The following is a 72,089-nucleotide window of genomic DNA, read 5'->3' as shown; positions in this document are numbered from 1 at the left end:
TTTAAATGTTTTCTTTCTGCAAGAATCATGACGCCACATAATCACTCGTTATTATGTCACAGGCATTGTATCTAGGTAACTTATTAAGCATCATGAAGATTCAGGAATGAAATCACTAATACTTAATTCAACATGTTGTTTTAAGTTACTCTAATATATATATATTCACACATATATAGAAAAAGTTAAAAGACAGGAAAACACGACAAGTTGTACAATATAAGCATTTTTAAAAGGGTCAAATTGGCTCACATTTCAAAATTCTTCTTCCCAAATGTTGTAGAATGAAATGCACTTGATAGATATAAGGGTCTTATGATGCTTTACCAAAATTATGAATTTCAAGACCCTAGGGGCTCACATTTCCCTCTTTCTTTTTTATATGACACTTGAAGGCTACCTACATGAAGATATTTTGATGTCCTTTATATATGAAATATTGCTTGTCTCAGGTGACCATCAAGGCTGCTAAGCCTCTTGTTTAGTAACACAACTTTCATCAGTTCTACACCTGATCGGATTCTACCTCATGTGATGTACTGTTATAGACATATTTTCTAGTTTTTCTTTTTCATGAGGGAAAGAAAGGGACATAGCTTCATCCAGTAAACTTGTACAACTTCCTTGCTTTTTCACCAAAATAATCTTTTTTCGAAAAGGACTGGACACCACTAACCCAAATGCTGTAGTGATAGGCTTGGCTCCAGACGATTTTAACTACCAGACTATGAACACAGCTTTCAGGTGTGTAGAGCTACTACATTGGTGAAAGTCATCATTTTTGCTGTGAATCTTTGCTTAGATTTTCCCTAGGATATTGATGGCAAAACAACTATATTTTTTATAATTTCAATTCAGTCATCAATTTTTGCTAAAATTGTTTATTTTTTAATTGACTTAAAGGCAAAGAATGATTAATGTTGATTTAATTTTTCCTTTTAATATAAATGTATTAGGTTTTGATTGACCGACATGATCTGTCAATATTTGCCGGAGTTATTGACTGTAAGTTTGTCTGCATTACTTGTCAACTTCTGGAGTGTTGACTCATACCTGTGGTATTTTGCAAAATTTGTTTCTACTTTCATGAATTCTCAGGGGCAAAGTGGTTCTGACACAGATGAATTTTTTTATGCTCTCAGAAAATTTTCAGATGTCCGTAGCATAACTTTGCTAACAGGTTAAGCAAGGATTCTGAATCTTTTTGTATACCTTGGTCATACTGAGGGGATATACAGTTACAATTGTTAAAATAATGTGTTTGGAGCATAACTTTGCCTGCATATATCCTACTATAATGAAACTTACTGTATACATTGATCATACATAGACGATGTGTGGTGTACCAAATTCAGGGCCTGCAACCCCTTACTAACAGAATCATTGACCTTTGTAAAAAAATTCTTGACTAGAGTACAGTATTGCCCACAGCTAAGCAAAAATAAGGAAACTTAGTGTAAACATTGATCATACTAAAGCAATTTGCTGTGTACCAAATTCCAGACCCTAGACCCCTCAAATACAGAGTTATTGCCCTTTGTTAAGAATACCTTTTCCAGAGCATAACTTGGCTTGCATTTAAAGTATGATAATGAAACATAGTGTACACATGCTTTGCTTATACAAAAATAATGTGTTGTACAAAAGCATGGTATAGTGTAGCAAAGTCACTGCCCATGTCCCCTCAGTGCAGAGTTATAGCCCTTTGTTCACATTTTGTATTATGAGCATAGCTTTGCTTGCATTAAAAATGGGGAAATGAAACTTGATGTATACATTGGTAATACTAAAAGAATGTGCTGTATTCCAAATTCAGTGCCTGCAACCCCTTAATTACAGAATCATTGAACTTATGTAAAATTTTTTGGTCCAATAGATTTGTTTTTCTGGGAGCAGTCTTGAGTTTCATGGATACTCTTGTCATTCAGTGTGTTTCTTACCATGCATCTAAATAGCATAAGCCAGACGAAAACTGGATGGAAATTTCCATTTTATCGCCAAGATTTCACTCGCATACAAAGTCAGGGGGTTGGTCTAATTACATGACACTAAACAGCAATACATATTATTATTACCAGGTATGGACCTGTTGGAAAACATTATGTTAAGAAAGGTTTTAAGTTGAAGGTTTGATTAACAACCAATTTCATTGAAAACAATGGTGACACCTATGTATACTTATAAGCACATATATGACAGTTACATTCAATGACAGAATTTGGGTCATGCAAATTATTAAGGTTCACATCCAATCACAAAATTTTGGCCATGAAAATCATCATGGTTTACAACCAATGACACAATTTGGGACATGAAAATAATGTGACTCGCATTCAGTGACAAAATTTGAGTCATGAAACGCATTATGGTTCACATCCAATGACACAATTTGGGTTATGGAAGTCATGAATAATGTGTCTTGTTAGGTCTGCAGTTTATGTTCTTGAAATCATTTGTTTTTATTCATTTATAAAATGATAAAGAATGGCAAAGTCTCTTTTCTCAGTTCGAATGTGATCTGACATATCACTTGGCAGACACCCTACTAGTTATAATAAGTGGTTATTTCCACAAATCAAAACCAGAAATGTGATCCATATGACGTAACACTTGTCACTGTTAAATACTTTATTAACTTTGTATCAGTACACTCTTGATGTCAGATAGTTTGTCTGATTAACTATGTGTCTGTATAGTACTGATGTCACTGTCAGATAGACAGGGCTTGTCTGATTAACTATGTGTCTGTATAGTACTGATGTCACTGTCAGATAGACAGGGCTTGTCTGATTAACTATGTGTCTGTTTAGTACTGATGTCAGATAGACAGGGTTTGTCTGATTAACTATGTGTCTGTATAGTACTGATGTCACTGTCAGATAGACAGGGCTTGTCTGATTAACTATGTGTCTGTATAGTACTGATGTCACTGTCAGATAGACAGGGCTTGTCTGATTAACTATGTGTCGGTATATTACTGATGAACGGACGAAAGTAAGACAAACCAGAAATATGTAGCTTAATTAAGATATTATAATTTCATGAAGATACTTTATGAATTTGTGATATTCAATCTTTCATTGATGATTATACTAATTGTTGGATCATTTTCAGATTGATTGTTAATGGTGCGGCCTTAGTGGCCATTCACAAGGGAAGGTATTACAAACGTCCAGATGGCCTGGCTTTGGGTCCAGGTATGTACTAATCATTGATATACAGATATACTATTTACCGGGAAATTTTCACACACTTTTTGTTATGTTTTTACCTTTTTGTTTATGTCTATGGTGACGGTATTTGAAATGGGGTGAAAATGTGTTGCATTTATGCTACTTTTTGATAATTCTCACCGGGTAAAGTGAACACGAGGCACCTTCGTGTACATTGTGTAATGATACAAGGGCGAAAATATTCTAATATCCTTATATACCGTATTTGCTAACCAATGAAACCATAGCAGAAGAAATTCATTTTATTTCATCTTGTTTGGGTCACCTTCTTAATCAGAGTTACAAAACAATAAATGACCCATTAACTTTTGATATGGAATGATGGCTTCCAACTTCGTCACTTGTCATATTATTTCTATCCGGAAATACAGTTTATTCATGTTCATTGAAGCCGTAGTCTTCGAAATTTATTTCAGTTTTTTAGTCGTTTGATGAAATTGCAATAAAACTTGATAGTAATGTTAAATACAGAGTGTGATTGGTTTGGGGTGTGTCAGGAATGCAGGATAGTTATCATGTGTGGGTTAACATCCTTTAATGTTGGAAAAGTGTCAGATGTAGGTATTTACAAATGCTCGCAGTAAAACATGGACAGTTACACATTTACCCATCCCGGATAGTTATGTGTGGTTTAACATCCTGTAACGTTAGACATACATGTATACCAGATGTAGGTATTTATAGATGATGCCAGTAACACTGGGACATTGACACCTTTAACCACCAATAGGAACCATCTAACAGCGGCCTGCCTATGCCTTTAACTGATCCTGTTGAAGAGGTTGTGGTTACACATGTTCATGTCCTAATAGGTTGGCTGACATCAATCTGTCATTGAAAGCTTCAAGATATACACAGACGTAATACACTAAACACACAAGGATAACCTTATATGTAGCGTTTTTGCTATATATAGCTATATCTTGTCCAAATAGTCCGCTCCGACACTATCAGTACATTTGATGGCGGGGTTTTGTAACTGAAAAAACTTGTTTAGATAGGTCCGTGGCTGGTAATCTGTCTCTCTATATGTGCAATGTGAATTTTGATATCTGTATACCCACCTTTTCTTTTTCGACAACAGAGTTCACTTTCTGTTGAAGGAGATTCTGACTCAGACATGGGACTGTTCTATTGTGTGCATCTGCTTGTAAAGCTCCTAATTTGGTGTCAGACGCATCTGTTCTTATGATGAAGACCAGTTCCAGATATGAAAGCGTTGTGACTGTCATGTCTGAGAAGTTTCTTAACGTGTCATATGATGCTCACGACTTCCCTTCCAACCAGCTCTATTTGATGTACCGTTCTTTGTCAGGTCTATAGGGGAAATCAAATGATAAAAAACATTGAAGCCACAGAAACGATCATTGACTTACTTCTTGAAGTTCAAGGTCTTTACGTGTTTGCTGTTTCATTCACCATTCCCTCCCATCATTGATTTTTTCCTACAACTTGACAGAGACATCCAAATCCCAACGAACACTGCTTACTCTTGTTGTTAGTTCTGCGTACCTCAACCGAGAAAATTTTTCACCGAGGTCTGACTTTAAATTATTGTACAAGTTCACCTCTCCAGATCTTGACACTGCTTTTCATCACTTTTGATTTTTCTCATTTACCTCCTTGGTTTCAAAATTAACGAGTAGTAGAAGCAAACAACTGTATGGTACAGCTTAATTCATTATAGTATTACTTTATTTAATAATAATTTTGTATTAAAACGTGCTATTCATTTTCATGTCTGTTGTAAAGTCTTTTAAAAGTATCAGTCCTTACCTAAGCATGTCTTCAGTATTTAGCACTGGTTCTGCCTGGAACACGGTCACATGATTGAGTTCTCGGAAGACAACACAGGACTTGTTCAGTCTTTTCTTTTCCCTAATTGCTGAATATGGTCATGTACGATGGCTCTAGAACATTAATTTTCATCAATTTCTCAAATTCCTCCCTTTAGGGTAGATAATAGGCTGTCAGTCTTTAATATTGATATGAATCTTGAGTTTGGACAAGTTAACACACCCGTCACCAAACTCCTCCTTGTTTCTGTCACCCATTAAGTGTTCAAGATTACTGTTTTCTCCCATCTCTTCCTCTTGACCACTCCAATCCTACTTCCACTCAGTGGTCATAACGCAGGTAAGAAATATTCGTTTGTTTCTTTTGTCATTCCGATCTACATATTTCTACAGTAGATTGATGAGGAAGACCATAATCTTATTCCAAAACTTAAAATCCAGAATTCTTCTTTGTTTGTGGAAATGCATCCAGTTTCCCGCAGTACGGTAGTTTGTCTTACCCCCATTCACTCCGTACCTACTGCCATATCATATGAATCTGGTATCCTCATATTGCCCGAATTACAAAGTTTTGAATTCTTTTTCACAACATCTTTGTGATCTTGCAATCCTCTCGGAATACCTCTGCATTGTTTATTACTGGATCCCTCTACCGGAACTAGATACACAGACGTCTAACTAAAGCCATACACCGATACATCCGTGGTAGATCCTTGGTTTTTCTGGAGTTCGTTATCTGTGGAGCCACCACTAGCGTAATTACGAACACCAGTCTTTGAAGTAATAAGTGCCGTCTTTGGCCCTTTTCCCCTCTGCTTATTCAACTTCGCCGTATCCTTATCCGACAGTTGTTTTCTCGGTCTCTTTCATCTTCATTGATATTTGTCAACTATTATAGTAAACTAAGCAAAAGTCTGTCCCACTTTTGGTCAGCAGTTTAGAAAATTTCTTCCAGAATTGCTACCAGAAATTTGCTTCAGTCTACTGAAATCGAAGCAAGAATGTCTTCTCAAATTTTGAAACCCAAAATAGCGGGACCATAAAAAATCTGTCTGTTTGCATATAGATTGTTTTTAAGAGAGCTTAAGGTTATCCCCATTTGAGGTGTTGGATGTCGAAGTTCTTAATTCCAACATTGAACTCACATTGCAAATAACATTTAGTGTCTGTATTGCCGATGGGAAATATTTCACGAAATCACAGAGATACACTGTAAATATCAATAGAATATGAAGCCCACAGCCTTGAAGATATCAAATTTTGTACTCATCCACCAATTGTTGTTTTCCTTGGTTTGTCCGTATTAAGCTTTATGACCTTTGATTTTTAGTTTTAAATTGATCTTCAGTGATACGTCAACCAGAAATATTGGTGTATATATAACACACAATTGCCAATACATGACGTTCCTTTGTTAGAAAATTCTATCTTATGAATGTTATCCAGGCCCATTTGTGTCAGCCCTAGAATATGCTACCGATCGGAAGGCTGATGTTGTCGGGAAACCAGAGAGATCATTCTTTTTGTCAGCCATTGAAGAGTTCCAGTGTCGCCCAGAAGAATGTATCATGATTGGAGATGTAAGTATTCAACTCGATGAATTCGTCACGATTTTGTTGAAACACCTCTCTGACTTCACCACAGAGATTTACATACTCGTCCGTTTTATTACGAGTCCCTTTAATTACACCAGTGATCGATCGGGAAAATGCTTGAACACATTTTGAACAATTCTTCAGCAGTAGTGTTCATTTACCGTCTTTGGGGCTGAAATATTTCTTTTCACCACATCCACCATTTTTGTCACTTCTGGTTATAACTAACATAGTTCTATAGAGTGGTACACGTTTTGCATTCAATGTACCGCGGTCACTGTTCTGACATGTAGCATTATACTTTGCTTATCAAGTTTATAATCTCTCATGGTGGAGTTTATTAAGGTGGGCACGTGCTGAAAAGTTGTTCGCATTTAAGGTACAACATAGATATTCCATGTCTCTTTTTCAGGACGTGCGAGATGATATAGGGGGCGCCATGGCAACAGGCATGTATGGGATTTTGGTGAAAACAGGTATTTAAGAGTATTCAAAATAATGTTATATACTGTGAAATAACATCATAACCAGTTCCCACCTCAACCACTCAATAGAGTATAAACTGTCTTGAAATGATGTCTGAATTTATTCGTTGGAAGTGAATTTTAAGTCACTTATTCAGTGTACAAAGAGTAAAGTTCAATCTAAAGAATCAGAGTGATATCAATTGATCGTGAATTTACTATTTCTATGGTAACCTGTTAAAGGCGTACTACTTTAATAAATTATATCTTCTGTTTCCCTTACATTCATTAGGAAAGTACAGAGATGGAGATGAAAACCAAATTGACCCGAAGCCGACGTTTACCGCTGATAATTTCTCAAAGGCTGTGGATCATATCTTACAAAACTTATGAAGACTTACTTAGATCATCGGTCTGTTTCCTGTTCTATGTGAAGTAGGAATCTAGCACTTTAAAAGTAGATATTCCATTGTCGTAGCTACATATATTGTGATGGTAGAGTGTTATAAGTGTGTTGCGATAACAGATATGTCAAATACCGGTAAAATGAGAGTCAACCATCAGATGAAATGTCATCACATTGCACAAAAAACAGACGTTAAGATATAGAGAGAATGAAATGTTTTCATAAAACAAACAAAACTTACTGTGGAGGTAAACATTTTAGCGTTTATCTTATTTTAGCGCTCTTGTGCATTTTCTGTAACTGTTGTAACAGCGATAATGCATTCACGAATTCGTGTGATACCTTTGTTGAGATGTTTGTTAGTAAAAGCCTCGAACAAGTCATACTACACTAGCAGTGATTTGTTCATGTGTCAAAATTCATAATTCATTTTGTGTAGATCTGGACGGTTATACATGACCCTTTTTATATATTGTGGTGTGAATAGGATGACATTTAACATGTGTAAATATAGGTTGTAATATTGATTATGAAACATATCGGAATACTATGTGAGTTGTTGTATCAGGGCCTATCCTGTCGTTAAATTGCTGTCTTGTATGGCATTATCCACAACACCTGGCAGCTACCAAAAAATCAAATGAAAACGTACTGAAAAGCTGCTCTGGTATTTCGTCCATGTCATGGCGTTAACCTGAAAACTTTCTTCACCATCGTTAAGTGATATGGAACTTTTGCAGAATAAGCTGAGAAGCAGTTATGGTACAAAACACGGAAAGACAACATTGAGTACATGTAAATGACATTTTCACACCCCTATATATTAGAGCTGGCCTATCGTCATGTGTTGTCTTTGTTGGTGACCTACGAGTTTCAAGTTGAGGAAGGTATTAAAACAGTTTTTTTTTGTATGGACGGTCTTTTATTAATTTATGTTAAAGAACCGATAACAAAATTATTGTTAGATATGACAGGCAAAGAGGATACATGGTCGGTGTATGAAAATATTAAGTATAGTTTGGAGAAGAAGCACTTCTGTCTTGCTTTTCATATCGAAAATGCAGCTTATATTTTAAGACACAGGCCATGTATTATACTTATTCTGCAACATTTGTTGCAGAACATTTAACAGTTTCTTTGTTTACCTAACATTGACCTTATACTGAATTTTGGCTTGATTACGGACGCCAAAATAATTACTCAACTCGGAAAGATAGTTCCGAACTTCAATATATATACAAAATGGACACTGTAACAATTTTATGAATTTCGTAAAAATAAATTCGTTCATATACACATTTAAGTTAATCAGAAAATAATTCTGTCGGATTAATGTACTCGTTGAAACAGCTGTTTACCATCATTGGCGAACACGGCATATGTGATAACGCCGAATGCTTAAACAAAAGTCATGTACATTCGATGAACACACGTGTTAATTATTTAAATATTGTCTTCAGGCGAGATTTAATACTGTTACTCCACGATGAGAATTGCGGGTATTTCCTTACATTTATTTTACTACGTAGACAATCAAATCTGTAACAATCGAGAAGAGCATTAATATCTTCTTGGAGCTAAAGACCAATCTTTATTACGAAAAATGATATATCAAAGTCCCAATGAAAACACTTCAAATAAATCAGTACTTTTATTTCTCGTTGAAGAGGACACATTTGTCTTTTATGGGAAACCGAGATTTACTCCAATATGGAATGTATGCCAGAAGACAAAGCAGAGAAATTCGAGACGATCACTTTCGCTCTCTGCACCCCTGGAACAGTTAATGGCAAAATTGTGGTTTCCATGTGCGACACCTTGTGGACAAGATGAAGAGACTAGTTTGATCCTTTGATGCACATAAAACTAATCTCGCGGCCGCATAACGGTATATTGTAATGAGCGCATCAGCCTGTGATTGGTCAATTTTTGTCGTCCTGGAAGCAATCAACTTATTTCGCGTGTGCCTTCAATTTTGCCATGACATGTTCCAAGGTGTAGATATCTTGGAGTATCGAGGATGGATACCACGTGACCTGACTCACCTGTATTGTTACAAATTGGTAAGACGAAATAAAACGCGACTCCTGGCGTCGGATATACGGTCGTATGATGATACATGATACAGTGCATGGTTCACCAGACCTTCGGCCCGTCTTGTCTGGAAGATATTTCTTGGACTGTTATTTATTAATTTCTTTACTTGATATCTTCGATGTATTTGTGACAAGATTATACGGGTTGTTATGTGTGTATTATCTATCGATTATCCCTCCTATCAATTTATTACATATCAGTAAGTAATCTACAACATCTGTTCTTAATCTGACATCGCACGAGAGTCACGTGGACTTGATATTGAATCTTCCAGTCAAGTGTCCCAATGAGACGTCCATACGATTTGCCAAGTTCATTTGGCCTTCTTTCTCACAATTCGTAATCATCTTTGATTTAGTATCACATATTAAAACTCCAAATATGGTCTTTAGGTAACAGGTTTCATCATCCTAATATTCTCAACCCGAAATGTGAAGGATATTATGTAATTTGAACTTTTCGTTTCTCTGCGATCTTTCATCAGTGAAATAAAAAGGCACCGCAGTTTTCAGTCCTACTCCTAGATATCCGTAACGGAAGGTTTAGTGTCTTTACATTCATATAGCAAAGCTGAGGTGATTACTGTTCTGCACCCAGTCCCAAAGGACAGGGTACCCAGTATAGAGTTTTAGTGGTGTTGTAAACCTTCTGTAGATGGAAACGTTCAAGTCATTTTGTCCGATCACTTCTGAACTAGACTACGTCACTCATATCAATCCATATATTAATTTGATCTGATCTCCTATACAGACGGCCATAGCTTGTAAAACTGGTTTATAATGTTCTATAATTGACGCTCAGCTTAAACCATAGAAAATTTACAATGTGACGATGCAGTGACACTTCAGAATATGGACATGTTCTTGAAGTTGTTCTCAAATTATTAGTTAGATTAATGAAATTAAATGAAAATTATTATCTTGGTAATTATACAGCAATTGCAATCTCCCAAGTAGGACTTCTCATTCGATCAATATGAATTTTCCTCTTAGACTTCAAAATTTAAGCTCTTATCATCACTGAAGATCCTTAGAAAGACGTAACAGATGTATGCTGCAGTTTAATTTATTGTCCGGCACTTATGTATCTATCTAAAATTTGTATTAACAATTGTTATTCACTTGCGTGTCATTTGTACAATCTTAAGTGAAATGATATTATCGCCAATCAGTGGCTTCATCGTCCGTGGACAGAGTCTCCATGTGACATAAACCAAAATAATTGATGTTATTTCAAACAAGGGCTGTAATATTTACTGTAAAAAATGTTGATGTGTTCGACTTCCATAATCAGCTAACAAACACGAATTTGTACACTTAAGAACACCACATTTAACAGACTGAACATATTGATCAGTGTATTTTCTTGTTGGCATCAGATATCTTCTCCATGGCGAGTGTTATCTCGAGCGTGTTTGTACTTAACCCTGCTAAAGGACGGAAACACTAAGGTACGGTATTGACACTCGTTTAATAGTCCCATGACGACCATACACACCACTCCCCAAATCTCGGCTGAAATCCTGACCTAAACTAATAGTGTAGTCTATTTACATGTTCCGTGTCTCGGTCTAACCTGTTTACTGTCTAAATGTAGCTTGTACACATGTTTACTGTCTCAGTGTAGCTTGTACACACGTTTACTGTCTCAGTGTAGCTTGTACACATGGTTACTGTCTCAATGTGGCTTGTACACATGTTTACTGTCTCAGTGTAGCTTATACACATGTTTACAGTCTGTGTGGCTTGTACACGTTTACTGTCTCAGTGTAACTTGTACACATGTTTACTGTCTCAATGTAGCTTGTACACATGGTTACTGTCTCAATGTAGCTTGTGCACACGTTTACTGTCTCAATGTAGCTTGTACACACGTTTACTGTCTCAATGTAGCTTGTACACACGTTTACTGTCTCAATGTAGTTTGTACACATGTTTACCGTCTCAGTGTAGTTTATACACATGGTTACTGTCTCAATGTAGCTTGTATACATGTTTACTTTTGCAGTGTAACTTGTACACGATTACTTTCTCAATGTAGCTTGTGCACACGTTTACGGTCTCAATGTAGCTTGTACACACGTTTACTGTCTCAGTGTAGCTTGTACACACGTTTACTGTCTCAATATAGCTTGTATACATATTTACTGTCTCAGTGTAGCTTGTACACATGGTTACTGTCTCAATGTAGCTTGTACACATGTTTACAGTCTGTGTGGCTTGTACACACGTTTACTGTCTCAGTGTAGCTTGTACACATGTTTACTGTCTCAGTGTAACTTGTACACATGTTTACTGTCTCAATGTAGCTTGTACACATGGTTACTGTCTCAATGTAGCTTGTGCACACGTTTACTGTCTCAATGTAGCTTGTACACACGTTTACTGTCTCAATGTAGTTTGTACACATGTTTACCGTCTCAGTGTAGTTTATACACATGGTTACTGTCTCAATGTAGCTTGTATACATGTTTACTTTTGCAGTGTAGCTTGTACACATGGTTACTGTCTCAATGTAGCTTGTACACATGTTTACAGTCTGTGTGGCTTGTACACACGTTTACTGTCTCAGTGTAGCTTGTACACACGTTTACTGTCTCAGTGTAACTTGTACACATGTTTACTGTCTCAATGTAGCTTGTACACATGGTTACTGTCTCAATGTAGCTTGTGCACACGTTTACTGTCTCAATGTAGCTTGTACACACGTTTACTGTCTCAATGTAGTTTGTACACATGTTTACCGTCTCAGTGTAGTTTATACACATGGTTACTGTCTCAATGTAGCTTGTATACATGTTTACTTTTGCAGTGTAACTTGTACACGATTACTTTCTCAATGTAGCTTGTGCACACGTTTACGGTCTCAATGTAGCTTGTACACACGTTTACTGTCTCAGTGTAGCTTGTACACACGTTTACTGTCTCAATATAGCTTGTATACATATTTACTGTCTCAATGTAGGTTATACACATGTTTACTGTCTCAATGTAGGTTATACACATGTTTACCGTCTCAATGTAGCTTGTGCACACGTTTATTGTCTAAATGTTGCTTGTACACTAGTTTACTGTCTCAATGTAGCTTGTACACACGTTTACTGTCTCAATGTAGCTTATACACATGTTTACTGTCTCAATGTAGCTTGTGCACACGTTTATTGTCTAAATGTTGCTTGTACACTAGTTTACTGTCTCAATGTAGCTTGTACACACGTTTACTGTCTCAATGTAGCCTATACACATGTTTACTGTCTCAATGTAGCTTGTGCACACGTTTATTGTCTAAATGTTGCTTGTACACTAGTTTACTGTCTCAATGTAGCTTGTACACACGTTTACTGTCTCAATGTAGCTTATACACATGTTTACTGTCTCAATGTAGTTTGTACACATGTTTATTCTCTCAGTGTAGCTTGTACACACGTTTACTGTCTCAATGTAGTTTGTACACATGTTTACCGTCTCGGTGTAGTTTATACACATGGTTACTGTCTCAATGTAGCTTGTACACATGTCAACTGTCTCAGTGTAGCTTGTACGCATGTTCACTGTCTAAAATTAGCTTGTACACATGTTTACTGTTTCGTAGTAGCTTGTACACACGTTACTGTCTCAATGTAGCTTGTACACATGCTTACTTTTGCAGTGTAACTTGTACACGATTACTTTCTCAATGTAGCTTGTGCACACGTTTACGGTCTCAATGTAGCTTGTACACACGTTTACTGTCTCAGTGTAGCTTGTACACACGTTTACTGTCTCAATGTAGCTTGTACACACGTTTACTGTCTCAATGTAGCTTATACAGAAGTTGACGGTCTCAATGAAGCTTGCATACGTTTTCTGTTTCAATGTATCTTGTACACATGTTCACTGTCTAAATTTAGCTTGTACACATGTTTACTGTTTCGTAGTAGCTTGTACACACGTTACTGTCTCAATGTAGCTTGTACACATGTTTACTGTCTTAATGTAGTAGCTTGTACATACGTTACTATCTCAATATAGCTTGTACACACGTTTACTGTCTCAATGTAGCTTGTGCACACGTTTACGGTCTCAATGTAGCTTGTACACATGGTTACTGTCTCAATGTAGCTTGTACACATGTTTACTTTCTCAATGTAGCTTGTAAACATGGTTACTGTCTCAATGTAGCTTATACACATGTTTACTGTCTCAATGTAGCTTGTACACACGTTTACTGTCTAAATGTAGCTTATACACACGTTTACTGTCTCAATGTAGCTTGTACACACGTTTACTGTCTCAATGTAGCTTGTACACACGTTTACTGTCTCAATGTAGCTTATACAGTTTCGTACAATGTAGCTTGTAACATGTGCATACGTTTACTGTTTCATTATCTTGTACTGTTTTACAGTAGATCATACACTACATACTGTAGACATCATTGTATACATGTTTACAATGTATAGCTTGTACACACGTTTACTGTCTAAACATACATTTTACTGTCATTACAATGTAGTCTTGTACACATTTCACTGTCTAATTTATACAGTAGATCATACACTACATAGTGTAGACATCATTCATACTGTAGATCATACTCTACATACTGTAGACATCATTTATACAGTAGATCATACACTACATACTGTAGACATCATTTATACAGTAGATCATACACTACATACTGTAGACATCATATATACAGTAGATATCATTTATACATCACTACATACTGTAGACATCATTTTATACAGTAGATCATACACTACATACTGATACATTTATACAGTAGATCAGACATCATTTATACAGTAGATCATACACTACATACTGTAGACATCATTTATACAGTAGATCATACACTACATACTGTAGACATCATTTATACAGTAGATCATACACTACATACTGTAGACATCATTTATACAGTTATGTAGACATCATTTATACAGTAGATCATACACTACATACTGTAGACATCATTTATACAGTAGATCATACACTACATACTGTAGACATCATTTATACAGTAGATCATACACTACATACTGTAGACATCATTTATACAGTAGACACTACATACTGTAGACATCATTTATACAGTAGATCATACACTACATACATATCATTTATACAGTAGATAGACATACTGTATCATTTATACAGTAGATCATACACTACATACTGTAGACATCATTTATACAGTAGATCATACACTACATACTGTAGACATCATTTATACAGTAGATCATACACTACATACTGTAGACATCATTTATACAGTAGATCATACACTACATACTGTAGACATCATTTATACAGTAGATCATACACTACATACTGTAGACATCATTTATACAGTAGATCATACACTACATACTGTAGACATCATTCATACAGTAGATCATACACTACATACTGTAGACATCATTTATACAGTAGATCATACACTACATACTGTAGACATCATTTATACAGTAGATCATACACTACATACTGTAGACATCATACTGTAGATCATACACTACATACTGTACACATCATTTATACAGTAGATCATACACTACATAGAGACATCATATATACAGTAGATCATACACTACATACTGTAGACATCATTTATACAGTAGATCATACACTACATACTGTAGACATCATTTATACAGTAGATAGACATCATCATTTATACAGTAGATCATACACTACATACTGTAGACATACAGTAGATCATACACTACATACTGTAGACATCATTTATACAGTAGATCATACACTACATACTGTAGACATCATTTATACAGTAGATCATTTATACTGTAGATCATACACTACATACTGTAGACATCATTTATACAGTAGATCATACACTACATACTGTAGACATCATTTATACAGAAGATCATACATGTAGACATCAGTTATACAGTAGATCATACACTACATACTGTAGACATCATTTATACTGTAGATCATACACTACATACTGTAGACATCATTTATACAGTAGATAATACACTACATACTGTAGACATCATTTATACACTAGATCATACACTACATACTGTAGACATCATTTATACAGTAGATCATACACTACATACTGTAGACATCATTTATACAGTTGATAATACACTATACTGATACTGTAGACATCATTCATACAGTAGATCATACACTACATACTGTAGACATCATTTATACTGTAGATCATACACTACATACTGTAGACATCATTTATACAGTTGATAATACACTATACTGATACTGTAGACATCATTCATACAGTAGATCATACACTACATACTGTACACATCATTTATACAGTAGATCATACACTACATACTGATACTGTACACATGATTTATACAGTAGATCATACACTACATACTGTAGACATCATTTATACAGTAGATCATACACTACATACTGTAGACATCATTTATACAGTAGATCATACACTACATACTGTAGACATCATTTATACAGTAGATCATACACTACATACTGTAGACATCATATATACAGTAGATCATACACTACATACTGATACTATATCACTTATACAGTATTTGACTGACTATCTTTTCTATTAATACGAATATCGGTGGAAAAAATCGTTCTCCTTTGCATTTTCCAACATCAGCTTACACATACTTAAAATAATTTGAATGGCCATTTTCCCCCATAGCCTGTAAACTTTCTCGCTGACAAACAGTTGTTTAGATAAGACATCCAAGTGTTTTTTATTTATATTGACGCTATTCGGTTGAACTCCATGGTACAGCAGTTAATCGTCTGCTTCCTTCCTGTTTCACTTATGTCGTGGCGGACGTCATATATTATTTGTGGGAATACACACATGTGATTTTAGGCGTTTCTCGCTGTTAAAGGGCAGTTTACATTTGGTACAAGTATATGGCCAGTCCCCAGAGTGATGTCGTAAATGAGCTATCATGGCATAACGATTTTGGTACACCTTATTACAAGTTGGACATTTTAAGTTTATCTTCTTGGTATGTAATGTTTTGTGCTGCTCAAGTCGACCTTTAGTGGAAAACATCTGTCCGCAAACAGAGCAAGATATACGATATCTTGTGGCACCGTGGACTTTTACCATGTGTTTTTGACGCTCAACAATTGTCTGGAAATCTTTCTTACATATCTTACAGTTGCAAAGATATCTAGGTTTAGTGCTTACTGCATTTTCCTTAGGTGTGCTTTTACAAGTCGACGGAAAAAGTATTGCATTCTGTGTCGAATTTACTGGATTGTTAGCGGTTTTGGCATGAACTGAAGTCATGTGACGTTGTTTTTCCGACATGGACTGGAACTGTATTTGGCAGTCAGTACAGGCGTATGGTTGTTGCGGATGACATTCCGCTATGTGGTACTGAAGTCTTTCGATCGTGGCAAATGGAATGAAACAATCCTCACATTTATGTATCAAAGCATCATGTCTGTGAATTTTGTGCCGTTTAAGGGCATCTTTAGTTCCGAATGTGTCCTGACAGGTATCGCACGTGAAGAGTCTTTCACGATGAACGTTCCATAAATGTTTTTCTAACTTAATCGCCTCTTTGTACACTGCTCCACACACACAACACGTTTCACCTTTGGTGTCTTTATTTGCGTGCATCATTTTAACATGTGCCTCAAGATTTTCGTTATCCCGGAATTGTTCCCCACATACCGTACACTTAACATCTACCGTTGCCTTCTCACGTGTTTGTAAATCCTGGCTATCCAGAGTTAGACACGCTACATTATCGTCGTTGTGGATTTTCATGTGCTTTTTAAGTCCGACAATAGTGCCAAACGTCTTACCACACACCTTGCACGTATGCTCGTTCAGAGCATTGGAGTGCAGAGTTTTGCGTCTCTGTAGGGAGTCGACATTAGTGAAGGTTTTGTTACCATGACTACCATTGTATTGCAGATCATCAGAGGCCCGACGACCCGTTGTTATCGGTACCTGTGCCCCCGACGTATTCATTTTCACTTGTGACAGGTCGTTTTTTTCTGGAACATTGTTTCTGTTAGGTTTCCTTCTTATTACATCTATATCCTTTTGGTCGTGAGCTGTTTCCATATGACGCTTGAGATTGTTTGCAAGCGCGTACCTATTGTTACACACATAACATCGAAATTGTCGGGTATCCTCGTGTATTCTCCTGTGTTCTGCTAGGGCTGTTGTCCTCACGAACCCCTTTCCGCATATGTCACAAATGAATTGTCTAGACTTTTCACACTCCTTTTCATGATCCACGTAGTCTTGATGGTTTACAAATTCCTTAGAACATCTGACACAAACATCTTCTGAACACTGATGATGTGTTCGTTTATGAGTCTTGAGCGTTTTAATGCTATTGTATTGCTGACTACAAACGCTACATTTGTGCAGAGAAATTTGGTTATGGGTTAAGAGGTGTAATCGGAGGCCGGCAGCATTGTTGAAGGTCTTATCACAGATATCACATATGTACATCTTGTCGCCCTCGTGGAGTTTGTAATGTCTTTTTAGACTAAATATTGTCTTATAATCTTTGTCACATATGTTGCACGTGTACATGTTCGACCCGGATACTTTCCCTGAACGAGATTTGTTATCTTTCAAATCCGTATCATTTGATTCCGTATGGGATCTACAGTGGTCTCCAATCTCTTCAAGAGTTTTAAAACTCTGATCACAAATGTCGCATTTATAACTCTCTGAATTTATCTCGCCAGTTGATCCGTCTACAATGCCTTTTTTTACAAGTTTGCTTCTCTTCTTATCATCCAACAGGTTTAGTTGTGCAGTGACAGTGTCGACGCTATTGGTACTAACAGGGCACTTATCTTGTGTGAGTGTTTCAACGGCAGTCTCTTTACAGTTATCACAATGTATCGTATTGTGTACGGATACATTTTTGACACTTGTGAATTTCTGGTCACATTTCATACAAGTGTTTACACTGTCCGTGTCTTTGTTTTCAACAAGATCATTTACATCTGATTCAACACAATCTCCACCATCGTTTTCAATATTATGTGCTACAGCTGTTACTTGTGGTTCATTGTTAACGATTTTGCGTGTTTTCTTCCTTGCAGCATTAGTACTTCTTGTTGTTAATGTGTCGCACTTTTCCTCATTTCTGTTTTCTGTGTGGGCTTTGGCATGTTTCTTCAGTGTACTGAGGGAAAAAAACTCTACATTGCATACGGTACATCTGTAGGGACGGCATTTCCCTGTGTGTCCCTTTTTGTGACATTCCAAACTATTGAGGTTAGGAAACTGCTTTAGACAGAGATCACAGTTATGTAAAATCTGTGTCTTATGTGAACTTCTGTGTGACTGGTAAGTCCATATGTCCTTGAACACTTCACCACACACATCACACTGGAACTTGTGTGTGTGTGTTTTCATATGACGCAACAAGAATTTGGTTGCGTCGAACTGACGTGTACAAAACCGACATTTGTATCTCATCGCTCCAATCTTCATACTATCAGTAACATTATTGGTCTGCTTTATCGCACTTGGTGTTTTAACGTTTTCAGATTCAGGCTCATCAGCTCTAGAAGGGTTTGGTCGAAACACTATCCGACGGGCGGAGATTTTTGGATGATACTTCATGTGTATTCTAAGCCCCTGTTTGGAATTACAAACTCGCCCACACATTAAACATTGGTTCTCTATATTTCCTCTGACATCTGGTTTTGTTGCCAATGCGGTTTCCGTCACTTTTTGCATCTTGGCTTGAACACTTTCTGAGGTAGCGGTATCTGCAAACAATATTCGTTCACGAGATTTTTCTGACGCGTCGTCGTCATGAATTACCATATGAAGCCGTATTCCTCTTATCGTACTGAAAGTCCGTTGGCAGATCAGACATTTGAAAGGAAAAAGAAGCTTAGAGCCGGCATGACATTGTCTACAATTTTCACTCAGTGCGGACGTGCATGGGAACGCTTTACAACAGATCAGGCACTGACTGTTTAGACTAACCGTGGGTAGGATTGACGACGAAGATGTGGAAGCGATTTGAGAATCCTTTTGGAATGAGGATAAATTTTCATCGATCGAAGGCGTTTGAGTTTGATTGACAGTGCTGTCCGTCCGAGATAAAGTTTCGTTTATTTCACTGGTTTTGTCTCCTGTTTTGTTGGTTTTTCTCTGCATTTTTTCGCTATGAGCCACAATTACATGACCTCGGAGTTTTAGATATGTGAGAAAGGATTGATTACATAGTAAACATTTGAAGTTGTGAGTTGTTGATGGACGACGAGCGTACTCCTCTCTTGTGTGATAATTACTATGTAAACGAATCCCTTGTAGAGATCCAAATGCTCGATTACATATCAGACATTTGAACGGGTTGTCCGTTGAAGCACAGTCATGGGCGTTAAGTTGTAAAAGGCTCGAAAATTTCATCCCACATGTACTGCATTCTTCTTTTGGGTGTGACCTCCCTTCATGTACACGAAGGGAATGTAGATTAGGATAGGTTCTATTGCAAACTGCGCATACGAGACTTATTTTTCCTCCGAGCACACCCTTCTCTTTGTTTTTGTTAAGATGTGCAACAGGACGATTCGACAATGTCGTCACATCGCTACGGTCATATACAGGTGACTGCAAAATAGAGCGCAATACAGGATTGGTTTGTGTATGAAGCACGTGTGTCCCAAGGTCATCCAAGGACGAAAAATGATCACCACAGGTTTTGCTCTTATTAACGTTTCGGTCTTCATGATTGTGGTTACTTGTCGACTCGTTTTCAATGTGTATGGCACATTTCCCGTCCGAAGTTTCACGCTCATGAAAATTATTATCAAAATTATCTTTTCGTAACGTTTCCTGCAAACATAGCCTTTTCTTGTACATGCCAGCAGGGAGGTTCTTGATAAGGACCGACCCGGAAAAGGCTTTAATCAGTATACTCAATCTTTGAATTTTTATTGTGGGTGATGTAACATGGACGAGACAGTGTAAATGCAAATCTTCCGCTGACCGGAAAACACATTTACAGGCATCGCAAGTATGCATTTTAACCCGTGACACGGCATTTGATTTATCACTATTAGATAGGAGAGGTACTTCCGGTTCTGGGAGGTCTTTGTCCTCAGTTGAAAAAGTACCTGATACCATCGGTAACACGCTTTCTTGGGGACATGCCTTGGAAATATCCATATCTAAATGCCCCCTGATATGTTCCTCGAGTTTTGATGGTATCGAAAACGAGAGACCACATCTGCCACACTTATATAGCATTGTTGAATCTAAAACACTACCATCTTTGTCTGCACAGAGCGACTTGGCATCGTTAATCGTTATACTTTCTTTTTTCGAACTACATTCACTCTGATCCCCCACCTGGGTTTCCTTTTCACTCCTGTGCTGTTTTCTGTGACGCTGGTGTTCAGATTCAGAATCAAATATTCTTTCACAAATGTCGCATTTCAATGCATCCTTCGTTATCTTATCTTCCGTGGATGTATTAAAATTCAAGAGGTCAAATATACCAAGGCGTTCCACTTTTACTGGTTCATCTTTTGAACTCTGTTTTTTAACAAGATGTTTGCCTTTCTTACTTTCAGTGTCAAACAAGTTGGTTGTTGATATTTCATTTCCAATCGGACGTTCATCATTGCTATCCTGAGATGATGATGTCAAAAATTCCATTTCAAATACGCTCACACGTGGTCGCGTCTGTTTAATATTTTCCAATTTAGATACAGATTCCTTATCGCTAGATGAATGGCTTACACAGTGAGAGTGAAATGATAGTATCGAATCAATCACTATCCCACACACACTACATTTATACGAATTCTGGTCGTCTTCATGTTTGGAAATGTGGCCATTTAACCTAGCAATGCTATGGAACGTTTCCTGACAGAGACCACATCTGTAGGGTTCTGAATTCCCTACGCCCTTGTTATCACTCCTGATCTGGCCACTACGGTCATCTTGGGCTCTGATGGAGAGTTTTCCTGACGGACCTTGTGCTGATTTATCGTGATCACATGATAGCTTTTCTGAACCAGATGTCTGGCTTGTCGCAATATTTTTGTTTACTTCCAGTGTGTCGTGTTTTGTTTGATCTGCGGTGGAAGAATCTTTGTTGTGATCATCGATATGGCGTTGAAGGTCGGCGAGAGTGGAAAATTCATTGTTACATTCCCCACAGCTGTACATGACACTGTCGGCAAGATCTTGCCCAGAGTCATCAGACTCTTCTTGCCAGTCGTCATTCTCCACTTCAACATCGTCGTCGATCAAAACATTCGAGTTAGAAACAGTAACGTCCACTGTGGCCTCGCTAGTTTCAGAAGCTGGAGTATGCCCGTTCGGATCAATATTCTCTGACAAATCGAATACAACATTGTCGTCAACAGCATCAGAAATTGCGCCATTACTACCCTCATTCATAGTTACCTCGTCTTGAAAAGACTCCAAGGAAAGGACTTGACTAGGTTTCACGTGTGATTTGGTATGCGCCTGCAGTAGGTCAAAACGCTGAAACATTTTCCCACAAAAGACGCATCGGAATGATCTTCCTTTCCAACACTTATTTCGGTACTGGTGTTTTCGCAATCTTTGTTTGTTTATAAATCCCATGCCACACCAATTGCACGTGATATCCTGCGTAGTATTATGGACTTTTTGGTGAACGATGAGCTGATGCTTTTCTTTGAATTTCATATCACAAACGCTACATTTATGAATCTTGGTTGCGGTGTGCGTGAGCTGATGAACCTGGTAACTGAGTATGGACTCAAACTCGTCGGTACATTTAAGACATTTGTACATGTTTCGAACTTCATGGCGTTCAGGGATATGCTCATCAAATTTCTCTTTGGATGGAAACTCGATGTTACAGACGGTACACTTTCTTATTTCTTTCACGTGTGTTTGTAGATGGAGTAAATATGGTTCCTTTTTAAAGAAATGTTTTGGACACAAAGAACACTTAAATTTCAGTGTTGAAGAGTGACCCTTTGCTATGTGTTTGTTTAAGTTAACCTTTCTGGAAAAGATTCTTTCGCACTTCTCACATTTTAGCATCGGTCCATTGTGTATTGCCTGATGACGCGCCAACATGAACGAACTCGCAAACTCTTCGTCACAGATATCACACTCATAACTATTTATCTTACTCTCATCACACTGGTGTCTTGTATATTGCTCGAGTCGTCCAAACGTTTTACGACACTTTTCACATCTTTTCACAATTTCAGACACTTTGTGTTTCCTATTGTGTAGCATGCCCCAATGATGTCCCGAAAATGACTTCCCACAAAAACGACAAACAAAACGAGCTGGGCGGTTACTGGTCTGGTCCACTTCCCCTCTTTCTCCTGCTCCGTCGTTCATATGATCATTGTTAACAGCAAGATGTACAGACGTAGAATCACGTGTGTACTTTACGTTCCGAGTTTCATAAACAGATAACGGACTTGTCGATGCAGATGCCTCCTTTGAATTATCATTGCTTATGGAAGATAGGAAAGTCACGCGTTCTTTTGGCACTGTGGGATGTTTTGTTGTGTTATGAACGTTCAGTTCTTTATCATTACTAAAGCTGATGTTACAGATTCCGCATTGATGAACGGAATCTTTGCTATGGTGTATACTCCTCATATGAGACGTCAGGTTTTCCGGGATAGTAAACCATTTCCCACACAACTGACATGAACAACGCTCACCTCTGTGCATGGATTTCTCATGTCGGTAGAGCGATCTGACAGAGAGAAACCGCTTGGGACACCTCCCACACTGGTGGAACTGAAATGTCGCGTGGTTCCATTTCATTTGATGTTCACGTAATTTTCTTTCAGTGGGATAGTCAGCACCGCATGTTTTACAGACGAATTGATTTGGTGCGTTCTTAAAATGACTTTTCTTGTGAAGTAAGAGGTTCTTTGCGGTGTAAAACTTGAGATGACAGAAGGTGCAGGAGTGTGATAGCTTCAACAAGTGTGTCTTCACATGTGATTTAAGGAGAGAGAAGTCATTGAATTTACGGTCACATAAATTACATGTGAAACTATTTTTCACATGATACTCCCAGTGTCTCGCCAAAGTACTGAGTACGTTGAAGGTTTTGTGACACAAATCGCACTCCACATACATGAATCTGTTATGACTTTTTTTGTGTTCTTCAAAGGACTCGTTTTCATAATGTCTTTTGCATATTTTACAAAACTCAAATGTCATATTGTGCATCGTTTCTTTGTGTATTCGCAATCGGTCTTTCCTACTGAAACCCACGTTGCAAACCTCACATTGGTAAGGATCAACACCTGAATGCATGGTTAAATGAGTGTGAAACTCAGTGCTTCTCCGAAAAGTCCGCAGACACAAGCTGCATTTAAATGGCTTAGGACCCGTATGTAACCGACTGAAGTGGTTGTATGGTTCACTGCATATGGAACATCTCGGAGGTTCTTTGTCATCGTGTGTTCCCAAATGTGTTAACAGTCCATTTGCATCCTCACATTGGGTTCCACATACAAAGCATAACAGGAGGTCACTGGGCGAGAGAAAACCTGCGTGAGTCTGTAGATGGGTCACAAAATCGAACGTACGTTCGAAATATTGGTGGCACACATGACATCTGTATAGACTTGTATCTGAAACAGATAAGGAAAATCAGTAATGCTACCAACGAACAAAGAAAGATACTGGTATATTGACAAAATCAAATACAATTTTGATGAATATATGGCAAGATAGGAAAACAATTACAGAGACTCTTGCAAAGTACGTGGAGTGTCAGAAGAGTAAATGTCTTCTGTTTCATCGACGAAACCCGTCATATAAATATTTGTCAATCCAAGAAGGTAACAAAGGTGAACAAGGTAAACAACAACGTAACCATCAGGCAAACCAACGAAAATAGAACACTCCATTCATTCGAGATGTTAACTGATATAGCGTTGGCCATTTTTTACCCTCAACTCATTCCGTTAAATTGACAAACCTTGTGTTAAGGAATATCGGAATATTTCACTCGGGCTGGTTGTAATCATCCAACCAACCACTCCTCTTCCAACCATCATCAACACCACCATACCAAACCCCTCACCCTCACCAAGGGGCCGAAAATGCTATTAGTTAATATAATTACTTAATGCTACAGTGGGTCTTTTCATTTTACTATTATTATGGATGTTTAAGATTGTATCATATTCTGGATGTTTACAATTGTGACTTATTCCAGATGCTTAAAATTGTGACTTATTTCAGGTGCTTATAATTGTTACTTATTCGGGATGTGTAGAATATTGACTTCTTCTGGAAGTTTAAAATTGAGACTTATTCTTGGTGTTTATAATTGTGACTTATCCTGGATAGCCAAAATTGTGAGTTATTTTAGATGTTTTAAAATTGTCATTTTGTCTGGATGTTGAAATTTGTGGCTTTTATTTGGAGTGATTTCGTTAAATCGTGGTTTGGTTGTGTACATGCTATATTGGAATACCATGTACAACCCCTAAAGCAGGGTTTCCGTTTGAAGCGAAAAGCCCTAAAACTTTCGTCTTCCATAAGGTTAAACTCGGGAGTTAACCAAGACTTAGTTGTATGAGTACTTGGATTGAATCTAACAACACATATGATTTATGAAATGTATAGATAAATTTGTAGATCAATTGATTTTTTCTGCACAATTTCGATTTTCCGCTATTTTTGTCGACATCGTCAATAATTGTCCTACTTTCGTTTAAACACTGAACTAAACTGTACGTTAAGCACTTAAATTTATATTGAGATTATAACAAGTAATTGAGTAATTAAGTGTACTAGCAAGAATTCTGTTCGATCGCAGAATTGAAAATAAGTCATTCATTACTGTAATTCTGTAAAATTCTTTTTCATAACCAAAGCCCTAGAAATCCTGCCAGGGTCAAAATTCGCTAGAATACAACACGAGTATATAAATAGACATCAAATTCGCTAGAATACAACACGAGTATTAATGACTTTCATGATCACTTATTGTATTATCTACACTTATGACATGATTTTCATCATCACTTACTGTATTATGTATACTAATAATAAAGATTAGACCTGGCTACATTGACAAAATAGCTGTCAACCAAACCAGACAAAAATTGTATGGTAACAGAATGTATTGTAATATACAACCGTGATACATGAAGAGGAAACCTATCTACACTGACAATCTGTGAGATACGGTTATCAACCGAACCAGAGAAAAATGTTTATAAAAACAAACAAAAAATATCTGGACAACCGTGAATACGTTTAAGTCTGTAACACATTCCGTAATACATACTAGTAACTGGTTTGATTTTATATAGCTGATAATATCTGTACATTTTTAGGGTAAGGGTCTGATAGCTGACTTGTATCGGAAGCCATTGTCCCTTTGTCCTAGTTTAGCTCTATTAGTGTCAATACAGGATGACATACAAGTACATTACCTATCGCGAACTTTAACCATATCCAAGATCATTGTCTAGGTGAAACATTACCATGTAAGGCGGGATATGTTTAATGATACCATGGGGAAAGGGGTAGGGGGAGCACTACAAACAATACTTGACCAGAATTCTATTTAAGAAATAGGCGATAGTTTCGATTGGAACATGATGTTTACAAGGAAAATGATGAGAGGGGTTCGGGTAGACAGAGAAGGGTCTGGAAATGGGAATGATAAGAGGGGTTCGGGTAGATAGAGAGGGGTTAAAAATAGGAATGATAAGAGGGGTTCGGGTAGATAGAGAGGGGTTGAAAATAGGAATGATAGGAGGGGTTCGGGTAGAGAGAGAAACAGGGTTAAAAATAGGAATGATAAGAGGGGTTCGGGTAGAGAGAGAAACGGGGTTAAAAATAGGAATGATAAGACTGGTTCTGGTAGATACGGAGGGGTTGAAAATAGGAATGATAAGAGGGGTTCGGTTAGATAGGGAGGGGTTGAAAATAGGAATGATAAGAGGGGTTCAGGTAGATAGGGAGGGGTTGAAAATAGGAATGATTAGAGGGGTTCAGGTAGATAGAGAGGGGTTAAAAATAGGAATGATAAGAGGGGTTCGGGTAGAGAGAGAAACGGGGTTGAAAATAGGAATGATTAGAGGGGTTCAGGTAGATAGAGAGGGGTTAAAAATAGGAATGATAAGAGGGGTTCTGGTAGATAGGGAGGGGTTGAAAATAGGAATGATAAGAGGGGTTCGGGTAGATAGAGAGGGGTTAAAAATAGGAATGATAAGAGGGGTTCAGGTAGATAGGGAGGGGTTGAAAATAGGAATGATTAGAGGGGTTCAGGTAGATAGAGAGGGGTTAAAAATAGGAATGATAAGAGGGGTTCGGGTAGATAGAGAGGGGTTAAAAATAGGAATGATAAGAGGGGTTCGGGTAGATAGAGAGGGGTTAAAAATAGGAATGATAAGAGGGGTTCAGGTAGATAGGGAGGGGTTGAAAATAGGAATGATAAGAGGGGTTCGGGTAGATAGAGAGGGGTTAAAAATAGGAATGATAAGAGGGGTTCAGGTAGATAGAGAGGGGTTAAATATAGGAATGATAAGAGGGGTTCAGGTAGATAGGGAGGGGTTGAAAATAGGAATGATAAGAGGGGTTCAGGTAGATAGGGAGGGGTTGAAAATAGGAATGATAAGAGGGGTTCAGGTAGATAGGGAGGGGTTAAAAATAGGAATGATAAGAGGGGTTCGGCTAGAGAGAGAAACAGGGTTAAAAATGGGAATGATAAGAGGGGTACGAGTACAGAGAGAGGGAGGTTAAAAAGGGGGAAAATGAAAGTGGTTCTTGGAGAGAGAATGGGGTTCGAAATGGGAAAGATGAGAGTGGTTGTTGGAGAGAAGGTCCTTAATAAAGGAAATGATGAGAGGGGACGAGGTAGAGAGAGTTGAAAGCTCAAGAAGGGGAATGGTAAAAAGTTCTCGGGTAGAGAGGAGATGGGAAGAAGGAGTGGGGGGGTTAGAGGGGAAGAAGGAGTTGGGGGGTTAGAGGGAAAGAAGGAGTGGGGGGGGTTAGAGGGGAAGAAGGAGTGGGGGGTTAGAGGGGAAGAAGAAGTGGGGGGTTAGAGGGGAAGAAGGAGTTGGGGGGTTAGAGGGAAAGAAGGAGTGGGGGGGGGTTAGACGGGAAGAAGGAGTGGGGGGGGGGTTAGAGGGGAAGAAGGAGTTGGAGGGGTTAGAGGGGAAGAAGGAGTGGGGGGGTTAGAGGGGAAGGAGTGGGGGGAAGAGGGGAAGAAGGGGTGGGGGGGTTAGAGGTGAAGAAGGAGTGGGAGGAGGGGAAGAAGGAGTGGGGGAGGGAAGGAGTGGGGGAGAGGTGAAGAAGGAGTGGGGGAGAGGGGAAGAATGAGTGGGGGGGGGGAGAGGTGAAGAAGGAGTGGGGGGTTAGAGGGGAAGAAGGAGTGGGGGTTAGAGGTGAACAAGGGTAACAATTAGAGGGATCCGGGATAGAGACTTCACATAAGTGGTGTTAAGAAGGAAATAATGAGATAATGAGAGGGATTTGAAACTTAGGGTTGGTAAAAATGAAATATTACTTTCGTAGGTAACAAACGAGAGATAAGTTAGAGAGGTTGTTATGGAAACAGTTGTAGCGGAGGTTGGAAAGTCTTGAAGCAGTGGGAAGAGAAAATATCGGTGGTCAATTGATAATATATCCACCATGAGATAATGAAACATATCGAGAAAATCAAGAAATTCCTGCATAAAGGTAATGTTATCAGCATCAATCAAATGAAACTGGGGATAGGGGTGGCTTAGAGATCACAGTGTTCAATAAATACGACACTACACACGTACGCATGCTCACATCCTCAAACACACTTGTTTTGTTCACGGTTGTTACTGAGGTGAAATTCTATTATATAGTGATTCGGGGATTTAAAACGGTTACATTGTTGAATACCAGAATCTACTTTTGTACTACATCTACTACCTGGTCCTTCTGACATTAAAACGACTCAGTAATTCTGTAAACAAGGTCATCGGGCCATGTTGTTTTCTATCACGAGGACGAACACAGTACAACATTTACTGATTTTAGTATTGTGTGACACCATTATCACGGATTTATAAGTATATGGGTGACACCATTATCACGGATTTATAATTATATGGGTGACACCATTATCACGGATTTATAATTATATGGGTGACACCATTATCACGCATTTATAAGTATATGTGTGACACCATTATCACGGATTTATAAGTATATGGGTGACACAATCATCACGGATTTATAAGTATATGGGTGACACCATTATCACGGATTTATAAGTATATGGGTGACACCATTATCATGGATTTATAAGTATATGGGTGACACAATTATCACGGATTTATAAGTATATGGGTGACACCATTATCACGGATTTATAATTATATGGGTGACACCATTATCACGGATTTATAATTATATGGGTGACACCATTATCACGCATTTATAAGTACATGTGTGACACCATTATCACGGATTTATAAGTATATGGGTGACACCATTATCACGGATTTATAAGTATATGGCTGACACAATTATCACGGATTTATAAGTATATGGGTGACACCATTATCATGGATTTATAAGTATATGGGTGACACAATTATCACGGATTTATAAGTATATGGGTGACACCATTATCACGGATTTATAAGTATATGGGTGACACCATTATCATGGATTTATAAGTATATGGGTGACACAATTATCACGGATTTATAAGTATATGGGTGACACCATTATCACGGATTTATAAGTATATGGGTGACACCATTATCACGGATTTATAAGTATATGGTAAAACAATTATCAGGGATGTATAAGTATATGGGTGACACCATTATCACGGATTTATAAGTATATGGGTGACACCATTATCAGGGATTTATAAGTACATGGGTGACACAATTATCACGGATTTATAAGTATATGGGTGACACAATTATGACGGATTTATAAGTATATGGGTGACACCATTATCACGGATTTATAAGTATATGGTAAAACAATTATCAGGGATGTATAAGTATATGGGTGACACCATTATCACGGATTTATAAGTATATGGGTGACACAATTATCAGGGATTTATAAGTATATGGGTGACACCATTATCAGGGATGTATAAGAGTATGGGTGACACAATTATCAGGGATTTATAAGTACATGGGTGACACAATTATCTTGGATATATAAATATATGGTGATACAATTATCAGGGATTTTAATACCGATTTAAGGATGTAAATATTCTGTGTAGATATGATATTGACCCGTTCTATTGTTTATCGTGTTATAAAACGTGTTCTATCCGAGATTTTTCTGATTTCTTTCATGAGGTTTGAGTTGAGATTGAAATTCAGAAAACAATACAAAATATACAATATAGAGCAAATGAGTTGTAAAATATGTCGGCATTCGATACCTGTGAAAATATTCGGATGTCGTTTTTATTTATATGCTGTTTTTATCGCATTTATTTATTCACTCATTTACTGATGTACTTATTCTAAAAAACAAATTGATAGATTTACTTACTTCCATTTTGAAGCCTGCTGTTTCCAGCATAGACGACATCAACAGAATTCTCTCTCGGTTTCTCGTTAGATAAGTTATCCATGTCTTCAATTGTCTTGCCGGATTGTTTAGGATCATTTAGCGTCACATCGTCTCCTTCCGGCGACCCATTCATGACGTCACTATGATGTCCAGCGAGACTCCAATACAGTTATTCGATTTTAAACCATGACGTCATGACGCATGCTCATTATTTGGTGTATCGTTAAGTTCCGTCCAGGTAATGCTTGAAGTTCCGGAAGTTGACACAGATATGAAGATGTTTTGTGACTCTCCTAGAACAACAAAGTGAATTCACACTCTATATCATCATAATCATAATTCTAACTAAACTTCAATAAAACCGTCATGGCAAAGGATACATTTAAGTAAGATTCACATGGAAACTTCCGAAAAATGCAAGAGCAAGTGTTCCGGAAGAGTAAGCGTTTTCTGCTTCATCGGCAACACCCGTAATGTAAATCTTGATCAAAGTAAGTAATAACAAACACAAGTCTATAATACATAAACTTATCTTTTTGGATTTCTTCAAACAGAATTTGTCTTGACAGATCAATTCAAGGCACCCGAAAAATACCTTAAACCACAGCGTGTTGAACAAACCCGCTGGTATCAAATCTGTAGCCAACCAACATTTTATTCTAGACTATTTGGCTAAACACAAAGGTATTTTATTCGTTTAATTAGAGTATGCGCGTGCACTCTATAACTGTGAACTATTAAGTTAATATGTAAGATCAAATATTCAAAATTGTGCAAGACATAAGCGAGATGTTTCATCATAATGTATCTGCCCGTGTTAATTTAGTACTGACATCTACTGTGAACAATTATGTATTGCCCAGTGGCCAGAGACATTCTGTCGTTACTGATCTACTACACATGTTCATGTATTAATTCATTCCCTTATTATATAATTACCTGAAGCCGATCTTAGCAGTTTGAATGGTGGTCAGTGTAACTTTATCTTGTTGTAGACAGCCGAATCTATTGCCATTTATGTGTGCAATACTATGTCAATAACTATGTATACTTCAATCCATGCTTACCTGTTAGCTAATGTGTATTAGTACTTCATCAGTTAATTAACATGGCTAGTATAAAGTATCGGCTCCTGACGGCCAGACAGGAGAGAGGCTAGTCTCCACTGGCGGAACCCCCCGCTCACTCGGGCTTTTTCCCCGAGCAAGAACATCTCAACCCTATACCCAACTTATGAAATTGTAACACGTTTTTCGTCATATTTAGTACCGTAACAAGTTTTTCATTTCAACTGATTGGGTTAAGATAGAGTGTTCAGATGTTATAAGGAGAGCCCTGGTCAACAAACGGTATTTCAAAATACGAAAACACTCGAAGATCGTTAAACAGAGGCGTGTCTCTACATTTTAAGGACTCCGCGTTTTTTTTAAGAACCTAAACATGACCCTGTGTTCTGTAGAGCTATGTTATCGTGCCTCGACCGTTGATGTACACCACATAATGGTGACTGTGACCTTGACATCTCATACACGAGTACATATGACCGACATGTACAGCTTGTTTTTATAAATACATGTACCTGTAACGACCAGAAAGTTCTGGTACTTCGCGTGACGACCCTAAATTACGTCATGAAATGAGTGACATACTAAAATCCAAGCATGTTTTCCGAGTATTGAAAAATGATTGATACTTATTAGGCAGTGAATGATATTAAAGCTACCGGAATATATTGTAGACACACTTACCTGTAATTACATTTAACAAATTCTATAACCCGGTGCCGTTACCTTCCCATTCTGCCCTACCCCTGCCTTCAAGTTTCCCCTGTCCATATTAGACCTATTTAATATACCCATCCTTTTATCGATTTTTTAATTACATAAACTTATACATTACATCCATTTTCAACTCCTTATATTCGCCGTCACACTATTTTCCAGTTTAATAAACATTTGTAAATTAACTTGTTTATTGTGTGTTAGATTCATATACCGTTAGGTTTCTTTCAACTTCCACGTGGTCTGAATTTTTCGTCGTCTCTGTAACTATTGTACCGTCCATACTTCCGCTATTGTTTCCCGTTTCTTGTCAATTGCTACATTTCATTTGTATTACTACACGATCGTATATTTCATTCACAATACTTACATACGTCCATGTCATTCACTCCTGCAATATTTACCTCTCCTTGAACTATAATTTTACTCCACCGGTGTACCTGTCCTATGTTGGTCACCTGTCGTATCTGTGTGTAATTTATCCCCAACTACACGTGGCACACTTACATGAAACAATCTGGTTATCCTCCATGTTTACAGAGACCTTTAGTAATAAGTTTTAGATCCTGTCATGGCCACTGTCCCGTCTTGTTGTGTATATAATGTACGTCTCCAGTCATTCTCATACATGACTACGTTTGTACTTGTGAATACGCGGGGGTGCACTGTGGCAGTTACGTCAAACACAACCCTGGATATCTGCTTGCAGTGTATTAACCGAGCGACACAAATTTGTGTGCTGTATTAGTTTTAAGGTCAGCCCCTTGTCTATGCCTTTATGTGGGAAATTTACCGAGCATGTGGTGTCCATGTATTAAGATTGCCCGTTATCAGTGAAATATATTTAACAAAACATTCACAATAACCAGTGGTTATTATTTAACTATTTAAAACCCATTGCAACGGAGTTACAATAAGGAATCTCCGAATTGCATATATAATTGCATGTTATATATACCCATGGTTCCTGCCGATTGACTATATCATAGGTTTTTTGATGACACACCATGCCCTAGGTCATGCATATAGAAATACAGGCCTAGTGTGATACGTTTTTTTTTCGTTTCAAATGTGCACGGGTGGTATAACAATGATGACGTCATCCATTCATGTGTAACCCTTTCATTTGATTTCTGTTGGAAGACCGCGGTGATAATTGAAATACTAAAATCTAATTTTTTTCTAACTTTTCGCAGTGATTAAGATCTAAATTAAACATTTAAAATGAGTTTTAAATTAATGGTGTAACTGTGTAACTAGACTGACTTTTTACACAAATTGTATCGCGGATCTAAAACATTAATTCAACATAAGAAAAATTGGTTGACTTGAAGCATGCTAATCAATATTTATATCACAACTAAACTAACGCTTTGTGTGAGAATTCCATGGCCGGCTTTGTAGATATCGTGTAACACGCGGTTAATAACACTATTGTGACGTCATGAATAAATGACGTCACACGATTGCCACTGTGGCGAATTCTACACCGTCTGAAAGGAAATGTGTCATATTAGGATATAATATGGTGATTTTCGATATAAGTCGGGATAGATCATTTTTTGAAATAGAGTATATACGTCTTAAAATATACGCTTTATGCACGTCCTAAAATCCATCTGCTTTCCATCGCTGTCGAATACAGCAAACTACATGTAGCGAGTGTATCGCGACCATAGCAGCGCCGGTTGTAGGGTAAATATGATTTCATAGTTTTTAACATGACATCTTGAGGTCCCCACGAACTTGCTAGCACTAGGGCTATGGAACAGTTGTAAGATACAATTCATTAATTGTCTTACTACTGTCTCTCATTATAAACTTCCATTAAGAAGTGCTGTTCACTTATTTGTCTTTCTGACGTGAGTTATCGACGGTTTGTAAACACAACTTGATGGATACTACTTTAGAACATGACCGAATTTACCGAGACTTGATCACTTGTATAAAAACGTTTACGTGTACATATATTCAGCCCCTTTGCAGGCGTCGGGATAAGGAGTGAACACTCTAATCGTCTATATATAGATATTATTTGTGGTAATATATGATGACTCAGGTGTTTTTAGAGAGTCATTTATTTGTTGGTTGGATATGTCGAATTATTTGATTAGTTGACGTGTTAACTTCTTTGTTCACCAATATTATCATTGTTCGCAGGCACGATAGACCGGACATTTTCGTCCGTTTTACGTTGTCAGTTTATGGCCGGTTATGTGGAGCGGAGAGCTGCACAGCATTAGTCAAGGGGTCACTGAGCAGATTATGACCAACTTTCCACGGCTAGATGTTATCGCTTCACCGAGGAGTCGTTTTCATCAAATACACCAACGGAAAGTATATTAACCGGACCACAGAATGTCTCTTGGATAATCAGATCATGTGGCTTCGCGGACCAGTTCCCGTCAATACAATAACAAGTCACAGTAAGACTGCACTGTACTGTAACAAAGTCACGGTATGACTGTCCTGTACAGAAACAATGTCAGTGTGACTGTCCTGTACAGTAACAATGTCAGTATGACTGTCCTGTACAGTGTGACTGTCCTGTACAGTAACAATGTCAGTGTGACTGTCCCGTACAGTAACAATCTCAGTGTGACTGTCCCGTACAGAAACAATGTCAGTGTGACTGTCCTGTACAGTAACAATCTCAGTGTGACTTTCCTGTACAGTGTGACTGTCCTGTACAGTAACAATGTCGGTGTGACTGTCCTGTACAGTAACAATGTCAGTGTGACTGTCCCCGACAGTAACAATGTCAGTATGACTGCCCTGTACAGTAACAATGTCAGTGTGACTGTCTTGTACAGTGACAATGTCTGTGTGACTGTCCTGTACAGAAACAATGTCATTGTGACTGTCCTGTACAGTAACAATCTCAGTGTGACTGTCCTGTACAGTGTGACTGTCCTGTACAGTAACAATGTCATTGTGACTGTCCCCGACAGTAACAATGTCAGTATGACTGTCCTGTACAGTAACAATGTCAGTGTGACTGTCTTGTACAGTAACAATCTCAGTGTGACTGTCCCGTACAGTAACAATGTCAGTGTGACTGTCCCGTACAGTAACAATCTCAGTGTGACTGTCCCGTACAGTAACAATCTCAGTGTGACTGTCCTGTACAGTGTGACTGTCCTGGACAGTAACAATGTCAGTGTGACTGTCTTGTACAGTAACAATGTCAGTGTGACTGTCTTGTACAGTAACAATCTCAGTGTGACTGTCCCGTACAGTAACAATGTCAGTGTGACTGTCCTGGACAGTAACAATGTCAGTGTGACTGTCTTGTACAGTAACAATCTCAGTGTGACTGTCCCGTACAGTAACAATCTCAGTGTGACTGACCTGTACAGTAACAATCTCAGTATGACTGCCCTGTACAGTAACAATCTCAGTGTGACTTTCCTGTACAGTGTGACTGTCCTGTACAGTAACAATGTCGATGTGACTGTCCTGTACAGTAACAATGTCAGTGTGACTGTCCCCGACAGTAACAATGTCAGTATGACTGCCCTGTACAGTAACAATGTCAGTGTGACTGTCTTGTACAGTGACAATGTCTGTGTGACTGTCCTGTACAGAAACAATGTCATTGTGACTGTCCTGTACAGTAACAATCTCAGTGTGACTGTCCTGTACAGTGTGACTGTCCTGTACAGTAACAATGTCATTGTGACTGTCCCCGACAGTAACAATGTCAGTATGACTGTCCTGTACAGTGTGACTGTCCTGTACAGTAACAATGTCAGTGTGACTGTCCCGTACAGTAACAATCTCAGTGTGACTGTCCCGTACAGAAACAATGTCAGTGTGACTGTCCTGTACAGTAACAATCTCAGTGTGACTTTCCTGTACAGTGTGACTGTCCTGTACAGTAACAATGTCGGTGTGACTGTCCTGTACAGTAACAATGTCAGTGTGACTGTCCCCGACAGTAACAATGTCAGTATGACTGCCCTGTACAGTAACAATGTCAGTGTGACTGTCTTGTACAGTGACAATGTCTGTGTGACTGTCCTGTACAGAAACAATGTCATTGTGACTGTCCTGTACAGTAACAATCTCAGTGTGACTGTCCTGTACAGTGTGACTGTCCTGTACAGTAACAATGTCATTGTGACTGTCCCCGACAGTAACAATGTCAGTATGACTGTCCTGTACAGTAACAATGTCAGTGTGACTGTCTTGTACAGTAACAATCTCAGTGTGACTGTCCCGTACAGTAACAATGTCAGTGTGACTGTCCCGTACAGTAACAATCTCAGTGTGACTGTCCCGTACAGTAACAATCTCAGTGTGACTGTCCTGTACAGTGTGACTGTCCTGGACAGTAACAATGTCAGTGTGACTTGTCTTGTACAGTAACAATGTCAGTGTGACTGTCTTGTACAGTAACAATCTCAGTATGACTGTCCCGTACAGTAACAATGTCAGTGTGACTGTCCTGGACAGTAACAATGTCAGTGTGACTGTCTTGTACAGTAACAATCTCAGTATGACTGCCCCGTACAGTAACAATCTCAGTATGACTGCCCTGTACAGTAACAATCTCAGTTTGACTGTCCCGTACAGTAACAATCTCAGTTTGACTGCCCCGTACAGTAACAATCTCAGTGTGACTGCCCCGTACAGTAAAAATCTCAGTATGACTGTCCCGTACAGTTACAATGTCAGTGTGACTGTCCCGTACAGTAACAATCTCAGTGTGACTGTCTTGTACAGTTACAGTCTTAGTTTGATTGCCTAGAACAGTATATCTAGGCTGTTGTAGACCCATATACCTATGTATTTAACCAGTGATAAAGAAATGTATTTATCTTTGTCAGGCTACACTGATATCTTATATGATAAATGTTTACGACGTTATATGTCTAATTGGTGATCTGATAGACATGTAACGATCTTGTTGACTTGTAGTATTTATGTTATGGTTACCATATGGTAAGGTGAACTAATCTACAGGGTAAGGTGAACTAGTCCACAGGGTAATCTGAACTAGTCTACAGGGTAAGGTGAACTAGTCTACAGGGTAATCTGAACTCGTCTACAGGGTAATCTGAACTAGTCTACAGGGTAAGGTGAACTAGTCTACAGGGTAAGGTGAACTAGTACACAGGGTAAGGTGAACTAGTCTACAGGGTGAGGTGAACTAGTCTACAGGGTAAGGTGAACTAGTCCACAGGGTAAGGTGAACTAATCTACAGGGTAAGGTGAACTAGTCCACAGGGTGAGGTGAACTAGTCTACAGGGTAAGGTGAACTAGTCTACAGGGTAATCTGAACTCGTCTACAGGGTAAGGTGAACTAGTACACAGGGTAAGGTGAACTAGTCCACAGGGTAAGGTGAACTAGTCCACAGGGTAAGGTGAACTAGTCTACAGGGTAAGGTGAACTAGTCCACAGGGTAAGGTGAACTAGTCTACAGGGTAAGGTGAACTAGTCCACAGGGTAAGGTGAACTAATCCACAGGGTAAGGTGAACTAGTACACAGGGTAAGGTGAACTAGTCTACATGGTAAGGTGAACTAGTCTACAGGGTAAGGTGAACTAATCTACAGGGTAAGGTGAACTAGTACACAGGGTAAGGTGAACCAGTCTACATGGTAAGGTGAACCAGTCTACAGGGTAAGGTGAACTAATCTACAGGGTAAGGTGAACTAGTCTACAGGGTGAGGTGAACTAGTCCACAGGGTGAGGTGAACTAGTCTACAGGGTAAGGTGAACCAGTCTACATGGTAAGGTGAACTAGTCTACAGGGTAAGGTGAACCAGTCTACATGGTAAGGTGAACTAGTCTACAGGGTAAGGTTTACTAATCTACAGGGTAAGGTGAACAAGTACACAGGGTAAGGTGAACTAGTCTACAGTGTGGGGTGAACTAGTCTAGGGTATGACTATGAAAAATAAAATAAGTGTGGTTACTTTTTCAATTACTTTTTTTATTTTTTTTTTAATAAATGATAATATTCATGTACATTGTTATATATACATGTAATTCAAGAATTTTGTCTTTATTAAAAACGATATAATCTTGATGAAATATTAAGTGGATAAATTGTTAAGCTAATAACAGATTAATTTTGAACAAGCTCAGTGTGATATTCTCCGAGAGGCCACATGTAGGCAAAAGATTATGTACCTTGAGGTTACAGATCAAGAAAATGTTTGTAATCAATATTCAATTATCACTATTGATTTACAGAAGAATCTCCTTCATACTGGATCTTCATCTGCTGACTAAACATAAAGTCCTGTGAGTTTTTAATAATAACTGACTCTGTGTAAAATCTCTGAACATGTTTCCTCATCTACCGTAACTTCACAGATTTAAGAGCTGAGAGCAGATATCTGAGTCAAACTTCATGACATTCCATCACACCAGAAATATTCTCTTTTCCCCTGCAGGCATATTCCTGGTTAGTGTAGTGTCATATTTTCTGCTGTAAGGGTAACACCTTTCATATCCTTGCTGATCCAGTAAATCAAATCCAATGCTTTCACTCTTTTCCTCTCTATAGTAATACTTGTATAAACAAAGTTTTTACTGTGGTCAGTTAGTGAGTTCTACTAATGCTGACACTAGATCACCCTTGAATTCTCGGAGTTTCCTCTCGGCCTGAGCTGCAGATATCTCCATTTCATTAACCTGTAAAAAAAGTGTGATCATGTATTATACATGTCAGTTTATTATCAGTTCAATAATTATCAAAGTCTATTTTAAGTAATGATGCAAAATAGTGAAAGTTTTTTTACCTATTCCAAATATGGTAAACATGAGGCCTTCATGATCATCTGGCCACACAAACTATCAACAGGGAGAAGGTTTATTTTTTCTTCTTTGAATGAAATCTTACTAAGAAGCTGTTTTCCATGATGCAGGTAGTGGTTAGGGTGAGCAGTAGCTAACTTTAAGAAGTGTTACCTATTTCTTGACAGTAAAGTTTACAGACAGCATTCAGCCCTAAATCTGAGACAATTTCCTTTCTGAAGACACAGTCCTTGTGTCAAGAGCCATGAATCCTGTCTCCTATATATAAGAAATGTGTCCTCCCACAATGTTTCAGGAGGAGTAGCATTTTGGGCCCAGGCCTTCTGTCTGTCTCAATTAATTCAGAAATAATTGTGTTTTTTACATGATACTCATGTTACAAAATGACCTCACTGGCTCCCGTGTAAAAGTTTGGACAAGGCCGACAATAGGATCACTTTGCTAGCTACCTTTCCTTAACATTCTGACCAATATTTAGCTCAAAGACACCTGTGGAATTGGAGAAGAACTTTAAAATATGTTTTTCAAGATGTCTGTCATACTGGATTTCAGACAGACCCAAAAAATAACAACGCTTGGCCGGGACCATCTCAGGAGATATCATGGATGTGACAGTCTTCCATGACCACCAGCAATTTTTAGGAAAAGTTGACAAGTGACAGATATGGCCCCATGGCATATGATGACTGATCCTTTAGAACAGGTGAAAAATTACAAAACTCATTGGACCCTTAACAATGCATTGTTTCAGTAAAATTACAAAAGTGGAAGTACAAGGTACAAATTAGACTATTACGTATGTGTAGCTATATACCACACATATACCTGTATTTATAGTTTGTTTAGTAGATATAAACTTGTAATTTGCGAAAACAATGAACTAATTTTTAAAAATGTTGGTTGAATTAGAATAAAACCTTGTCAGCAATATTATTTTCTATATAAACGACCATGGATGAAGGGCGATTTGATAATGATGGGCTAAAAATTCAAAGTTAGGCAACAAGTATGGAACTCAAGTACGATGGCAGAGTACATATAAGATTAATATTTCTTGTGATGAACTTTAATTTGGTAGTGAGTTGTCAACATCTTGGATTTCAGAGCAACCCAAAAAATAACAACACTTGGTCAGGACTATTTGAGCATCATTCCATGCAAGTTCGAGTCCAATCCCACTGGTGGAACTTTAGAAGGAGTTTCGAATGTCGAAAGTTGAGGCAGGGCGGACAGCGACGAATGAAGCACAATGGCAATAGGACATTATAATTCTTCAGGTCAGTGATTCCAGAAGGATCTAGGTGCCCACCATCGTTTGATTTTTTCTGGTCTTTTAAAATGAGATCTTTCCACTTCTCTCCATTATTGTTTACTATATATTATCTCAATTTTGATAATTCCTTTTCTAAAATAGCGAGAAAAATTTTAAATTGTTCAATCTAAGATGGTTCCCAGTTGGACAATGTTTTATATCAGTCTCAATGGGCATAACAAGATGTCAAGGGAAACCTACAATTGAAATATAAGAAGGATCTATATACAGTACTTCCCAAGAAATAGCAATTACAAACTACAGCTGTTATAATCCAAGATGGCCACTTTTTCTTCTCAAATCAGTCCCAAAATGACACAATGCACAACTAGTAAATAAAGGAAACCTTCACAAGAAATTCTGAAAATAATCCATACAGGACTTCTGAAGAAATGATAAACAAAAAATTTTAGAGACAGAGGGACAAACACTGATACACATATTAAGAGTAATTTGAACAGCCTACCATCTGATGCTGGTGGGCTAAAAATATCAAATCAATTGGTTTATACTAAGTGTTAAATATTTTGAATCTGTCTTTTCTATGATCATTTTTTTGAGAAAAGGCAATCCTTTCGTAGTCATGTATACCTGGTATTGTGATTCTGAGAAAATAGTGGTAACAGAATATGGCTTGTGAGACGGACTGATGTACAGATGGTGTAACATGTATTGTGAAATGTAGTGTAGGGCTGAAATTTAAAGTGTCTATTACTGAATGACTTTCCTTGAATGATATTCAATCTCTCTATCATGGTTTTCAGCCTAAATACATACATTGTATATGTACATGTACACTGTTTCCCCAAACTTAAAAAGAGTGTTACATATATGTTTCAGAAATAAAACGTCAGGTTTACATCTGCAGTATTATTACCTCCATGGAGAGATGTTTTCAGGTTGTATTTACCTGGTCAGAAACACATTCCTGTTAATATACCCACCCATATACATATATAGATATTGCAGTTCAGAAAAATACATCAATGCTGTTTCATTTCCCTATTGTACAACCCCTACCATCACTTAGAGCCACAAGTCCTATCCCTCCTCCATTTTTTGCTTGAGATAAAAATGACAACACATGACTATAATCAATCAGCAATTTTTTGAGAGAATTTTTCAAAGAAATCAAGATCATCATTGTAAGAAATTTTGATGATTCCAATTACTAAGAGATATAATGGGTTGGGATTCTGATGATTTGAGTCACAGTGGAAAAGTATGGGTTCATTACTCAAATATCAGCGTTTGAAAAATCCCAGTCTAGCAGCTGACAATCCCTTTGTACTTACTATAATGTCTACATCCTCCTTGTTTATTTTCACCTTTGCTAGCTCTCTTTCTCGTTCTTGTCTTTCTGCACGTTCCTTTGCTTTTCTGTCACTCACAGCCTTCATTGCCTGAAGAAACAAAACAAATCAGAAAATACATGACAATATTACCAAACTTGTGCAATGGTTTTTATGTATTCAGTTGTGTATACAGGAATTTATAGATCAAACCAGAAAAGAGTTATTGCCTCTACAAATCTGCCCTGTCTGTTAGAAGTACACACATGAAGATGGAAATGTCAAGGGTGACACCTGTATTTATGTCATCATATCTGTTTATTTTAATCCAGAGTAATTATTATTAATATTAATGTGATTGTCAATGGTTGTGAGAGTTCATTCACAGTAGCAAGAGAATATGAAATCTATATATAACAGAGGTCATTATTAGTTTTAATCCTTCAGCTGGGATTTGAACCCAGGACCTCCGACTTATTAGTCTGATGCTCAAACGACTGACCTCTAGCCGTGCGGTATATTATGGTTTGTGTTTTGCCAAGGTTACATATATAATGACTGATTCTCACCTTAGCATATAGGCACTATATACACATTATGTATGCTGATTTTCTTAAGTGTTTAATAACAGGCCACCATCTCTTTTCAGGTTGCATTCATAGGCAACATGAATGCCAACAAGATAAAGGCATATTCCATGATGCACATCATGCTTAATTTACCTTTATCCATATATGGCATTTCTATCTTACAGTAGCATAACTTTCATTACTTGCATTATTTTTTGTTGGCAATCAATGGGCTGGTTTGGTAGGCTTTGGTAGGTTATGTTGTATTAATATCCAATAACAGTAATCATAAATATAATGCATTAGTTCAGTATTATTACCGCAGTCACTGTACCATATATATAAGTTATTAATTATTCAATCATTTCAAATAGATGTACCAGTGTCATTTTTTATTAAAAATTTTCTGGGGAGTCCAGAGTGCCATTTCAAAAATTTTAGGAGTCATCTTGCAAAAATAGTGGGTTCAAAAATTTGTTACCCAGTCTCTATAAAACAGTAAGTTGCTTACAAGCATTTCTGCTGAGGTGTTAGATAAGTATGTCAAATTTATGATGATAATCCATATTAACACCCAATAATTTCACACTGTCTTCATATGTTATCTCAAAGCCTTCAATATAACACGATCTAATAAATACTGCTGGTTCAATAGAATAGAACAAAGAAGAAAAATATGTATAAAGGTAAAACAGGAATGTTTACTACCGGACCACAATCATGTGCAATCAGCAACAAGGAAGTTAATCCTATTGAATTAATCCTACCGATTGCCAACCCCAGGAGATGGTAGGTTTCGGGTTTCCCAATGCTTGGCATACCAAAACCAATTAGAAATATGGATTAGCATTCATACTATTTAAACAAAAACAGTTCATATTCCTTCACTGTATATGCCTAAAAACAAAATATAAGAGATATCCCTACCAGTCAACAACTTTTTTGGCATGTTAAAAAGAGGAACACACATATATACTGTATTACCATATTCTTAGGTCTATGATCCTTTACTGAATATGGTAATAAAACTACAAAATTGTCTTGTAGACGTGAATGTCTCCCCTCCCCCCTTCAATTTATAAGTATCTTTGTTTGTTTGATAAAATTGCGGTAGTTTTCAAATGTGACATTTGGCCCCATCATCACTGACCAGTGATCATCTTGTATACAATAATGTGTTGATGATACAATTGGATTATCATAAACCTAATTTGTTGAGATGTCCTAACAAGTTTACATTGATTCTGAATGGGGATGCTAAGGGGCTTGGCACCATGGGATGAATGCTATATATGTGCATCCTCCTCCCACCCGAACAAAGACAGGGTCATGAATATAGTCACAGTCCTGTATCACTGTAAGGATGTCAATCATTTAATCATGTAACCTCATCTGATGTGATGATCGATGGCAACTTTTTTTTTATAATCGATCATTGGTGCCTTAAAATTTTTATGTTAATTCATACTATTCATAATAAACATATCAATTACCAATAATATTCATACTTATGCAAATTCAAGGTATTTCTCTTACATGATAATAGTTACAAAAAAATAAAAATATTACTGCAATGGAGAATATATTCAATTTCTATGAATATTTAACACAGTCAGCCAATTATATAATCAATTAACTATAATTGCAAAGCCTACACAAGTATAACCAACAATAAATTATGTTTTTTAATCAAATTCTATCACTATATTAAACTTGGTAGTCTCAGGTATGCAGCCTGTATACATGTCATAGTCAGCTAACTACATAACAGGCACTAACCAATGATATTAACTCCCAACAAATGTCCCATCAGCTGGAATTGGTCATTGATAAAAGTCTATCAAATAGTATGATATGTACTACTATGCGTCTATAAGCCATACTACGTTACTTGAATTGTTAGCTTTCCTTCCTGTATGTGGACGACTTCAGATACATAGTTATTTGTAGTAAAACTTGGCAGAGTAGTATTTATTTTGCATGCACATCGACCTTACTTAAGCTATATACTGAAGACATTATAACATAGGGTTAGTAATACTTACCCCCTATATATTTTGTGTATGCCTACTTGTAACATATTTGTTCCACATAGAACAAGTTATTTAGATATAGCACAGCAGTTATTATACTTCATACCAGATTCATATATTTCTTCTTGTGTCATCCTTCCTAACTTTAGCAGGGATTTATCATATCTCTAGTTTAAGGTGACAATTTCATTGATGTTCTTAACTAATTCTGATCATTTAAGAGTCTATTTTGAGTGATCTTGAATTTTTTCTTTTATCATTATTATATTTCTTACAATGGATTACAGAGCCATAATCTGTGTATCATTGTTAATACATCAATATCCATCAACAGTAATGTTAATCAAACTGTTGAATTATCTTATGTCTCAGGTGATTATTTCACTCAATAGCATTAGTACAAGTTAAGGGACTAAGGTGGAGTTGAAGTGAAATATAACTGGGTGCCATATGTTTGAAAACATTTTATTTTGAATTAAAATATGCATAAACCTTCTTTTCCTGCATGTTGACATGTATACTTTGGTTTTTTTTTAAATTTATACATTTGTTTGCCTTGAAAATAGCTTTACTGAGCTTGTGCTTGTACTATATGATATGCAATACAAAATTAATATTCTTGTAATTTTTATGTAGAATGTAGTACCTTTGTATGTTGTTGCCTGCAGCCCTACTACATAAAATACACAGCATGTTTCCCTCGGATAGTAAAAAACAGACGAGTACATATTAAAAATAAACTCCGTCATAAGTTTACAAGGACTGTTCACTGGGATGTATAATCATCAAATGTACTCTGCTGAATTGTAAACATGTTAAAATGTTTTGATTTTTTCTTCGAAGTATAGCTCAATAGGCGACAAACCTGAGTCTGGATTTAGGACTATGACATCCTGTGTTGTTTGTTTAAACAATCGGTCAATGAATCACCTCAATTAGTTGTGCACCAATGTGTCAGCTGTCTCACCAGAGACGTCAATTTACTTTATCTGCTCAAATTATTCAGATATCTTTTCTGATTTGAATATTTTACTTACATCTCCGATACTTTGGGCGGATATTTCTGTCTCTTCGACATAATCTGTAACCTTCTCCAAATCCGCTGCCCCCGAGTCATGCTTTTTCGTCTTCAATGCCTTGTTTTCCTCTTCGACTTCAACACCTTCCGTCTGGTTATCTTCTGGGCCGGCCATTTTGAAACACGTGTGAAGAGTGATTGTAAGGGGACATAACTCTCAAAACTCTACTGCCTTCTGTAACGCACGCACATGTATCATATTGCCATTAAAACATTTTAGTACTAACCAATATAATATAAATATTGATAATGTCCATGTTTTCCGGGGGAAAATCAATATATGATGTTTTCTCATGTATTTTTTCGACGATATTTCACCCAATATCATATGATATTATGAGTGGATTATAACAATGTGTATCATGTACAGTGGGTGATTTCAGATTTAAACATTTTCATATTTTCGGAATAAAAAATCCAACAACTCCATTTTCAAACAATTTTTTAATGAACATAAAGAATTTAACATATATTTCATAATTCATTCATTTGCAGCGAGTCAATTTGTTCAAAATTGATGAAAATTACATTTTTTGATCTCCATAACAACTAAGACGTCATTACCGTAACGTATGAGAAATTTTGATGTATTCAGAATTCTAGAATATATTTAACGTTTTCTTTTCATAATTCCATATTTCAAACCAAAATAAACAGTATTAAGCTGTGAAAAACCAGCAAACCATGTTAATTAACACATTCTATTTAATTGAGACAGTATGCCAGCAAATATGATAAAAGTTAATCTTTTTCAAACTGATGAACAACATTTAAACTCGTATTAATGTAACTTTGCACTACCCAAAGAAAGATTTGTAAATTTTCATTGCAGTAAATGTTGTTTGTGTATGTTATTATTGCTTCTAACACTTTTTAGTGATCATTTAATGTCATGTTACGGTAATGACACACCGTTACGGGAATGACAGGTCGTTGCGGTAATGACACACCGTTACGGGAATGACAGGTCGTTGCGGTAATGACACACCGTTACGGTAATGAGAGGTCGATGCGGTAATGACACACCGTTACGGTAATGACAGGTCGTTGCGGTAATGACACACCGTTACGGTAATGACAGGTCGTTGCGGTAATGACAGACCGTTACGGTAATGACAGGTCGTTGCGGTAATGACACACCGTTACGGTAATGACAGGTCGATGCGGTAATGACACACCGTTACGGTAATGACAGGTCGTTGCGGTAATGACGTTCAACATTGAAAAAAACGAACTGTAAACGCCTGAATAAACATTTCAATCAAGGTCTTTCTCAATCAAAGCCCAGATTTTGGGATCGATTGCATGGTGTCTCTTGGTTACAATCTGTGAGGTGTTGGCAGCATGGTTATAATGTTTGCTTTCGGATACCATAGGATGTCTTCCAGGAGAGGCCAGAAAAAACGGTTTCTGCCAATTCTATACATAACCTGCACCTCTACCTACTTTTCGTCATCAATGTCATGAATTACGCCAGGGTATGGCTGGCCATGACTTTTAAATGATTTTTCCTACATTTGAAGCGATATATATAAAAATAAGTGTACATTGTGATTTTTCCCGTAGCAAACAAAATTAATACATTTTTATTTGAACCCAATGTTCTGTAGTATTCGATCGGAAATATAAATCAATTGCCACAAAGGCACACAATATTTGTACATATATCAGTGGTAGGTACATTTAATACTGATTGGCACTCTTAAACATACTGTTTATTAAACCTCTTTCCGGTATAAATTTTATTAATGAATTTAACACATTTTATTTTCGACGTCCGAACTCAGGAATTCTTCTTTAAATCATACGAGGTCATTAATTACAATGCAGGACAGTTTACTAATACTCACGGAAACTAATTATTGTAATGGCGTAATGGAACAACTGAGTCAAAATACCAGCAAAACTAGAAATAAAAATACCATTAGTTTGTACAGGATGGTACGAGTGTTGTACCATTATTTAATCATTGATATGTGCTGAAATGTCATCTCCGAAACGATATCGTCATTACCGAAACGTCATCTCGCATTTCGGTAATGACATTTTATCAATCAATCCCCTTTTGGAACCTCGTGTGGAATTTACTTTTGTTCCCACGCTCCTGGTTGTATCAGCTATACTATCAAAACTATTATATAATTCCATACATCGCATTAATCATTATATTGATTGTTCGGTAATGACCGATAAAAACATTATCTAATAATTTTGTACTTACAAACAAGTCCTACTTCACAAACGAACCGATTCCCCACGGACATGTGTGTAGGTTGAAATCTTCTCGCGACAAACTTCTAGCCGAGCAGGAAAACTCCACACTAAGGGTGATAACTCCTACTGTATTTTCAATTTTGATTACTTGTTGCGGTAATGAAGAGAATACTGGTTACATGTGTTAGTACCAGTTTTTTAAAAACTTTTTGGTTGAGCATGAACCAGTTTTGCGTATCTTTAAAATAAATTATATCATATTCATTTTAACTGCCTTTTGAAATTTGATACATCTGTTGAAAAGATGGTGTAATACGGTCATCGGTATATAGAACACGATTTAGTTACAAGCGGTCTACGCCTAGTTAGGGAATCCTTGAAGACTTGTTTTAAATATCTTACTTTATTTTAGACATGTAGCATTTGAACGATTAATTATTTTAAATGTAATATGTATTCAAACGACAAAATTTGAAAGAATTATTTCATTTTCATTTGCTTACAGGCCATTACAATAGTAGTTACAGTGTTGTTTAATTCTGAAATCATCCGTGAACGATTTATTAAGTATATAGTAATTATTTCATTCTGTTTTCAATTGACAAAGTTATTTCTTATTAATATATGTTTTACATTTTATTACAAACATAGAACAAACTTTGTTAATGGGTTGGTTTTATTCCTTACCACTTATATAAATAACGTACATTATATCAATGATTGTATATAAAACCTTTTGTTATACTTTGATTTAAACTCTAAACGTATGAACCTCCTTGCAAATGAGCAGGAGTGACATGGTTTTTATGAGATCTCAGAAAATTGACTATTAATTACATTTTGCAATCATACTAGCACATGTAATATTTTATGTACAGTGGTATGTTCTAGTGCTACGGACACTGAAACCATTCGGGCGTAATCCGGTTAATGCCCTCGGGTAGTAAAACATTACTCTGATGTTGAGGCTTCGGGCACTGAAACCTCACTCTGGTCTGTTGCCTCCGGGTACTGAAACCCCCGGTTTGATCTGGTATCCCGTGTTGTGAAACCGTTCTCTGATACTGAGGCTTCGGGCACTGAAACCTCAGTCTGGTCTGTTGCATCCGGGTACTGAAACCCCCAGTTTGATCTAGTATCCCGGGTAGTGAAACCTAAATCTGATCTAAAGCCCACAAGTAGTAAAAGTTTACTGTGATCTCGTGCCTCCGGTTAATCAAACATTCATTTGATTTAGCTCTCGTGGGTACAGAAACCTGATTTTCATATTTTGACCTCGGGTACAGAAACCTTAATTTGATGTAGTGCCCACAGGTTGTAAAATCTTACTCCGATCTCGTGCCCAAGGTTGATGAATCCTTCGTTTGACTTAGCGCCCTTGGCTAGAGACACCTTAATCTAAGAGTCCACTGGTACTGAAACCTTGTGAATGACCCTGGTTATTGTAGTTGGGAACATGTACCGTTTTATTACACCACTCACTACTGTGTACCGGAGAAAGTAATACCCTCATCTATGTCCTTGATGTAGCCAATAAAAGGCCGTGACTCCCTCGTCTTAGGTTATACCATATGTCACTTCTGATTGGCAGAAATATCGATTTAGTATCATTTTTCAGAGTGAAAACTTTCCAAAGATTGGTGCTAGCGTGACGTCAACCTGGTAAATGTGAGAGAATTGATCAGAGTGTGAGATAGCATAGTTTAAGTGCTATGATTATTCGGTATTCTTTTCTTGACATTTAGAGCAAACAGAGCTCGAGGTATTGTTCATTTCTTTTATACTTTAGCAGGACAAAAAGTATAGTGTATGTGCTTGTGGAGGAAATTGAAATGATGTCTGTATAATTAATGCATTTGAAACACTCGTCAGAAAATGTGTTTTTTCCATAACTTTTTCGCAAATAAATTTAGTTAGTGTAGAATGGTCAACATGTAGAGCTTACTATCCTGGGAGATTTACACAATACGGAGGGTTTTTATTATTAATGAATTTCGTCTGTCCCTCTTTATACATTTTTATCTTAATATCGACACTGTTGAAATTGAAAAATCATTCATGATATATATTGTAAGTTATGTACAATGTAGACTGTACACATCAACTCCGCACGAGGTTGTCAACTACAAGTAAGAGTTGTCTCTCTTTATTCAGATGTATTGCTTTTCAATGTAATCAAACACGGCCAGCGGTTCGTTAGTGATCTGTTTATTAGATATAGACTGCAGTCGTGATTTTACATGTAAGATATATCCTAGGTCAGAACGCTGGTTTTATTCAACAAATTTTAATTCTAAATTAAAACATCAAAACAAGAAAATGCAATTTTTTATTTCACTTAATGCAGGTAAAATGAATTTGATGCGATCTCTATAGCAATAGAGTGTAAAATCAAAACTACAAAATTTATATCGTCTCTGAAAGAAAAATTATCATCGCTTGTGATGATACACGATTTCCTATACCATATAAAGATAAAACTTGACAAGTGTCTTAAGATGTAAGATTTACTTTGGCAAGGGTGAAGAAAGAACAAAGCGACGAGCCTGTCTAATTAATGCACGCGCTACAGCTACAACTGTTTTCCGTCACTGCCGAATACAGCAAAATATAGGTAGCATGTTGTATTCCGACAATGGCAGTAACAGTTGCAGGATAAAAAGTTTTTCTTTAAACTGATCAATGTCTTTATTACTTTTATTGTCGGTGAAGACTAGGAATACAATGTACATCAGTGATGATATAACATTTCCAGTTTTGACCAATCATAGCGTTACTTTTTAGTCACTGCATTAAATTTCCATCAGTTTTTCTTCTAGTCGGACACATCGAAAGCGAAGGATTTTCCACCAAATCTTTTCCGTTTACATGTCGGATTTTGTTTATATGTCAGCGAGTCTTACCGAATATGTCCATCAAAGGCATTGAGTACAAGTTCTTACAACTTACTCGGCCCTCTCCCAACAATGCGATACACAATAATTAAACGTAATGAAATCATTGAAATATTAAGAAAGAAAAAAGTTAAGAAGAATAAGAAAGCGAAGTTCCAGTTGCCTATATTGTCAACTAATTAGTTCCAAACCGTTTTGTTGTTTTTATTTAAGAAAGAACGGCCAGTATAATATTGATGTTGGTTTAGAATGGAAGGACAGGGTCTACCCACTAAAGAACATTGACATCGGGAATGAGCTGAATACCAATGTCCACTAGCGAATTTGAAATACCTATTTGTGTATTTAAAAATAGCGGACAAATATAGAATACTGATATGCATCTTCATAAGCATTACCAAAATGACATAGAGGCGACGGACACGTAATAAATCACTATAAAGACCGCTATACTTGTGTCTAATTCGTGGTAAAAATACCGACAGATACCAGTTAGCAACATTCACGTAATTTGATAGAGCGGGTGGTATTTTACAAATCTCAACAGTTTCAAAAAGGGATTTTAGACATGAACTGGTGCGATAAAATCCAGTTAGCAACATTCACGTAATTTGATAGAGCGGGTGGTATTTCACAAATCTCAACAGTTTCAAAAAGTGATTTTAGACAAGAACTGGTGCGATAAAATCATTCTCGAGAAGACAGAAGGTGACTGCAGTCTAATAAAAAATGTTTAACGGTGAATGGCTCATCACATGTTATGCACCGGGGATTGTCTTCGTCTTTCAACATATATGAATGTGTAAGGTAAGTATGACCCATCCGAAGATGGGCTAAGACAACTTCGTCTCGGTGGTTGTCTCTATAGCCTGGAGTCCATTCAACGATAACAGGTTTAACGGAGTGCAATTTGTAATTGTTATATGTATTCCATTCCTCCTGCCACTGAGGTTTTAAAATTTTGTTTAATAAATGATTTAAAATCGGTAAAATGAAGTTTAAAAACAGCAGGTGGTAGCGATAAAGCATTTAAGAGCAGAAACGGTATTTACATAAGTAAAAGTTTGTTGACGTATATTGAGATATCCAAGAGAGTAAGTTTCCTTCAGTACCATACTGACGGAGTTCTAATTATAATCCTTTATGTCAAACTATATCAAATGCCTTGGAAAGATCACATAATACAACGCACGAACTCTCTTTTCTGTCAGTTGCAGAAACAGCTCGATCAGCTGGAACAGTGTCGAATGATTTGAGATTTGGTATTTATATATTCAAAAACGCACCTTTCCATTATTTTAGAAAAAAACCAACTTAATAAGGATATGGGTCTGTAATTTAGAGGAAGATGTGGATCATCTTTCTTAAATAAAGGTAAAACGTGAGTTTTCTTCCATGCAGCAGGAAAACAACTTTCATGGATGGAACGATTAACTAGCAGTGATAAAGGTATAGGCAGTGTTCATGCTAAAGCTTTTAGCATCCGATGACTAATTTTATCTGGTCCAACTGCTTTACCAATATGAAAAACTGACAAAATATCATAAACATCGCTTTCATTGATAACAATGACACTTAAAAAATGCATATTTTCTGAAAAAAAATCAGGTCAAGTAACATTAGAACAGTCAATGCTAGAAATTGTGGAAAAATGGTCGGTTAGTACTTCAGCTTTTACTTGGTAACTATAAGCTTCTTTGGGAACACCAGAATCAACATAATTAACTTAATTGAGTTGTTATAAAGCTTTTAAACTTATTCCAGAAGAATCGATGGGTAGATTTCTTGGATCCATCAACATCTGATTACTGTACAAAGAACACTTTTTCTCAGTCGTTCACGAATTTGACAATGTTTTCCAAGTTTATATATAAGAGAATTTACCGCATTAAAATTGCCCTCAATGAGAAAATCTTGATCGCCTAACCATAAACTTACTGAACCGAAATTTACATAATACTTGAAAAAGGACAACAGAAAGTGATGCATATTTTATCAATTTTATTTAAATGATTCAGAAAAAAGATAAATAAATGTATCTAAACCCGGAGTATACACAGCGAAAGTGCTTTAAAAGCATCTTTGGTATCCTTGTGAAACATGAAAATACCAAGATAGAAGGTGCCTGACCAGTTAGAGTAATTTCACATTTATCTCCTCTAACCCTCAGAAATCAGGAAAACGGACGAATGACTGATAATGTCGTAATGAGTAAAATCTAGTCCTACCCAAGCAAGAACATGCCAAACCTAATGATCTAGTATTGAATGAATAATTCCCTAATTTGACTGCATCATTCACATTTATATAAAAACAGGTGGGAGTAGGGACACTTTTTCGTTAATTTGATGTAAATACTAAACGCAGCAAAATTGTTTAAAATCATGTTTATCATTCGTTGTAAACAGTATGAAAATACCGAACTAGCAGAGGAGTGACTAGTGAGGGTAACAGTAAGTTTATCATCTCTAACACGTAAAATCAGAAAATAAACAGGCGACCGTTATTGCCTTAATGAGAATACATTTCTTACCAAAGTATAAGTATACTTAACGTAAGCAAAACACCTTCGAATATATCAAAATCATGAATTAGTTTCGAGAATATAACGTTATACTTGAAAAGGGTGTTAGACTGGGGTACTTTTTAAAAAGCATCTTTATCGGAATAATTAAGAAAATTTTGTGTAAAATGTTTGAAACTATTTCAAACATTTCGTTAATATTGTAACTAAACATGACAGACAGAACAATGAGAATTATAATTATTATCTTTTATTTCCCCAACCCCTTAAAACGAGAAAAAAACGATAAAAGCACTGTTTGCATATGAACTTATTGAAATACCCTTTGAAACTAAAGCAGCATATCTGTTTTATTGTTATATTACTAATGTCACTGAACAGTTTTTTCATGTATTGTGTTTGGCCTGTTATCTGTTGAAGTATTCCGCAATTTCTTTAACATTTCAAATAAATGAACATATTCGCGGCTTTTCATAATACATAACTTTCCATATATTTATTTATATAGTCAAAAGACCCACCGTGCATTTAATTTTTGACGTTGTTCTTTACATGGAATGGAAAATCTTCATATATATATTGTACAAATCAGAAGATCAGTTATTGAAACTTGATTTCTGCTCCTTAAAATGTTTAGAATATATCATTTTTCGGCCAATTTTGCAATAGAATAGGTAGGGAAATTATACATTGTGTGATTTCTGTTCATTTCGTGAAGTTTACTTTTCTAATTTAAAAAAAAATAGTTTCAAATGTGAATTTGTGCACTTTTTAAACCGTGCAATGGATTTTTGTTAAAATATACTCTCTTATTTCTGATATATGGTTTTGTCGGTTTTTATACAAAAACACTGTTGTATTTTGTAAGACAAATTGTAGTTTATGTATCATTAAACAGCAGGGACAATGCGGAAATGGATAATATAATGTCGAACCCCTGACGACCACTAGACATTGCTTGTAACAATAAAAATATAATACTATGTGTCGAATAGTTCAGATAGATATTCATTTATTCTGGACGTTTTACAACACATTGGAGAGAAGATGTATAGCCATAAAGCAAACGACACTGTATGATGGTACACCACTACAAATATTGTACTTATCAAAGCAGTCTAACACTTTGATATTAATTCGTATTAAAGTAACAGACATAATGTTCTATTTCAGATAAATGCAACAACATACAATACACACTGTTAGATATTACTATCTATATCAATGATCTTGTATAATAACTAGCAATACAAATATCACTTGTATATGCATTGATCCCTTTAGGAATGATGATGATAATGGAAACAATGATGTACTGAGAAACATGAAAATACATACAAACATCATGGTACAGACTGTTGGTTATATAGCTATTTGGCTTCATTGCATTGTTTTGTCGCTAGGTAAAGGATTTCCATTAGTTTACTTAATTCAATTACAATTTGGACGCTTTATAATTGTATCTATTTAAATACACTTGGTCGTCTATAATATGGCTTAATATATGTCCCTCGAAGATTGTTATGAAAAAAATCATTTGTTGGACAAAACACAGGTTCATTGTCCTCTCTACTGCTTTCTATATCTTCCTTGTTCTATGTCACGGTTGAGTGACCTTGACCGAAATCTAGCTTTGAGATTTTTGTACTGTACAGTTCTTCTATTGGCTTATACAAGTAATATTGCAAAGAAAAAAAAATAATATGTTGATATAATGTTCCTCTAGAAATAATACTAAAATCAGACAATATCTTCTAACAATAAACGTTATGGAATCTTTGTTTAATCAAGCTGAACACTTTTTCTCATTGTAATACGCATTCCATAAATAATTCAATTCTAATTTGTCCAGCCCGACCTGAAAAATTCAATATCTAGCTATCAATAGATACTGCACTTTCATTTAAACATGATTTCAAGATACAATGTTTTGTATACTTCACACTGAATCAATATTTGAGTATTTTTAGCTTCCTACAGGTAAAAAGTGGCAGTTGTCCTAACTCACAATATACTAGAATATTGCAAGTTCTTTTGTAACTTGTTTATACTCTTATGCAAAATGAAAATGCAGTTTTACATCAAACGCTTTGTGAAATCATGAAATCTTCGAGAAGTAACCTAAAATACAAATGTGTGGAAAACAGATATTTGTGTCTGAAAACTAAATTTGTGATATATTAACTTATTATGTAGAGAGTAGTATACCTTTTCCCTGACCAGCCACGTGATTTTGTATAACATTAAATTTTCTATTATAGTTGAAAAACATTCGAAGATGATCAGAATGGTAACAATTTCGAGTCATGTATCATTACAGTACCATTTTTCAATACATATTTCTGATACCATTGTCATTTCTAAAAACTGCTGTTCTAGTTTTTCATGTGTTCTTTATTTACTTTTTTATTTATTTAACATTCTTTGTCATTTATCTGGCGAATTCTGCAAATAAGACCATGTCGTCTGTATACATCAAAGGAAAAAATATCACGTTGACTTCTATCGACGGACAACCTTTTTTCACAATCATAAACTTACATAGAATATAAATTGGTGATAACATTTCCCCTTGAAAGAGATCGATGCTGTGAAATATTAAAAATTAGCTCAATCTTACTTAACACAATATTAAACACAGCTATACAACGCCAGAATAATTTTTTTATCATTTTACTGCGCAAACCTTGTGTTATTGATTTATACCACATATTAGTTCCATCTCTATAATCAAACGGCTTTTTTATAGTCAGTAACAAATTGCACTCCATAAAACCTACTATCGGTGAAAGGTCTCCATGTTATAGAGACAACCGAGACGAAGTTGTCCTTGCCCGTCTTCGGATGGGCCATACATACCTTTCACATTCATATATGTTGAAAGGCGAAGATAATCCTCGATGCTATGAGCCATTCACCGTTGAACATTTTTTTATTGGACTGCATCGTCCTTCTGTCTACTTGAGAATTTTTTTTATCGTAATATTACAAGTCTAAAAACCCTTTTTGGAACTGTTATCTTTGTAAAATCTAGGTTATCTGAAAGATGAGGTTTATATAATAGGCTATGACGTACCCTTTTAATCTTTTGTGTTAACATACCTGTCACGTTCGCATGTAATTATTTGTATAGATTTTGTCTATGATTCGTCTGTTCTTGTACATAAGTCCGTATGGCACGAGTGTAAGTACGGCTAAAACGAAAGTGCACGTGCGGAATTTGGCGAGCGTCACTACAGGTAAGGTATGCCGATATTATATATATATATATCATGGATACAGGCACGGAATACAGACTGTGGTGAGTAACTAATATTGTTACATCTCTTTCTCTTTACTAATTGTCTGTTAGAGTGTCTTATTTTCCGGGAAAAATGTATTTCTAATATATATATATATTAGCGTGCGGTCCAATCAAGCGTAGCAATTGATTAGAGTTGTAAGCGTGTATGTTTTGTTGATATATTAATATTTCCATGTTTTGATCGCTGAAGTCTTAATATTATGTTTATCATATGTCATTTGTAGTATATAGTAGGGCTTAAATGATAACTTTTGTATTAATGTCCCTGTCCAGGTGAACGATAGTCCACTGAGTATCGCCGGTTTAAAAAAAGTATGGAAGCCCTTAGTCGCCATATGCGTTACTTTGTTTATCAAAATTATAGCGTAAGCATGGACCACCGCACGACTTTGCTTGAGAATCAAAGCAAATATTGTGTATTTATTCCCATATAGAATGAATAATTAGGTATTTAACGTATGTAGTGTACTTTGTATGGACGATATGTTGTCATTTTTGTGATGGTTATCGGAGTGAATGTTTGTGTGTATTGTTTGTTGTTTAAGCTTCCCATGCCAGAGTGAGAGTCTACAAATACGCCTATCTGGACCTGAGGAACCACAGCTTCGGCAACGGGGCCGGTCATAGACCTAGGTCAGCCACAGGAAGATTGTTTTTCGGTACAGTCGGGTCAAGGCACCGATGGCATTTTCATCGCCGTAGAGAATCTCCGTCGTAGGGAGACATGTCCTCAACTGTCGGGGATAGTTTGGAGCACACTATCTAGGTGGTAGAGCATACACTACGTCTCTGGTGTTGTATGTGGTGGGGAAGGCTTAGAAGTCCCCCTGACAGGCACCCGTGTGGAACTCTTGTTCACGGGAGCCTCAGCTGGGCTGCGGTTCAGCTGCTACCTTGTTTCTTGTTGTGTAAAGGACTTAGACGTATTCTGTGACCGTGTTGTGCCGTGCTGTGTTGGACGCCTTTTTGGAACTTTGTGTGCTTGTTAGAGGAAGTGAGAGTGAGTGTGGATGTGCTTTAGTGTGATTATATACTTGTATGTAATAAATTGTGATTGTTTTCTATACAATATTTTGAGTTCTTGCTTTCTTGCCGAAACATCTTAATCTGACGCTTGACCATACGTTACAATACCCATTTAAGATTTTTGGCGTTTGTCTTCTACCTTTTGGTTTGTTTAATGTTATTTCCTTTTTGGATCGCTGTTTTTTTACAGGTTGATGGTCCTAATGAACTTTTATGTGTTGACGATCCGTCAAAAATGTTATAATAATAATTTTATAGTCTACAAAACAGTAATTTGACTTCCAGGAGTTTTTTTTATTTTACTGAAATACTTATTTATTTGTGACTGAAGGACAGAAATTACATCAGTAGTGTAACCAGGTCTAAAACCAAATTGAACATGTGTTATTACATTGTTTTCTTTATCCTAATGAAATACTCTTGCATTTAATATAGAGGTAACTGATTTGCCCATACAGGTAACCAGGGTGATGATTCTGTAATGATTTGTGTTGTCAATATTTCCTTTCTTAGATTTTGGTGTTATACACCAAGTGGACCAAACCTCCGGAAAGAAAACTTATTATTTAAACATGGTTAAAAAGTATCTTTGCATTCGAATAGTTCATTGAGTATTTTGTCTTCTCCATAACTCTTTTTTCTTTTCAACTTACTGATACGAAAATTAATTTCTGATTCATCAATTAGCATATCCAGTTTATCAAACATGAATTCTCTATCGATAGAGACCATTCACCGATGATAGGTTTTACGGAGTGCAATTTATTGTTGGAAAATTGAATCTAGTCCTCCTGTCACTGAGCTGTTATAATTGTTTAATAAATGGTTTAAAATCGGTAAAATTAAGTTTAAAAACAGCAGGTGGTAGCGATAAAGCTTCCTTTACGGCACGATCTGCTTTTTTTATTACCTGGTATTCCAATGTGCCCAGGTACCCAGCAAAAAGCAATACGAAAGTTAAAGGCAAGTTCATGATATAGTATTAATGTATTACGAATGAAAATATTTTCGATATTTCTATTGCTAAGACTTTGTAGTACAGAAAGAGAGTCTGAATGGATAACAGCTCTCATTTGTTTGTTTGGATGTATTCAAGGGCGAGGTAGATAGCTCGCGCTTGCGCCGAGAATATCGAGGTGTTGTTCAGTAGCCGGCATCCAAAAACTTAATCTTGTGTAACCATGGCCGCGCCAACCTTATCATTATCTTTTGAACTATCAGTATATAAATGTAAAAATGTTTTATATTTTAACTGCAGTTTCGAGAAGGATGAACGAAAGTGTCTGATTTAATCATTTCATGGAGTGAAAAGTCAACTTCAGGTGAATTCAAGAGTCAGGGTGGAATTTCTATCGTTCCAAATAACTAAATTTGGTCAATATAAATATTTGTGTTTTGTAAAAAGACGGAAATCTGAATGCCGAATGATGGAAGGGTTTTTGGTTTGTTTTGAAACAAGGTTTTCTATTTTGGCTCAAATATAAGTGAAAATGCAAGATTTGAATAATTTAACTCGGGATGTATTTCATTCAGAATAGAAACTGTCAACACATACATGTATTTCAACTTTAACCTCATTATTTATAAGTAAACGGCTAGTGGATTAGACTCCAATCACCCTGTCCACTCCAATGAAGTCTCGACCCCAAGTTCTGCTAACGTTGTCATGAACACTTCAGATTCCGCGTTATACTCTTATACAGGGAAGCTTGTCAGCACATATATTGTGTAAATGTGTGAACTACAACCCTCCTAGTGTTGAGGAAGAAGTATCCACGATGGAAGACAAACATCTGCAGGAAACTGAAATCAAATCGTTAACTAATAAATTTCGCCAGCATAAAAATCTTCGCTATGATCATGGTCATTGACCCTTTAGAGACAGTTCTAAAGCTTAACGAAAAAAACAAAAACAAAATTCTGATCGTCCAAGCCTTAACTAAGGAAGGTCAATAGGTCGTGAATGAACTGAATAAAATTAAATATGAAAACAATGTTCATTGTCACGTGACTGTCACATAAAAATTGAAAAATTAAAAAAGACACAGTCAATTCCCGAAAGAGCTTATTTAAATTTTGTCAACCAAAATTCTAGATAGACTTATAGTATTGATGTGAAATTACATGATCACTTTTCATACTTATTACAGCAATGTTTTGTTTACGTAAAAAGTGAGCAATGGTGAGAATGGTTGTGTATGGAGATGTAATGGAGATGTAATTAAAAGTGTTTGTATGTAAATTTTTGTTACCTTACAGTATTATAATTAGCTGTAATTTGTTACTGAATTTGTAAAATCTTCAAAGTTCTCATGGAATCTTTATATAAAGCTGTGCCTAATTATGAAATATTGAACAAGTATTTTCACAAACTTGGTGACCTATTTGTATTTCAAAATTCTACGTATAGGCCTGGGTATCGTTGGTCAGTGTAGGATATCTAGATTGGAAACGGCGATCCCTGACTTATAGTAATCATTGCAACTACCAAAAACATGCAGTTGAGGGTATGACCTGTGTTTTTCATATATACACATATGTGGTAGGTGAGTTCATTCTTATATGGGTGAAATAATTATGCACGTTCTACAGTACATGTGTATTAACGACTAGCCTATTATATAATAACTATTATATTTTATTACTTGGATGATTTTATCAATGTATGACTTGTATACATAATGACTCTACTCTACTATATGTAATCAAGAGCGAATGCATATGTGTATGTACGAGCATGCGTACCATGATGTATTGTCTGCTGTGTCCACTGTTGTGTGTCAATCATTGTTTTACCTGTACCACCTATTTATCTCCTTTTTCATTCTCAACAGTGTCCATGTTGGATACTATAGACGATGTCAATATCATGTCCTTTTTTAACATAGTGTTTTTGTACTAATGCTAGTATTATTAGAACTACATTGTTAACTGAAATGCCTGAGATTGTTGTATAAATGTGTATTTTCCGGTATTTTCAGTCGTCATAGTCTTACATATAGCACGTTCTCTGGATAATTGGTGATGGTATTGTAAGCTATAGAATAGCGATTAGAACTTTAGAGTTTACAGCAGATGTTTGTTTAAAATGGTCTCCATACTTTTCAGCATACATATTAAATTTATTTCAGGTTTATACTATAGTTTGAGTAAACTTACACATCTATACTCAATCGCAGTATCTATCAATGCATTTTTTCTCAATATTGAATTTAGTCTAGTACTCCTTTTGTTATTACTTTTTCATATGGATAATGAATCTAATCCAGGTCCCAAAGAATCACCGATATTTCATTTAAATATCAATAAAATGGATGTTTTAGAAGACATAGCATGAGATTATGACATTTGCCTTACTGAAACCCATTAAGATGAGCATGTTTCTCTTGAGAAGTTTCATTTAGAAGGCTTTCATGCTCCATTTCGTTCAGACAGAAACTTTGCATCGGGTGTTGTTCTTATATTTGTACATGAGCAACTAAAGACAACACATCTCCGTGAGCTTGATTTCCTTGGACGTGAAGTAATTTGGACTAAAATAGAATTACAGCATTTCGTTCTCTAGTTATGTACAGTATAAAGACCCGATATTGATGTTAATCCTTTCTGACAAACTTTATACTCTTCTACCGACAAAGCCCTTGTGATCACTCCTCTTATAGTTATCAATGGTGCTTCAAATTTTGATATGTTAACATTAACCCCACGATAGCCTTGCCTGATATAATTATAATTATAAATTTCGGTATTAAAACGTCGCAAATGAGCCAACTAGAAATGACATAAAGAGCGAGCTTACTTGACCCGATGTTTTTGACAAACTTGGTAAAATATGTTGATTCTTCAATATTAACTATTGATTTATCAGTGAGTGACTATGGCTGTAACACTGTTTTTTTTTATCGACATCCACTTTAACATAACTGTTATTTATAAAAGTAAAATAGGCATATATTTATTTTTTATGAGTTGATTTCTACATAGATTGAAAAACGATGATATATAAAAACCCAGCGTCAGACTGCGCGTGCCATTTCAGGTTTACCCACTATTTTTGCTAATAACAATTATCTTTATGTTGAAACAGGACTTTCAGTCAGAAAAAAAAGAAATTACAATTACTGTATAAGATAAGAAGTGATTTTGATTTAAGTGTTGCCTCCATCAGTTGGTCAAACTATTCCATAGCCGGTTAGAAATAGACAGGATTTTGTAATTCCAAATTACAGACTGAAATTCATTCTTCGTATTATTCCTTTCACACTTCGACCATGGAATTCAAATCGTCTATTACTATAACTTTCTGTTAATAATTTAAGAATTCCAGACCAATCAACCCCGGTTTACTATATGTTTGGTGACAGAAGGTTATATATTATTCGCTCAAAGTTTACGTCATCGATGTTATTCTTTGAAATATGATTAATTTTGTGTCAATCTGGGTGATGGCGCCGAATGCTCATGTTGAAACCCTTTTGAAAATGCATTCTATTTGTTCTGGGATTGTCACAATTATTACCCAACAGCAGGGACGTTTGCTTTTCTTTAGTCTTGACAATGTAGCTTTGGTTTTGAATTTAGACTTCTTTCTGGAAACGACAAAATATATGTACACACTTACGTAATGAATATGTATAAATGGGCTCACTTTCATTCAATCTAGCAATATATTCAAAATTACATTAAGTCTAATTTGTTTCTTTATTCTTTATTTCTTTGTTTGCCAAATGCTCTAAATGTATTTTGGTTTTGGGAAAGTTCTCAAATGAAGTTGCAATCACTTGTGCCCAATCCTGTTACTGATGATAATGGCAATAAAACACGTTTGAATCAAATCGAAATCAATTCAATATACCACAGTCGTAATTCTATCACAGCTACACCATTACAGCTAGGGTATGCACGGCAATTTGTAATACAGAAATATTTGTTTTATATAACACTTTGTAGAAATTGTCATTAGACATGTTTGTATTTATTGGAATAGTGACATGGTTCAGAATATTTACACGTCCTTTACTTTGCTTTTAAAATCATCAAATATATGGAAATCAAGAAATTTTAAATAAGGATTTACAGGGCAGGTGACCACCCCATCAAGGTTTTAGTATTTTTTCTGATCAAGTTTGGTCTTCTGGGTTTAAAAAAAGTTGACCCCGAACATGACTGATGATTGGCTGTTACTGATGCGTAACAATTCATGAAAGAAAAGAGTTCGGCCTGTAAAGTCAATATTTTGACGTTTTTATTTAACTGAACTTACAAGTATGAAAGTGTGTGACAAAAGCCATGTAGATAAAGCACAAAGAGTTACAATGCTCAAAGTATGTGTTACGGTTATATTTTAGTAATGCACTTCGTTTTTTCTCCATTTTTGGTATACCCTAACGTGGACAGAATCATAGATAATGTGTAGATATACCGGCACGACATGAAACAGAAAGTCCAGGCGACACTGGAGACTAGGTCAATCCACTGTATATTAGATTTCCTTACAACCAGGTTTGAACAAATGATATGTGAGAATTCACGTACATAACTATGAATGTCACAACGCTTGACATTTGTGAGAGCTAGTAATTAATTTGTACGAACACTAGTATTGTCGGGATCGGTTACATTGAAATTAATATTGGATTGATGAACTGTTTTTATTACAGTGCCCTACATTCATGTGACCTATATACAAACGTACATCTGTGCTGCCGTTCCTGATACAAGTAAAGAATGATTGGTGGTTTTTAATGAATAATGCCTCACTTATTCGACTTTAATATAAGATATATAGCATGGAAATAGAATAATATAATGTCTGCGCTGAAGTTATCGTTCTGACGTGACCATTAGGTGGTGGATTTAATATTTTCGGATCATGTATATTACAGAGATATGTAATGAAAACAAAACGAACAAAAAAAAAAAAAAATAAATAAATAAAAGATGAAAGTGGGAAAACAAAAATAATCAAAGGTTACTCTGTAAATCTGAGACAGATTGATACAAGAATGTTAAATATCTCGAAAAAGATGAAATAATAGATATTTTATGTCAACGTGTGTACCAAGTTTATGTGTCTGAGCAATATGATATGATTAAGGATGTTATCGATTTTGTTTTGTTCATATCAGAGTTTTTCACATATCACTAGCTACCGATCATAGTTGAACATGGGGATCTCACAGCAGGTTTTGAAATGAAGCTGTGAAATATTTTCAAAGAAAAAATTGTTGAAGTTTGGTAACATTCTAAATTACTTCATCACAGCTGTATGTTTGTTTACACACATCATATTGGTATATTCCAAGTATTCCTGTCTTTAACGCGTTTTTTTCAAGTGGTCAATTCTATTTAACGTTTGAACAAGCCGATACTGACGGTCATCTTATCCGTTCGATGAACATAAGTAATTAGCATGGGAAATATCGTGTCACATACAGGTTATTTTTTTTTCTTGCTAAATAAACTACCTTTAACTACCAACATTAAATAACTAGGATATGTCTACCATTATAGTTAGTATGGATGCTGCCCAAAACTAAACCAAACATCATCCGTCAGCAAATATTTCCGTTATACAGCGGTGTCCGTGAAATGGACAATTTGAACCAGTTAGTTGACTGAAGTGAGCATGAATCGGTGCCGAAATGAGGAAACATTTTATTTTTCAATATTTACGTCAAAGTCGACAGAGATGTCCGTGTACCATGATTCACGGATACAAAATATGAAAAACAATCATCTTAGGTATTTCAATATATTAAGTAAATTAATTTGACACGACAAAAATAAACTCGGAGTTGAAGTTGAAGTCATTGGCTTTTCAAAAGGTTTATTAGTATTATTAAAAACAAATCCATTCTTAACAAGAACGACCTCACAATTTCAATGTTGATAAATTTCCGGCAAAAAATACATTCTCTATCACGTGTACACATAAAAACCAGTGACAAGGTATATAAAAATATTGACAAATAATATTTGGCATGTTAGCATACCTATCAATGTTAAACAATTGGATCAGAATTCCACAGAGATAATGCATTCCATTCTGAGGTAAAAAGGTTCGTTTTTTTTAATTCAACTAAATTTTGCCAGGACCACGGAAAGGTTACGTCATTAGAAATTGGGATGTTTTCTTCTAACGCCATCCAAGCTCCTATGGTATTCATAATTTCTAAGAAATTTACATTTTTGATAACCAAACCCTCACCTCCACCAATGTCCACGTTCCCGTAAGGAAATTTCCTCTAGATTATCCTTTATTGAAGCCAGTATGTTTTTCATGGACGCGAATACTATATCCATTGACAAACAATTAAGTGACTCAATAAAACCATTCAGAGATAAATCTGATTACTTGAACTCAAGATAATTTCAGTGTTGGGTTCAGTACTCTGTTGATTAGCTTGACAGCCGAGATTATTTTGGTAGATTACCAAAACTGAAGGTTGAGTGGTCCAAAGTTAGCATAGAATCAATTATTTCTATTTTTGTATCATAATATATTTTGAGGAAATAATAAAAATAGGTCAAATCAGAGTAAAAAAAAAAAAAAAAAAAAAAAAAAAAAAACAACTAAAAAAAAAAAAAAAAAAAACAAAAACAAAAACAAAAACATTTAAATGTGACGCATGTCCACATTTAAGTTATGATCGAGCCGCTACGGACCACACGGAGTCATGTTTGACCGGAGGTCTAAAAGTCTTAGAATTTATCGTTTTTATTCATTTGGTTATCTATAGTAAATTACTTACAGTGAAGCACTTAATACATGGACGTTTTGTAGAATTTTTGCTTGTAGACTACATAATTTTTGACAGTGTTGTAGACGTCGTGATCAGCAAAAAAACCTCTTATAGGTTTATACTACATATTATTCAAGAAGGATTAAACAAAATCTGTAGGAATCGCCACGAATCATATGAGGATAACTTTTCTTGATTTTTGGAACCCGAAAATAAACAATTCATACTCTTGCCTTTTGCCCTATATCTATATGTTGATATTTTCTGATTGTTGTCGTTTCTTGATCTTTTAAAAAACCGCATATTTGGCCGAAAATTGCACAAGTTAAAAGCACATCGGCCTACTAATTTATGTCTACGGTCGAATACCGGAGAACATGTTCTTTTTGGTTTATTTGCTTGTTTGTTCTCACACAGAATTTATTTTTAATGTTAACAGATAACATGTTCCAATTTGCCATGTATATTTCCGAGAATAAGACGTTTTATTGGACAATACACTTGATAACTTCGACCTTTGACCTTTAACTACTTATGTATTTTAAGGTGTCCGTCGACTTATTTCAGATTTGAAGCAGACTTTGTATTTTACTGTACTTCACATTTATAAGATCTCGGACGAGTACGATACTCGTCAAAATCTGTCTGGGCCATTAAAATCGTTAACATGCTAAAAAGATATTTCTTAGATTCTGTCAAAACAATAAAGATTTAAGATATTTATCTGAATAATTAGTAGTCCGTCCTTTACTCATTAATAAAAGTCCTGTCTCAACATTCCTCGCCATGAAGGAGAAGTGGATGTACGTTCTGTAAAAAAAAATAATAATAAACGACTGTGTTGGCAATGTTGAACCAAGCATGGATGTGAATTTCAGCAAGGACCATTCAACAATTGCATAAAAGTCAAAAGTGAAAGTCTTCATTTGTTTCGTTACGGCATTTTCTCCTCTACAGATGACAAAGTCAGCGAATCTCTGAGATATGGTCGTAACAGGGGTCGGGATAACAGTAACACGTCGTATCATATATGGACGAAACACAGACCTCTAACAAATGTTGTATATTTCCTGTCGTTTTCGAAAATAAAAAAAGTCTGGTCTTTGAATCTCTACATCGGATATATCAGCAGTGACGTCCTTCCTTATGAGAAGTTGTGGGCAGAAATGTTTCCTTTATAGATCTGTGGGTTACAACGCATAATACTTGATTCATTCCGTTGGTAAAATAAAACACATGCACACTGAAGTCTAATGATGGATCATGGGCAAAAGATCCAATTGTTGCCGCCTATACGTGACTGGGATTTATTCTGATGGAATAAACTGTTATTGCAACCTACAAGTAGTCGTGAGTGAACAACGTAAGGCTGTGCTATAGTATAAGGATGAACTAAGGTAATATCAAACTAGGCCAGTTCGAGCCCAGTTAAACCCCTCGGCCAGATATATTCTTCCGGACATCCCTAATTGTAAAATAAACTTCAAGCCTTCATCGTCGTCGACCGACTTTCGCCCACCACCAATCTCGTAATCGTTTTCCTTCCATCACAACGCGGAAACCGCTTCCGGTAATCCCCCGCGTGTAAAACAGAAACAGCGTTCCAGCTACAGACATGTGATTAACATATAATATTGTACTATTGTAATTCTATTAAATGTCTATATTTGGGAGAACGCCGGGGCGGACTTAGGTCTCGTTATAGCTGTATCAGCGATTTAATTGGTTTTTATTGATCCGACCTCAATCATTGTATCATAGGCAACCTCCCGCCGGGACATGTTTGGTGAAACAGGCATGACGGCGACATAGATCATAAATGACAGAAATTAACTGTAATATATTAAATACACATAAAAATATATATGTTTTCATGTTGTTTGTAATACGCTTTGATTTGATTTGAACTACGATATTTATTACTGCTTTTTCCTTCCACGTGATCTTGGATTCTCCTAAGGCACTTGTAGATCAGAAATTCAACTGGTAGATTAATTCTCCCACCAAGGCGAGAGACTTTTGACATTTCAACCGTGGTAATAGAAACCTGTATGCTTCTCTCAACACCAAGTCCGCACCATACTCTTTCTTATACAATAAGATACTACGGGATGGGTGAATTAACACAGAACAAATGTGTTTATCACCAGAAATATTAACAAGCTGAAAGATGATACTTTTATAATGGCGTAATGATATTAACAAGAGCATGACAAAACTGTTCAAATTGCTGACATTTACATTTCAATTACGACACGTTGAAACCACATGTTTGTAACCGATAGTCCGCAAAATAATCAATGTCATCAGTTCGAGGCGCAATAGTTGGTTTGTTCAGGGCGTAGTGGATAACGTTCTTGCTTTTCACAAAGACGGCGGGGATAAAAATCCTGAACTAAACATGAACACTCCCAGCACTATCGTCTGTGACAAGAAACCTGTTTCATTATAGAGAGTGAACTGTATTTTAGAACTGTGGGGAACACACAGACAAGTACTGTTAGACGTGGAATATGTTGTACCACATAGACGCTATCCTACGGCAAACACAATAAAATGTATAGGTATATTGTTTACCTTTTCTAGTGCTGTTTTCATGAAGTAATTATTCTACGTTTGCGGCTGAGGTAGCGACAAATATTTCCCATAACTCGCCTTTTATCAATCGGATAAAATATGAACAGAAAAATACTGTTGTGGTAAATAAATTGATGCTTCAGCAATATATATAGAAAACATATTTTACATCAATATCATTTTGATTTTCCTCATTCGCCTCACAAGTTTCACTTCTCAGTCTCGCCTCACAGTTTCCACTCCTCAGTCTCGCCTCACAGTTTCCATTTATCAGTCTCGCTTCACAGTTTCAACTTCTCAGTCCTCCTAGAAGGAAGACCAATCTGGTGAAGGTTATTAAATTTGTGTTTTTGTCTTTAAACACGGCCAGTGTTTGTTTAGTTGATCGCTTATTGCAGAACATGTCACATAATTTCTATCTAAGTACATGTTACATAATTTCTATCTAAGTACATGTTAGACAATTTCTATCTCGGAACATGTTACATAATTTCTATCTCAGTTCAAATTACATAATTTCTATCTAAGTACATGTTACATAATTTCTATCTCAGTTCAAATTACATAATTTCTATCTAAGTACATGTCACATAATTTCTATCTAAGTACATGTCACATAATTTCTATCTAAGTACATGTCACATAATTTCTATCTCAGTTCAAATTACATAATTTCTATCTAAGTACATGTTACATAATTTCTATCTCGGAACATGTTACATGGCTACAGGTGAAGAACAATTTTGGTTGACTACCCGTTATCTCTCTTCTAACCGACAGTGATATCTTACCTGTCATTGTTCTATTTATAACTAGTGTTATGAACTAACAAGCAGTCTATCCCAAACGAAAACGACTCGAACAACTCACTTTTGTCTTCCTGCTAGGTTTCAATGTTGAAAATATTAAGAACAGTTTGTATAGGGTTCTGCCTCTAACGGAAGATCATTTTTGCCGCCAGTTAATTTTAATTCCAAACATCAAAGGAAACGAAATTTGATTGGTCAATAATGTATGACTATGTTAATAATAAAATATTGATGGAACGGTAATTCAAAAGGGACTCCGTTAGATCATCCTCACTGTATAACGAGGTATGTAGTGATATTAAAGACACGGAGTATTAGTGAGAGAAACGAAGGTACAGTTATGATATTGGCGTTTGCTAGAATCTAGAATTCTAAAGATTTTTATTTTAATGATATCGAATGTCCGGACTATTGGACCCGTATCTGATTCCATATTTAGTCAGAACTGAAATATATAGTAGGGATACCACGAAAGAGCAACGTCGGACCTATAGGAGGTTTGGGTGGTATGGCATGTTCGCTCTGGACAAAAACTGTATCATACAATGTTTGTTTTTAGTGTTTGTGATCGGATAAGTAACTTCTATGAATGTAAATAGGAGAGAACAAAATTACATCTGCTGCCCTAGTGTGGATTTTGATATTTTCTTTTCTGGTTGTCCGCTCTGTCTCCCTGTGACGTTTATTCCATTCTTGGTGTTCAACCTGGCATACATATGCCACGAGTTGTTTGAGAGGAGGTTTAACCACGCCAAAATATCAATTCCTCTCAAATTATTGTTATTTGCTGATCATAGTACAAGCTAACCAGGTAACAGAGTACCCACAAAAATTGTGGACATACGTATACGCAGTAAAATAATTAATTTTGTAAATTTATCGACTCTTACTCAAATGAAGTTATATTCATACAACAGTCAATGATTTAAGCACTGAGTCATGACAGGTGGCAGAGGAAAAGATAATGTGATCGTACGATGTACAAATTTAGTTTAAATGTAATCTGTCTTATATTCAGCACATCACTTTATTTGTCTGATAATTTTAAAAGGACACCAAATACACGTGTATATGATATTCAGGTGAATTAAAACGCAGATTTCCTTTGTGTGAAATTCAGCTGTATGTAACCTTACCTTTGTGATCAATTATCTGAAGCTTTAAGGGCTGAAAATTCCATATTGTGAGATGATTAAATGCGAACATCGTGCCTCTTATCATAGATATAACCATTCTCAATGATGTATCATGGACAACATATCATGTTAAAAATATCATTTTCTTCGTTTGTTCTTTGAAAGTTCGTGTCTTTCAGGGAATACTATATTATTTGATGATTACAAAATGCAGTAAAATATTTAATATGATACGATTTATGTGCACAGGCGCACCTGAATAGTGATTACGATGATTTATAACGGCTGTTAACATGAGATGATCGTTGGCAGCTCTTGACAGGCCTCAGTAGCACAGTTAATGGCTTTACATTAAACATCTATTTTTTCAGAAGTCTAACAGAACATAGCTGTTGTTCTGACTATTGTGTCACACGCGAGAAGTTTATGTAATATTCAACAGAATATCATAACGTTTCATTTATCTTAAGGGTAAATAAAGAAAAAAATCGACCAGAAGAAAAGGACGGCTAACAATAACCCGTGCGATAGGATGCAAGTTCAAAAAGATATTTGTTTATATCTACCACTTTACACAGTATCCTAGTGTTTATACTGATACACTGTTATTAGAAGAACAAAACAAAACTCAAAGACGGTCTCCAGTATATACGGCAAAGATTTGGTTAAAGTCCACTTATTCATTCTTCCCTGCTCTTGTTATCAAACAGAAAATTCGGCGAATTTCACTGCAAAGGATAAAAAACAATTTTCTGATTGAACAAAACCCAAAAAGTGGTAAACTCGCTGGAACAGTTATATTAGCTCTAGTAACGATATAAGAATATTATCTTATTGGTATGAAATTGGCTTGAAGTTCATTTTTTACATGGAACCCAATCGCTTTATTTACCGATGAAGCGAATTAACTGGATTTTATCGTTCTGTGCGAAAAGATTCAACGGCTCAGCGTTTTGTTATCGTAAATTCATTTGAAAACATTTTTTCTTTTTTTTCTTTTTTTTTTTTTTTTTTTTATAAAATTCAAGATATATATTGATATACATTTTTTATTTTCCATAAAATTCCTGAAATCCAATATAACATAACCAAAGCCTTCGGAAACATTGATCCCGTAAGCAACCACGTCAGCATTCTGATCATCCAATCACCTAATTACAATTTTATTTTTATAAATGTGCTTTTCAATTCCAAATCGGGGTTGCCAATATCATGTGACTTGCGTGAAATGTTTGCCAATCACAATCGCCTGTGATGTGATTACTTCCACGCGATGCAGCATGCAATAAAGAGCAAATGTTAATGTTTTTTTTATTTTTAAAAATGTTTTTGCACTCAGGAAATGAATGTTAAATTTAAAATGTCTTGATAGTTGTACAAGTGGATAGCATCTTTAAAAATGAATTAGACTTAGATTCAGTAGAGACAAACAATACATTAAACTACAAAATTCAGCTTTCAATGATGCGAAGTGCTTACATTTTGAAGCCTAGGAGGCGATCGAGGAAAATTCTAAGAGACCGAATTGAAATGTCAACATCTAAATGGAGATATGTACTAGCTCCATAATTCAATGAAATTCTCAATTTTCGTATATTGATAATGTTACAAAACCGTCATACATATGTGTTTATTCTTAACCATTTTACAATTCGAATGAATCAAAACGTGGCGCAGAGATTACAGCAAACCTTGAGGGTTCCGAAAAGTCCACCAGCAGTGCCTTCCTCCTGATATCTTCTGTCTAAAAATAAATCGCGTTTGGGAAATATATTGTTGCTGCCTTGTAGCGACAGAAGCTATAACGCTGTTGTTTATAACGAGAAAATTGATATACTGCTTTCAGCCAGTGTAAGCTCGATTTTACTTTTTTACTGAAATAAACAATTTTTTCCACTTTCGTATCCTCCACAGCCAGGTTTATTGATAAAATATATTGAATGTATCTCTGATATTTGTATACTAAATCTGTGTGTCGTTTGTATACTAAGTGTGTGTGTGTCATTTGTATACTCAATGTGTGTGTGTCGTTTGTATACTAAATGTGTGTGTGTGTGTCATTTGTATACTAAATGTGTGTGTCATTTGTTTACTAAATGTGTGTGTCATTTGTATACTGAATTGTGTATGTGTCGTTTGTATACTAAATGTGTGTGTCATTTGTTTACTAAATGTGTGTGTCATTTGTATACTGAATTGTGTGTGTGTCGTTTGTATACTAAATGTGTGTGTCATTTGTATACTAAGTGTGTGTGTGTCATTTGTATACTAAGTATGTGTGTGTCATTTGTATACCAAATATGTGTTATTTGTTTGCCAAATGCGTCTCTTTCATTGGCATACTAAATGTATGAGTGTTTTTTATACTAAATATATAGGAGGGGGAAAGGGGAACAGACAAACAACGAATTAATACGCGTATCAAGATTGACTGCCTTTCAGGTTAAAAGTTCTTAAACCTTGTCGACTAGAGTCACCATTCCACTTCGTTATTTCATAATGGTCTCAATTAACTTGATTGAGAGATATAAAAACTATCAGTAACGCGGTTAAATGTATCAATTATAGAATATTTTGACAGTCGGTTGTGTTGGCGATCGATTCGAGACATGGTTATTATTGGATTAATACCGAGATGAGGCCGTTTTGGCGACTGCTGTTTTTGATATTATCTTCAGAAGCTGTCATAGGTCACACCTAGTGTAATCCTTGAGATTAGATTCCATCAGTAACAGAGGGAACTTGTGTAAGGTGATTAATACATCTGCTGATATCAGCCGGGAGGGAAGGAAGGAATGTACTTCTAGTTTACAAAAAATAAGTGATACATATGCATCAAACTAAACTGAATCATTCACAAGTTCAAATATTTGCGTTAATGTTTCGTTGTTAGCAAGGAATCTGTATTTTTTGAA

General features: G+C 36.2%; 3 protein-coding genes across 3 annotated transcripts in view; 1 reads left to right on the top strand and 2 right to left on the bottom strand.

The window, feature by feature from the left end:
• LOC132559481 (haloacid dehalogenase-like hydrolase domain-containing protein 2) overlaps positions 1 to 8,405 on the top strand; it is a 10,029-nt gene extending 1,624 nt beyond the window's left edge. Inside the window, exons 3-7 of the mRNA XM_060224107.1 lie at positions 660 to 744; positions 3,115 to 3,197; positions 6,476 to 6,609; positions 7,037 to 7,100; positions 7,381 to 8,405. Coding sequence (XP_060080090.1) covers positions 660 to 744; positions 3,115 to 3,197; positions 6,476 to 6,609; positions 7,037 to 7,100; positions 7,381 to 7,481 — 467 coding nt within the window. The 3' untranslated portion in view covers positions 7,482 to 8,405. The remainder of the gene's footprint in view (positions 1 to 659; positions 745 to 3,114; positions 3,198 to 6,475; positions 6,610 to 7,036; positions 7,101 to 7,380) is intronic.
• Positions 8,406 to 16,145: 7,740 nt separating this feature from the next.
• Positions 16,146 to 31,906, bottom strand: LOC132559480 (uncharacterized). Its single transcript, XM_060224106.1, has 3 exons — positions 31,899 to 31,906; positions 30,088 to 30,266; positions 16,146 to 24,188 (listed from the first exon to the last, which is right to left on the bottom strand). The coding sequence occupies exons 1-3, from the start codon at positions 31,904 to 31,906 to the stop codon at positions 16,402 to 16,404; spliced, it is 7,974 nt and encodes a 2,657-aa protein (XP_060080089.1). The 3' UTR covers positions 16,146 to 16,401.
• Positions 31,907 to 37,810: 5,904 nt separating this feature from the next.
• Positions 37,811 to 45,060, bottom strand: LOC132559483 (huntingtin-interacting protein K-like). The gene is made up of 3 exons (XM_060224109.1): positions 44,905 to 45,060; positions 41,269 to 41,376; positions 37,811 to 38,538 (listed from the first exon to the last, which is right to left on the bottom strand). The coding sequence occupies exons 1-3, from the start codon at positions 45,058 to 45,060 to the stop codon at positions 38,443 to 38,445; spliced, it is 360 nt and encodes a 119-aa protein (XP_060080092.1). The 3' UTR covers positions 37,811 to 38,442.
• Between the last annotated feature and the right edge of the window lie 27,029 nt (positions 45,061 to 72,089).

Source organism: Ylistrum balloti, unplaced genomic scaffold (assembly GCF_031769215.1).
Source record: "Ylistrum balloti isolate Yb309-2 unplaced genomic scaffold, AGI_CSIRO_Ybal_v1 Utg370922, whole genome shotgun sequence".
NCBI classification, from domain to species: domain Eukaryota; kingdom Metazoa; phylum Mollusca; class Bivalvia; order Pectinida; family Pectinidae; genus Ylistrum; species Ylistrum balloti.
This window is presented reverse-complemented; position numbering and strand designations above follow the sequence as displayed.

Bases quoted from the DNA above. Each gene is read 5' to 3' on its own strand.
- LOC132559480 (XM_060224106.1), bottom strand. The intron at 24,189-30,087 runs GTAAGTAAATCT...TATCTGTTTCAG, and splicing joins CAGCAGGCTTCAAAATGGAA to ATACAAGTCTATACAGATGT.
- LOC132559483 (XM_060224109.1), bottom strand. From the start codon at position 45,060: ATGGCCGGCCCAGAAGATAACCAGACGGAAGGTGTTGAAGTCGAAGAG. The intron at 41,377-44,904 runs GTAAGTAAAATA...TTGTTTCTTCAG, and splicing joins CCGCCCAAAGTATCGGAGAT to GCAATGAAGGCTGTGAGTGA. The intron at 38,539-41,268 runs GTAAGTACAAAG...CTTTTTTTACAG, and splicing joins AGGAGGATGTAGACATTATA to GTTAATGAAATGGAGATATC.